Below are 72,089 nucleotides of genomic sequence, written 5' to 3'. Positions count from 1 at the left end.
GCTGGCAATGGCAAGGAAAGCGTTTCTGAAGAAGAGAAATTTGTTAACATCCAGTATTGATTTAAGTGTCAGGAAGTCATTTCTGAAAGTATTCGTATGGAGTGTAGCCATGTATGGAAGTGAAACATGGACGATAAGTAGTTTGGACAAGAAGAGAATAGAAGCTTTCGAAATGTGGTGCTACAGAAGAATGCTGAAGATTAGATGGGTAGATCACATAACTAATGAGGGAGTATTGAATAGGATTGGGGAGAAGAGAAGTTTGTGGCACAACTTGACCAGAAGAAGGGATCGGTTGGTAGGACATGTTCTGAGGCATCAAGGGATCAGCAATTTAGTATTGGAGGGCAGCGTGGAGGGTAAAAATCGTAGAGGGAGACCAAGAGATGAATACACTAAGCAGATTCAGAAGGATGTAGGTTGCAGTAGGTACTGGGAGATGAAAAAGCTTGCACAGGATAGAGTAGCATGGAGAGCTGCATCAAACCAGTCTCAGGACTGAAGACCACAACAACAACAACATGAGGGTGAAGATTTGTCTGATGTGATAGAAGAAGAAACAGGAGTCGATTTAGAAGAGATAGGGGATCCAGTATTAGAATCGGAATTTAAAAGAGCTTTGGAGGACTTACGATCAAATAAGGCAGAAGGGATAGATAACATTCCATCAGAATTTCTAAAATCATTGGGGGAAGTGGCAACAAAACGACTATTCACGTAGGTGTGTAGAATATATGAGTTTGGCGACATACCATCTGACTTTCGGAAAAGCATCATCCACACAATTCCGAAGACGGCAAGAGCTGACAAGTGCGAGAATTATCGCACAATCAGCTTAACAGCTCATGCATCGAAGCTGCTTACAAGAATAATATACAGAAGAATGGAAAAGAAAATTGAGAATGCGCTAGGTGACGATCAGTTTGCCTTTAGTAAAAATGTAAAGGGACGAGAGAGGCAATTCTGACGTTACGGCTAATAATGCAAGCAAGGCTAAAGAAAAATCAAGACACTTTCATAGGATTTGTCGACCTGGAAAAAGCGTTCGACAATATAAAATGGTGCAAGCTGTTCGAGATTCTGAAAAAAGTAGGGGTAAGCCATAGGGAGAGACGGGTCATATACAATATGTACAACAACCAAGAGGGAATAATAAGAGTGGACTATCAAGAACGAAGTGCTCGTATTAAGAAGGGTGTAAGGCAAGGCTGTAGCCTTTCGCCCCTACTCTTCAATCTGTACACCGAGGAAGCAATGATGGAAATAAAAGAAAGGTTCAGGAGTGGAATTAAAATACAAGGTGAAAGGATATCAATGATACGATTCGCTGATGACATTGCTATCCTGAGTGAAAGTGAAGAAGAATTAAATGATCTGCTGAACGGAATGGACAGTCTAATGAGTACACAGTATGGTTTGAGAGTAAATCGGAGAAAGACGAAGGTAATGAGAAGTAGTAGAAATGAGAACAGCGAGAAACTTAACATCAGGATTGATGGTCACGAAGTCAATAAAGTTAAGGAATTCTGCTACCTAGGCAGTAAAATAACCAATGACGGACGGAGCAAGGAGGACATCAAAAGCAGACTCGCTATGGCAAAAAAGGCATTTTTGTCCAAGAGAAGTCTATTAATATCAAATACCGGCCTTAATTTGAGGAAGAAATTTCTGAGGGTATACGTCTGGAGTACAGCATTGTCTGGTAGTGAAACATTGACTGTGGGAAAACCGGAACAGAAGAGAATCGAAGCATTTGAGATGTGGTGCTATAGACGAATGTTGAAAATTAGGTGGACTGATAAGGTAAGGAACGAGGAGGTTCTACGCAGAATCGGAGAGGAAAGGAATATGTGGAAAACATTGATAAGGAGAAGGGACAAGATGATAGGACATCTGCTAAGACGTGAGGGAATGACTTCCATGGTACTAGAGGGAGCTGTAGAGGGCAAAAACTGTAGAGGAAGACAGAGATTGGAATACGTCAAGCAAATAATTGAGGACGTAGGTTGCAAGTGCTACTCTGAGATGAAGAGGTTAGCAGAGGAAAGGAATTCGTGGCGGGCCGCATCAAACCAGTCAGTAGACTGATGACCGAAAAAAAAATCTCTTCTTCAGTTCGGATTCAATCTCATTTCTTGAAGTGATGTCCACGCCAGATACTTAAATGTGTTCACTTTTTCAAACTGCATGTCTCCAACTCTTAACATTTCCTGATCTACTGCTGTTGTCATTCTAGTAGTAACCAGGTATTTAGTTTTGTCTTCACTTATCCTTAGACCTACATCTTCATAAGCATTCGCATTTGCTGTTACAGATTCTTTCCCATCGCTAATGATGTTTAGATCATCTGCATACCCTAATATCTTAATATTTCCATTTAACTCCATACGCTCTGAATTATCTGCTGCCATTCGTACAATATATTCTAGGACTAAATTAAAAAGTAGCGGAGACAGGGAATCTCCCCGCTTAAGTCCGTTCTTTATTACAAATTCTTCTGACTCCAATTTCCCCACGCGTACTCTAACTTTTGTGTTTTTCAAACTCGCTTCTATAAGTCTAACATACTTCTTTGGTATTCCAAGTTCCAGAAGAATTTTGTACAATTTTGATTGCAATACTGAATCATATGCTTTTGTAAATTCTATGAAAAGATTATGAACTGGTTTATTGTATTCCCATTTCTTTTCCAAAATTTGACGCACGGTGAATATTTGGTCTATAGTTGATCTGTTCCTCCGAAAGCCAGCTTGGTAATACCCCACAATTTCATCTGCATATGGTGTAAGCCTGCTTAGCAGAATATTCGAGAAAATTTTGGAACATACTGGTATAATAGCGATATCCCTCTATAATTACTACAATCCATTTTGTCGCCCTTCTTAAAAATTGGGATCAGAATCGACTCCTGCCACTCTTCAGGTATCAACTCTGAGATCCATACTTTAAAAAAATGGTTCAAATGGCTCTGAGCACTATGTGACTTAACTTCTGAGGTCATCAGTCCCCTAGAACTTAGAACTACTTAAACCTAACTAACCTAAGGGCATCACACACATCCATGCCCGAGGCAGGATTCGAACCTGCGAGCGTAGCGGTCGCGCAGTTCCAGACTGTAGCGCCTAGAACCGCTCGCCACACCGGCCGGCTCCATACATTAGTTATCACTTTGTGAACTACTTCTAACAGGGGAACCTCCCCATCGCACCCCCCTCAGATTTAGTTATAAGTTGGCACAATGGATAGGTCTTGAAAAACTGAACATTGATCAATCGAGAAAATAGGAAGAAGTCATGTGGAACTATGAAAAGAATAAGGAAAATATACAAACGGAGTAATCCATGGGCAAGATATGCAACATCAAGGAGAAAGTGAGCTCAGGAGCGCCGTGGTCCAGCCGGCACGGTAGTTCAGCGTGTTCGGTCAGAGGGTTAGCAGCCCTCTGTGATAAAAAAAACTGAGTTAACCCGTCAAAGACGAACTTAAACGGATGTCTTACGACGTCCGCCTCGAGCACATACAACGAACGAAAGCGAACAAAATGAGAATTTAAAAAAAAAGAAAGTGGTTAGCGTGAGCAGCTGCGGAACGAGAGGTGATTGGTTCAAGCCTCCCCTCGCGTGAAAAGTTTAATTTTTTATTTTCAGACACTTATTATCTGTCCTTCCGATGCGAGGTAACTGCGCCGTAGTATGGAGACGCTACACCTAAACACTTTTTTGGAAGTGATTATCATATCCACAAGAAAACCTAAATCGGGCAAGGTAGAAGAATGTTTTTACCCATTCGCCAAGTGTATAAGTTAGGTGGGTCGACAACATATTCCTGTCATGTGACGCACATGCCGTCACCAGTGTCGTATAGAATATATCAGACGTGATTTTCTGTGGAGGAATCGGTTGATCTATGACCTTGCGATCAAATGTTTTGGTTCCCATTGGAGAGGCACGTCCTTTCGTCTACTAATCGCACGGTTTTGCGGTGCGGTAGCAAAACACAGACACTAAACTTATTTCAGTGAACAGAGACGTCAATGAACGAACGGACAGATCATAACTTTGCGAAAATAATGGAACTAAAGTTTTCACTCGAGGGAAGGCTTGAACGAAGGACCTCTCGTTCCGCAGCTGCTGACGCTAAACACTTTTTTTTTTTTCGTTTTCGTTCGTTGTACCTGCTCTGGGCGGACGTCGAAAGACATCCGTTTTAGTTCGTTGTTAACCATTCACTCAGTTTTTTTTTTTTTTTTATTACAGAGGGTAACTAGCCCTCAGACCGAACACGCTGAGCTACCGTGCCGGCACTTTCCACGGCGCTCCTGAGCTCAGACTACCCTTGATGTTGCCTATCTTGCCCATGGACTACTCAGTTTGTATATTTTGCTTATTTTTTTCATAGTTCCACACAACGTCTTCCTGTTTTCTCGATTGATTTTTCAAGGCCTATCCACTGTGCCAACTTATAACTAAATCTGAGGGGGTTGCGATGGGGATGTTCCCTTGTAAGAGCATTCTTAGTAACGTAAATAGAGCATTCTTAGTAACGTAAATAGTATTTAAGTGTTCCTTATTCTTTGATACCTGAACATGGGCAATAGCAGCTGGATAAGCGTGGCAAATATATGCATTTTATGACATTGGTGAATTCATAAGCATATATATAACCTTGACTGTAACAGTGACAGGAACCAGGTACTGAAAATATGGCAAATGATTAAAATACTTGCAACTTTAATCAGCGAGATTATAAACGTTAAGAAAAAATAGTAATGTACAGTGGTGTTACGGGAGGCGTCTTGCAGAATCCTAGCTGCAAGATAAACAGTGGCTCAGACCATTGGCGCCGCAGCCGTGTTAGGAGTGGCTGGGGAAGAGGTCGCCAGGCGGACGCTTTTAATTAAGTCCAGGCACACCCTGAATGCGGCCGCAATTCCAGGCAGCCATCCAAGATTGGCTTTCCTCCCCTCTCTCTCTCTCTCTCTCTCTCTCTCTCTGTCTCCAGTGGCGGGCGTGCCGATAAGCCGTGCTGCAGTTCGATCAGTCGTCTTAGCTCTCATACCTAAGCAGAAGCATAACCCCTGCAGGTGATACATGAGGTACCCATAAAATTTTAATTATCACCTCGAAAAAAATAGTTACATAATCAATTTTTTTAAACCCAGCCCCACAGTAGCGTAGCACGCCACTAGAGCGCAGCCCAGTGACAAAGTGGAGAACCGTGCAGCAATCAGTTTCCTGAATTTAAGGGGAACATAGCTGCAACAACAGTGTTTGGGTCGCGCAGACGCCTTAGATGTTGACAAACAAATTTGAATGATGATCATAGAATAGGCAGAGCATCTCTCTGTGATAGACCAGAAATCGGGAGAGAAGTCGGAGACCGGAATATCACAATCGTAGCGATGGTGGAAACACGAAAAATTGGCCATGTTCGAATAGGACTCGTCTACCTATGGTTCTGTACAAACTTAAAAACGTTTACAGTTCGTCCATTCCGTAAATCGAGACGGTCTTAATTTTAAGTTTTGAAGTCGGATGAATAAGTCGAAGTAGTATTTTTTTCGTGTGACATAATTACAGATTAACAGTTTTCTGACTTTTTCCCTTTACTTGTAGTATGAAACGTTGCTGTTGCCAACTTTGTTTACTCTAGGCCAACGGAATGTACCCCACAGATTTCGGTGAGTGAGTTTGCGAGTATCAAAATACGTGACATAAATGGCTATATCAATCGACTGCACTGACTTACAAGATAACGTTTATTATACCACTAAGGAACGTTAGACCTTAGTATGTGACATAAATCTCAATTTGATCCGTCCACCCATTCCTGAGGAGAAAGGGTCTCAAATTTTTTTTTCCTTTAGGTTTCTCATGAAATCTTCCCTGTTATCAGATTTCATGACTTTAGGTCAACCAGAAGTACCATATGAGTTTTGATGAGTAAGTTTGCGAGTATCTAAATATACGACATAAATGGCCGTATATTTTGACTTAAAAGCTTCAGTGTTTTACACCACAAAGGAACCGCAGACTTCAGTACGTTACACACATTTCAACGTAATATGTCTACCGGTTCCTGAGAAGAAGAAAAAAAAGTGTTTTTAACAGTTTGACTAACGGTCAGGAAAATTATACTGTAAGGGCTCCATTTTTAGATACAGAACCCTAAAAAACATTCATACATCGGTTTCCATCACCTTGTACGACAGTTTCAATATAAAAAAAGGTTGCCGCCCGCCGGGTTCCATGAAAGATCGCATCCACTATAAAAGCCCGCCGAATCGAGGAGGCAGCAGAAATGTTGCAGCTGTCAGACCAGCGTGATCCACCAAATCTTCATTGACGAATGAAGAACGGGGCCAAGCAAACAGTCTGAGCACGTGAATTCGCAGCCTCCGAGAAATATGTTAATACAGTCTTCGGGTTATTCCGAATTACGATGCAATGTTCCTTCGGAGATGCAAGCCTGTACGAAGGAACAGGCACTGAGGTGTCTGTAGCCGTTATGAAATATACATATGAATATACTAGTGTGGGCTGTAGACTGGGTCTGGTCGTGGGTCGTGCTCGTGCCAGATGGTAAGGCGTTCGAGACCCGTTTCAGCATAAATTTTCATTGTAGCCAATCCATTATCCGCATTCGCAACTGCGAATACATTTAATGCCTTCGAATAATGTCAGTATGTAACAGTTATCGAGCAAGTTGATGCTGAGTGTTGTTTTGGAACTGCCGTGGTGTGGTGCTAACAGGTTACGGTCATAAAGGACAAACCGTCACAGCAGCCTGCGGCAGAAATCACCTGACAAGGTTACGGGATATTGTCAAGATGAAGCGTCCCAGTAAGTTGTCGAGGGGGTGGTTTCGCTCCACGACGACGCTCTAGTTCATTCGTCACAGAACACAGCCTCACGTACTGCTGCTTTCGGCTACCAAATTTTTCCTCAAGCCCCACTTGCTGACACGATGCTGTGTGCGAGCAAGCCACTTCATTAAGCAGCAACTTTCGGCAGTAACGGGTTCTCTTCCTACCACATGCTTGACGCCAAGTAAATATGACGAATACAGCAGCTGTGTGTGTGATTATGTACAGAAGAATAGAGCAGGTACTGTCGCGGTCTTATGCTGTCAGAAGCATTTTCTGTGTGCCCATTTTTGTTTAAATAACAATACATTTATTCCGTTACTCTTAGAAATTCATCATAGATGTATATTCATTATCAGTCCGTTGCGTCTGTATATTTAACATTAGTCACATGTGCTTAAATCATCATTAGTCAGACGTGCGTAAATATCAGTTCTAATCTGTTGCACTTAAGGATTTACTTTGTTGAAACAAAAAGTAAAGCAAGTAGTCACCCACATACACGACTGCAAACCCTTAAAACTTTTCAGCATATGCGCCCTGAGGTGTTCGAATTATGGGGGCAAGCGATGCAAGTGCCACCTATCAAATGGTTCAAATGGCTCTGAGCACTATGGGACTTGACATCTGATGTCATCAGTCCCCTAGAACTTAGAACTACTTAAACCTAACTAACCTAAGGACATCACACACATCCATGCCCGAGGCAGGATTCAAACCTGCGACCGTAGCGGCCACGCGGTTCCAGACTGAAGCGCCTAGAACCGCTCGGCCACTCCGGCCGGCTGTCCCCCTATCAACTTGTCATGTAGAGGACGACTTTGAAAATAGAAACTAAATTACTGTTTATCAAAAGATGAGCTCAGGTACTGTCTTATGTAGATGCGAATGCTGCCGACCTGATATGACTCAAGTGAAGGGTTACGATATGAAACTCGTGCACTGCAAGCGGCAGCTGCGACCTGAGCGCAGGTGTTCCTGTTTGTTTGTTTGGGGGAGGAGTGGCGCCTGTGCGGCGGCTTCTGCGTCGGCAGCTGGGCAGGTCGCCTTTAACGCTGGCACACTTACCTGGCCGCCGCAGTGGCGAAAGCGTGCTTCCATTCCATTCCACTCCCGGCTTCGCTTTTCCTGGGACCAGTCGGCCATAACTCTCACTGCGCCCAGCTAAAGTCGTTCAGAGATCCAAATCTGTAGTACAATTTCTGCCGCACCCAGATTAAAGTGAAAGTTTTTTTTTTTTTTCAACAACGCAAATCTCATCTAAAGATGTATCGTCCGTCTCTGCACGCGCAGTCCGCAAGCCACTACCGTATACAGTGCGTGGCGGAGGGTACATCCTACCAGTGTCCTACTGCACTCACGTGTTGAGCGAAGGGATTTATGTTTTCAGACAGAAGCGACGAATGAAAATATTTACCAAGACCGAGGTTCGAACACACGTTTAGATGCACTAATGACTATCCTAGATGCCTCTCTCCTCAATGGCTCTGAGCACTATGGGACTTAACATCTATGGCCATCAGTCCCCTAGAACTTAGAACTACTTAAACCTAACTAACCTAAGGACAGCACACAACACCCAGTCATCACGAGGCAGAGAAAATCCCTGACCCCGCCGGGAATCGAACCCGGGAATCTCTCCTCAATCCAAAATCCTTTCCACGCCTCTGCCTACTTCATATTCCCCCTAAACCCGACCGAGCGAGGTGGCGCAGTGGTTAGCACACTGGACTCGCATTCGGGAGGACGACGGTTCAGTCTCGCGTCCGGCCATTCTGATTTAGGTTTTCTGTGATTTCCCTAAATCACTACAGGCAAATGCCGGGATGGTTCCTTTGAAAGGGCACGGCCGACTTCCTTCCTCGTCCTTCCCTAATCCGATGAGACCGATGACCTCGCTGTTTGCTCTCTTCCCCCAAAACAACCCAACCCTAAACCCGAAATGCATTGCGGAGGGTCTCCAACTGTATTGGAATAGCAACTCAGTATCGAACGAAACGGGGATTCCTGCCTGAATCCCAGGCTCAGGTGCTTTATTCAGAACTTCTAAGGCGTCAAACAACTATGATGTACATATGCAAAGCTACGAGTAAAAATTTATAACGAGACCAGTGTTAGAACCTGGGTCTCTTGCATTCTAAACAGATCCGCTAACAACTACGCCACCCTGGCACAATCGCACTGCACAACTCCATCAACTACCCTAGCACGTGGTGGGAGGCATGCAGGATATTCCGTGCAGTTGTGCAAAGCCACTGTGCCAGGGTGATGAAGTGGTTACCGCATCTGCCTAGTGAGTAGCAGACCTGGCTTCGAATCCTGGCCTTGGAAAATGCACAATGTCTCTGTAGGAGCCCTAACTCTCTTACCTTCAGGATCGCCATACGTCCCAATTGATCAGAATGTCCCAATTTTTCACTTTTCTTCCTGGTGTTCCAAAAGGCTCAATCATGGCGCTACCTGTCTCGATTTTCAAGTGAGACAATTGAAGGTTTATATTTTACTGGTTCAATAAATTAATATGTATTAATATATATATAACATTTAAGCAATCGACAGCAGCTTACTTTCGGATTATGTCCAGTTTATTTGATTGCAGTTGGCAACAAAATGTAATAACTATTATTCACTTGTTCGTATTGTTCAGTAACTTGATTTCCATAAATTCGTTTACCGTTGCAGTGTTTGTGGGTGTTATTATACTCCGTGTTCTCATTGTTTTGTGATGTCAAAAGGGCAAATGCTCTTTTAGTGACGTAAACACAGAAATATGGGCTTTCATAAAAAGAGGCAACAAAGATGCGGGAAGATTATGCAAACTTAGTTCCTGTTATTTTTCTACCGAGTATGGTGGACAATCTGACGCAAATCATCATATAGAGATCCAAAAGCACAAAAGAAGTACTCAAGCAGAGGTATCCCAGTTCAGAATCCATAACATTTTTTTTCTACCACTGAATTAACAACAACATACCGAAAATATTACCATTTATATAAGTCACTTAATTGCACGACGAGGGGAGCAAGGGCAAAGACCACAGCAATAATCAAACATATTCTTGCTCCTTGTTGTTCATCCATTTGCACAACGCAGTTGGAAAAAAACTCCGTTTTTGCGAAATAGCAATCGTAAAGCATTAAAGTTGTTTTCTATAGTATTTAGAATTTTGATGCAGGTTAAGGAATAAAAACTAAACTACTTAATCCGGATTCCGTACAAAATGAAACGTTGGATACTACTTCCAACTTACGAATTTCAGCACTCATGGATCATAAAAATAAATTTTAAAAATTGTGTAGCCTTTTGCAGCGACCATTACAACACAACTTTCAAAGGGGGGGGGGGGGAGGCGCTTAAAAACGAAATTGGGAGGAGTGGGCCGTCCATCGCGTATTTTATGTACCACTGTTTCAACCACCACAGAAATTTTATTTGTTAATATCGAGTCAATTGTTGTGAGACTTTTCAACTGCTTTTACATCTTCACAATAAGAACCAACAAACTTGCTAAATTTTGTGAATTTGTAGATACCTGCTATAGAAAGCTTATCTCACACTCTGAAACTAGATGGCTGTCTTTAATGCTTGCAGCTGAGGATATCTTGCAACCGTGGGAAGCTATGAAATCTTCTTTGTTGTCAAAGAAAAACCGCCAATGATCTTGGTACAGTTTTTCTCTGCTCCTTTAAGCGAGGCTTACTTTTGGGTTATTCACCATCGGTTGGGTTTGTTTAGTAAGCAAATAAAGAAAATTAAGAGTAATGATATTATTGGGTTATTGAAAACATAATAATTTCACTACAAGAGAGAGAAAACTGTTCTTATATGCATGAAAACTAAAGAAATATTTAAAAAATCCAGAAAATCATTACTATTATCTAACCATTGAAAAATTTCAGAGTGACCTAAAAATACTTTATAAAACTGCCATTACTTATCTTACGAAATGGCCTCATTAACTGTCAGGTGTTGACATTTATGAGTTGGTGTATTGCCTGAATGAGTGAAAAGGGCAGACTCAGAGAGGACATAGGTTTATTTAAAAGGGAAAGTAGATACTTGTGAGTCAGCAGGTTTGATCAGTACGTGCATTTGAACAATTTTCTTGCTTCAAAAGTTGAAGGAGATAATTGAAACTCAGTCCCATCACCCCAGAGCAAATGCCTGGAATTTTTCAGACGTGCGAAGTTCACATTGAGAAGTCAGAATTGCTAAAGATATGCCAATATATGATTTCAGTTATAACAATTAATTTACATGTTGAGAGAATGCTTTCATTAATAGGAGTTTGTGGGCTGAGGAAAGGAATCGGCTGGGTGTATCAACAATTGAGAGCAACTTACAGTATACTTATAACTTTCAAATGAGCTGTGCAGAGTTTTATAATTATGGAAGTAAACAAACTAATTTTATAAAAGATGTCAAATCATCTGAGAAGTTTGACTGATCCGTAAAATAATCTGTGTTAAATGTGTGTATGTAAGTAACTTGCGGTAAACTTTGTCCTTCTCGAATAAATTTATTTCGTTCGGTATTGACGCATATATTAATTTCTCCAGGCGTTTGAAGTACCTGCTCACCCTCACCTTATGACAGGATTTTCTGTGGATTTTGTCCGATTTTAACATCAACATTTATAGCAACCCTACTTATGTTATTACCATGATCTCTCTGTGAGAGATTTACAGCGGTGGAAAATGAGTTCTTGTCACAGCGAATATAGCTTCTCTAAATTTATGCGGCGGCATTTCAGGGGAACAACTTTGGTTTTCTTCAAATGATTAAAAGATTACCATTTAACTTCCCCAGATGTCTCTATTACACTTTTGCGTAGCCTATACTGATCTGTTAGAAACAGAGTAGTGACCTAGCAAAGGGTAAGAACCGAGGCCCAACTCCTGAACTGGAAAGTGGCTACATGGCAGAACGCCTGGAATAACAGTGAAATGAATAGAACTACTTACCAATTATTCCAGTGCATTTGAGAGAGCCTAGCGCTTGGTGATGTAAACCCCGGCCAGGGCGTGGTTCATTACTTAAGAGGAAACCTCCAGTATTCTGTTTACCCACCCGGCGGATTTGCGTCGAGGTCCGGTGAACCGGCCAGTCTGTGGATGGTTTTTAGGTGGTTTTCCGTCTGCCTTGGCGAATGCGGGCTGGTTCCCCTTATTCCGCCTCCGCTACACTATGTCGGCGATTGATGCGTAAACAAGTTCTCCACGTACGCTTACACCGCCATTACTCTACCACGCAAACATAGGGGCTACACTCGTGTGGTGTGAGACGTTCCCTGGGGTGTCCACCGGGGGCCGAACGGCACAATTACACTGGGTTCGGTGTGGGGCGGCGGAGGGGTGAAGTGGACTGCGTGAGGTTGCGGACCACTGCGGCTGCGGCGGGGACGGAACCTCTCTGTCTTTTCTGGGTCCCCGGTTAACGTAACATAATATAACATAACATCCTGTGAAACGTCCCCTTAGAAAAATTTAGTTTTACTTTGCTGGAAAACCTCTACGTTATTTGATTTTCAAACAGCTGAGCAGAACTGAACACTCAGACATTTCTCTCTTTACTTATTCTGATCATCACTAAACTGGCACACAATATTTTTATCGCAACGCAATCTGACTTTCAATAATCCCTACAAAAGAGTGGCCCTGACTAACAATGACCTATACCTTTCATGAATCACTTACCTCACAATAATCTTCGTTACTCGAACTACTGCAATACAGCGAGCGCCAATACTGCCAGCTAAATAAAATATTCTAACTACTGAAGTCACTAAATACTGATAGGCATAGTTAGCAAATGAAAGATTTTGATAGAGAACAATGTATTTACCTTAATAGTGTTCAAAAGTCATTATATATATATATATATATATCAGTTCATGATATTCAGTATTACAAATTTGCTCTTTCTGGTGGACACACGTCCAGATCGCCCGCTCTCAAAACTCCGCCATCTCTCTGTTGTGGCGTAGTAAGACAACCACGCCACTCGGAAGTAGCCGAAAGGCACGCGTTAACTCACGCAGGCTAGAGATAGGTCTGAAACAGGATACGTAATGAATGCTATAAAGAAAAGTACTTAGCTCCTGGAATACTTAACTTTAATCCATCCTTGTGGTACATCGCTCTTGACGATACAAGTGAGACTCTTTAGATACAAGCTATGTAAGGCTAATCTAACTATCTGCTCTGCAAATGAGCGAGGCTTCGTCAGTGTGCATCGCTAGCTACGTCGTCCGTACAACTGGGGCGAGTGCTAGTAAGTCTCTCGAGACCTGCCGTGTGGTGGCGCTCGGTCTGCGATCACTGACAGTGGCGACACGCGGGTCCGACATGTACTAATGGACCGCGGCCGATTTAAAGCTACCACCTAGCAAGTGTGGTGTCTGGCGGTGACACCACACTCTCCCCCCACAGCCACCACTGCTGGCGGCTCGCCTCCAACTGCGCAACACCACGCGCTGTTCACATACAACTGCCCTACACTGCAATAGAGAATATTCCAACAATGCCAACCAGCCACAGACTGCACACACCACAGTCAGTGATTTTCATGTCGAGCGCTACGTGGCGTTATCAACATAAAAACCTAAACAGCCTACTTACACCTGTTTACCTGTACAGGTTTAAGGGGAACCGGAGGTGGTCAAATCCAAAAAATTACGATTTTTTTTTGTTGCTACCGAAAATTAATTGGAACATTCCTCTTTAATGTAAACTGTGAATTATTGTTCTACTCGCCCTAGAAGTGGAGTTATTACCATTTTCCCCCACGCCTGCAGAGGAAATGGGCGGCCGCTGAATGCATCTAACACCCTCTCGTGACTTCCTGGCGAACTGCTTGGGATTTTCTCGGCCTTTTACGCATACAGTGCCATATGTTACGCATACAGCGAGTGTGCAAGGGTTGGCTACATTGTTTTCTGTGACAAATGAAGCGCTAAGAGCGCGGAACATCGTCTCTTTGCTGTTTACCGTTTCGGCATCGAAGGCTCAAACAAACTTTGGGTTCAAGTAAGCTCAGTGATGGAAAGACAATAGGAGGGAGAGGCAGGCTTACTGATGAGGTGATTGAACGTCTACAGAGATACTATGGGTATGCTATAAGGCAAAATACTAGTAATGTTAGTGACATGCGAAAAGCAGTGTGGGCATTGTTCCTTCATACTGCCTCTTCCAATGAATACCCTCAACGCAGCCTGTGCCCAAAAGATTCCTGGTGCAAATATAATGCAAAAAAGGACTATGATCACAAACATGGTTTGCCAGCAGCTGTGATAAATGCAATAAAACCAATTTTTCATGACTTAGCACAGCCAGAATTGTTACATAAATGTCTACACGGAAAGACGCAGAATCCTAATGAGAGAATAAGCAATTTGATTTGGAAAGTGATTCCTAAAAGGGTGTTTGTAAGCATAAAAACACTGCACTTTGGCATTTATGGTGCAATAGCAACCTACAACCAAGGGAACAGTGTGAAGTGTGAAGTTCTGAAGGCATTAGGATTTACAGCTGGGGTGAACACTGTACGAGCACTAAGAAATATTGACAGAGAAAGGATAAGAGGAGCAGAAAGAAGAGAAAGGCATATGAAGTATGATGGAACAACAGGCCAGAAAAGAAGACAGAAGAGGAAGCTTTTGGAGGATGAAGAAGAAGGCCCTGATAATCCATCCTATAGTGCAGGAATGTATTGAGAAACTTTGATAGCCATTTCCCGTAAATTAGAATTTTTCGAGTATAAGGAACATTTTCTCAAAATCCACTCAAGCCAGAGAGATGAAATTTTTATACAGCACTCCTAGTGGTCAAACTTACATTGTAACACAGCCATTTGGCAATATGTTCAGTGGTTTCATTTCAGTTTAATTATAAAGTAATTATTTGTAAAAAAATTTGGGTCATTAATAAAAAAAATAATTGGAAGGAAACTAGAAAAGATACTCCAAAATCCCTCTGTCATAACTGCAATACTAAACCACTCTATATGTAAAAAAATTCAAATTTTTCTATTTGGTACTTTATTCATAAATGTTCCTCAAACTTAGTGATTTTAACATGGGCAGCATAGGCACCTCCGGCTCCCCTTAACAAGAAAGACAATGACGTCCGTCCTTGTGATCATACGGGAACACCCGACCACATTCACTTTAACTTTGACGCCTATAAGGGAATTAGGGAACCAACGGATTCTGACCAACGTATAAGAATTATCGAATGGTGGACAGTAGTGGACAATGTTGCTGACACTATTTCCCGTCACGAAGAAGACAAATTTACCAGATACGGTAAAATCCCTCCCACCCCGCATACCGTCACCATGGGAGCGTCAACGTAAATAACGAAGTCCTAGCGAGTGCATCTAATGTTGTGGAAGAAGTGAATGAGAGTGTTGCGTTAAAAATGTGTGTGTGCAGCCAGGATCACAGCAAACCTGTAGTACCACATCAGTCCCACGTCGGCGTATCTTGCAGTTCCACCTCGGCGACGGGGATGAGGAAATGCGCATCGAAGAGAGTTGCGTAACGCATTTAGTGTAAACCAGCGCCCAAAAAGGTCTCGACGTTCTCAGATTGTTTTCAAACACAAACAGTAAATAATAAAAACTAAGAAGCTATTACTATGGCAAAGGTGTGAACGGTGATGCCGTTCAAGAGCATATTCAGACTTATACATACATTTTATGACGATTTTATTCATTCTGTCTCTTTCTGTGCATAGCTCTCTTCTTCAGAACCTAATTTGATATGGCTCTTACTACACACATACTTTCTATAATAGCTATAGTTGCAGATATTTCTATTGTTAACTGAGGACGACGTGCCGGTCGTGGTGGCCGAGCGGGTTTAGGCGCTTCAGTACGGAACCGTGCGACTGCTACGGTCGCAGGTTCGAATCGTGCCTCGGGCATGGATGTGTGTCATGTCCTTAGGTTAGTTAGGTTTAAGTAGTTCTAAGTTCTAGGGGACTGATGACCTCAGATGTTAAGTCCCATAGTGCTCAAAGCCATTTTTTGAGGACGACGTGTTGAACAACATAACATCAGTATTTATGTAGTTCACAGATTAATCATAATTGTAGATATTTTAACACATATGGTTTTAGGTTTTTGGTAGTATCTCCATGTACATGTGTGAAGAGCAAGCCATTATTGCTTATTGTCCCCTAGGTAGCAGAACAGATGTTGATGTGTGGAAACACGAACGCTAAACAGTTGGCCGGCCGTTGTGACCGAGCGGTTCTAGGCGCTTCAGTCCGGAACTGTGCTGCTTCTGCGGTGGCAGGTTCGAATCCTGCCTTGGGCTTGGATGTGTGTGATGTCCTTCGGTTAGCTAGGTTTAAGTAGTTCTAAGTTCTAGGGGACTGATGACCTCAGATGTTTAGTGCTTAGAGCCATTTCAACCATTTTTTGAACTAAACAGTTGGTCTATATTGACAGGTGTAGTCCGATTAGTGGTGCAGTTACAACCATGCAGAAAATATCAGGTCAAAGTTTGTGAAGTATCTGTGGGAAGGCTGTTCGACACAGAGAGAAAAAGAACCAACGCACAGATGTATGTGCATATTAAGGTACCACATATTAAAGTGTCTTCAGTTACATCCGCTGCACACTGTGTATACACTGCTGGGAAAAAAAATAGTACAGCCTTCTAGAGTTTTCCAATTGACTCAAGATTTATTTTTGCGACAGTGCATATCAGGTACATTAAGTGATTACATTTACAGATCAGTAGAAGTGGTTCTAAGGTGCCAGATTTCAGCCCATACTGAAACATCCACGTTAGTACGTGCTGTAACCTCCACAGACGGCAATGCAGTTCTGGCATCCAGTTGGTCGTACTGATGACGAACAGTGTCCTAGGATACGTTATGCCGTGACTGCTCCATCTTTTCACGTAGTTCTGTGAGAGTTTCTGGTTGTCGAGTCGCGCGAGTCACTTCTCGTCCCATCATATCCCACAAGTGCTCGATTGAAGCCAAGTCTGGAGATCGTGCTGGCAAGAACAATTGCTTCAGGTCTTGCAAAACAGGTTCAATTTCACAGGCAGTGTGTGGGCGAGCATTATCCTGCTGGAACAACACATCACCTCTCTGTTGCAAGAACGGCAAAGAAATTGGTCTAACAACACTCTACATATACTAAGCACTGATTAGCGTCCCCTCCCCACCCCACCCCAGAGAGATACAGCTTATCGCACCACAGACCATAAGGCCCGGGATGGGGCTGCCGTGTCTTCGATGAATGCAGTCTACGAGAAAACACTCACCATACATACGTGGCACGAGCAAACTACCATCACGTCTCTGCAGACAGAATCTGCTTTCAGTCGAGCCGCGCACATCGATGATGCTGCTTGAATGGAAGAAGGGCCGGAAGTATACAAGCCCGTAGTACCACTGCTAATAACCAGTTCACAACAGTTCGTGGTGACAGGTGTGGACTCACAAGCCCTCTTACCTGTGGTGTGCTAGCTATACGATCCTGACGGCGTCTGTGCTGCATGGACGTCCAGAACCTCGTCTACTGACATGAGAATATTGACCTATCCACTGGCAGCAGTATCGTTGCACACCTGGCGCAGTACGTCCAACTTCGGTGGCAATTCTCCGAAGGAACCATCCTGCCACTCAGAAGGCCGCGATGTGAAGCTTTTCAAACTCGCTTGTTTGGCTGTAGGAAGTACGAGAGGATCTTTGTGACAAGGATGTCTGCTTGCTTCACAGTTCCGCACCACGCTGAGCCTTCTGGCTGTGAGCATTCCCTATTAAAGGGTAGTCAAAGGTGGCGCTTTGGTAGCTGTATCACAACGCTATCTGGTGGCGACGTTGAAACCATTATCAGTACATTTACTTTTTCCCCACATAGCATATGCCGTCATCGGATCAAAATCGACGTCGTCTTTCCAGTTGTACTACTTTTCTCCGGCAGTGTATAATCAGTACCACGACCATCTCCTTGAGAAAAAACGGATAGAATTGTTGTGGGAAATTTTGCGTCATGGTAACAGGGAAATGATTTAAAATTTAGCATTATGCGAGCGTTGAACGAGGAAATGCATCACTTAACAACACAGTAAAAACAGAGCACCCACATCGCAATAACAAGTATTTTATACTGGAATAATAAATACAAACAGTTGGTTAAGTCAAAATATATTAATTAAAAACCATATGCTTTAATGCCTAAACATACTATTTTGCGACTAACGTGGCTGTTCATGTTGAACATGAACACAGCAGTTAAGAGCATCACACACCCCCACTATCAATATACGCATTTAAATACTTTCATTTATTGCCCTTTCTACATCTACATCTACATTTATACTCCGCAAGCCACCCAACGGTGTGTGGCGGAGGGCACTTTACGTGCCACTGTCATTACCTCCCTTTCCTGTTCCAGTCGCGTATGGTTCGCGGGAAGAACGACTGTCTGAAAGCCTCCGTGCGCGCTCTAATCTCTCTAATTTTACATTCGTGATCTCCTCGGGAGGTATAAGTAGGGGGAAGCAATATATTGGATACCTCATCCAGCAACGCACCCTCTCGAAACCTGGCGAGCAAGCTACACCGCGATGCAGAGCGCCTCTCTTGCAGAGTCTGCCACTTGAGTTTATTAAACATCTCCGTAACACTATCACCAAAACAAATCGCTAAACCATTTAGAAAACATATCTGTATGATGTGATAATTGGTTACTGAGCCTAAATAATGGAAAGTGTGAGATCATCCACATGAGTGCTAAAAGAAATTCGTTAAACTTCGGTTACACGATATTATCAATCAAATCCAAAGGTCATATAATCAACTAAATTCCAGGGAAATACATTTATGAACAACTTAATTTGGAAATAACACATAGAAAATGTTATGGAGAAGGCCAACCAAAGACTGCGATTTGTTGGGGAACACTTAGAAGGTGCAACAGATCTACGACACAGACTGGTTATCCGTCCTCTTTTGAAGTACTGCCGCGCGGTGTGGGATCGTTACCAGATAGAATGAACGGAGTACATCGAGAAAGTTCAGAGAAGAGCAGCACGTTTTGTGTTATCGAGAATCAGTGGCTAGAGTGTCACGGACATGATACAGGATTCGGGGTGGACATCATTAAAACAAAGAAGTTTCTCGTTGCAGCGGGATCTTCTCACGAAATTTCAATCACCAACTTTCTCCTCCGAATGGTAAAATATTTTGTTGGATGTGACCTACATGGGGAGAAAAAATCATAATTTTCAAATAACGGAAATCAAAGCTCGCAAGACAAGACATAGGTGTTCGTTACTTCCTCTCACTGTTCGAGAGTGGAATGATTGAGAATTATTGTGAACGTGGTTCAGGCACTTCAGTGTGATTTACGGATTATCCATGTAGATGTAAATATCTTAGCTGTGAAATGAATGCATAACACAGAGAAAAAAAATTCTGGCCCACACTCACCGAAATTGCCTGTCCCATAATATCACTCATAATTCCATAGTACAGACGTGAATACCTTTCATTAACAGCCGAAATGAGCTATAAATATTGATTAATTGTGATTAAAACTAAATAGATTTATAAACAGTATCACGAAAATTAAAGCTGTACATAAAATGGTGGAAACGAATCAACAGTTTACACGAAAACATTGATTGCCAAACGTGAATGCCATGGAGAAAGACACACGAAAATATTTGACTGTGTGGTTTCGAAAGAAACTCACGACACTGTGATTGTTTGTTTTAACGATCTTCTTTGAGTGAGCAGCGGGTCAGCCAATAGCAATACGTAGCCAGTGTGGTCAGTAAGGTCGGTATGTTTGAATAAGAAACAGAGGTTCTTTTCTCCTCTGGTCTGTTCTCGAAGTATGGCACGCCAAGCAATCCATTTGCAGCAATTATTACCGCATCTCTCATGCACATAAAATTCAGGTCGCAGTTCTCAATATAAATTTTCGCATACAAACCGAGGTTGTAACAATCTCCAAGTAATATAGCTCTCTTTCTCTGTCTCTCTCGATATATACAGGTTGGTCCATTTATCGTGACCGGGCCAAATATCTCACGAAATAAGCGTCAAACGAAAAAACTACAAAGAACGAAACTTGTCTGGCTTGAAGGGGGAAACCAGATGGCGCTATGGTTGGCCCGCTAGATAGCGCTGCCATAGGTCAAACGGATATCAACTGCGTTTTTTAAAATAGGGACCCCAATTTTTTGTAACATATTCGTGTAGTACGTAAAGAAATATGAGTGTTTTAGTTGGACCACTTTTTTCGCTTTGTGATAGATGGCGGTGTAATAGTCACAAACATATGGCTCACAGTTTTAGACGAACAGCTGGTAACAGGTAGGTATTTTAAATTAAAATACATAACGTAGGTACGTTTGAATATTTTATTTCGGTTGTTCCAGTGTGATACCTGTGCCTTTTTGAACTTATCATTTCTGAGAACGCATGCTATTACAGCGTGATTACCTGTAAATACCACATTAATGCAGTAAATGTTCAAAATGATGTCCGTCAACCTCAATACATTTGACAATACGTGTAACGACATTCCTCTCAACAGCGAGTAGTTCGCCTTCAGTAATGTTCGCGCATGCATTGACAATGCGCTGACGCATGTTGTCAGGTGTTGTCGGTGGATCACGATAGCAAATATCCTTCAACTTTCCCGATAGAACGAAATCCAGGGACGTCAGATCCGGTGAACGTGCGGGCCATGGTATGGCGGTTCGACGACCAATCCACCTGTCATGAAATATGCTATTCAATACCGCTTCAAATCAGCGTACATTGCACCATTTAGATTCCTATCGATAAAATGGGGGCCAATTATCCTTCCTCTCATAATACCTCACAATACATTAACCTGCCAAGATCGCTGATGTTCCACTTGTCGCAGCCATCGTGGATTTTCTTTTGCCAAATAGTGCATATTACGCCGGTTTACGTTACCGCTGTTGGTGAATGACGTTTCGTCACTAAACAGAACGCGTGCAAAAAATCTGTCATCGTCCCGTAATTTCTCTTGTGCCCAGTGGCAGAACTATACACGACGTTCAAAGTCGTCGCCATGCAATTCCCGGTGCATAGAAATATGGTACGGGTGCAATCGATGTTTATGTTGCATTCTCAACACCGACGTTTTTGAGATTTCCGATTCTCGCGTAACTTGTCTGCTACTGATGTGCGGATTAGCCGCGACAGGAGCTAAAACACTTACTTGGGCATCGTCATTTGTTGCAGGTCGTGGTTGACGTTTCACATGTGGCTGAACACTTCCTGTTTCCTTAAATAACGTAACTATCCGCGCGAGTGGTCCGGGCACTTGGATGATGTCGTCCAAGATACCGAGCAGCATACATAGCACACGCTCGTTGGGCATTTTGATCACAATAGCCATACATCAACACGATATCGACCTTTTCCAAAATTGGTATACTGTCCATTTTAACACGGGTAATGTATCACGAAGCAAATACCGTCTGCACTGGCAGAATGCTACGTGATACCACGTACTTTTACGTATGTGACTATTACAGCGCCATCTATCACAAAGCGAGAAAAGTGGTCCAACTAAAACATTCATATTTCTTTACGTACTACACGAATATGTAATTAAGAAATGGAGGTTCCTATTTAAAAAAACGCAGTTGATATCCGTTTGACCTATGGCAGCGCCATATAGCGGGCCAACCATAGCGCCATCTGGTTTCCCCCTTGAAGCTAGACGAGTGCTTCTTTCGTGAGATATTTGACCCAGTCACTATCAATGGACTACCCTGTATATAAATTTTGAGTAGGCCTGCTTCCTCCTTAAACATTCTGCAGACCAGCCAGAACAAAAAAGAACCTTTGTTCCTCATTCAAAGATGCAGACCTTACTGGCCATACTGGCTGCTACGTATTGCTACAATCTGATCCGCTGCTCACTCAAAGAACATCGTAAGACAAACCATCGCAGTGTCGTGAGTTTCTTTCGAAACCACGCAGTCATATGCTTTCGTGTGTCTTTCTCCGAGGTTTTCACGTAAGGCAGTGTTTTCGTCTAAACTGTTTATGCGTTTCCACCATTTTACGTTCAGCTTTCGTTTTCGTGATACTGTTTATAAATATGTTTAGTCTTAATCATAATTAATCACTATTTATCATTTCGGCTGTTAATCGCCTAGCTTCCACACCAGCTAAAAACGTCTGACAGGATGTCTACGCAAGTTGTAAGACATGGATTAATGTATGTGTCAGATGAAGACTGCAAGATTCAGTGGTTGCAACAGTGGTTTTCTGGAAACAAGAACCCAAGACTACCGAATATGAAGCATATAGAGTGCAACCAAACTACTTACAGATTTATAACTAACAATTCAGGATGCGAGACATACATCACTTTTATGTGCTATGATAACTTCTCCTTTCCATGATTTTCATTTGATCCAACTCAGCTTCTATCAGTCTTCTAGATTTATAGCATTAGAATGCGTGAGAGAGCAGTTCTGTGGGACATTTGATTTTAGTTTTCATTCACTTGTTGGAATAAGCGACCTCATTCCTCTCCAGTACCAAGTCCTAGTTTTTCTCCCTGCTTGAGGTAGGAGCTTGGCTGCATTGCTTTCAAGTTCAAGCATTTCCTTTCTTTTTTCTCTCTGGGGTGACGTGGGAACGTCCGTTAGGTCTTTAGAACACGCTGGCGGGCTTGAGACTCTGGGAAAGGCGAACTTCTCGCCGTTCTAAAAATTGTGCCCTTTGATAGGCCACGTGAAAACCAACGCGTGATATTCTGGAAGCTTTTTGGTCGCTCTGGGGACTGGCTATCAGCTGCCTCGTCTCTAAAGACCTGACGCTGGACATAGCGGCCGGAGAAAGCTCGCTAAGAGTCGGCAGGGCTTCACTCTGGCATGAGGATTCGGCGAGTTTTGGATATTCATCTGAAATATGAAGATTTAATGTTAAATCGGGCTGAGATTTATAAGTTAGGCCGTGGTTGAATCTGAAGGTATCAGCACCTTCGAGAGTAGGAAAGTATGCTTTTATTAATATTCGTGTGTGATAATTGATTATTTCCAGTGATTTCCTGGTAGGTTTGGCTTTGCGTTGTTGCTGTTCGTGTGGAATCACCACATCATGAGTGGTTAGTCCTGCATTCCAACTACACCTACATCATCAGATATCCCCGGACGTATGGAGTGTTGACTTTCGATCATTCTTAGTATGGTGTGTGACACCACACGGCCAGAGACAAGTGACCTTTGCTCAGTAACCATCTTAGCTAGAAAGATCTCGAGCACGCGAACGTAACGAATACCAACACACATAGAGTCAAACGAAAAACTTTTTCTTTTGTAGAATTCATCGTAGACTAGTACCACAGATTTCTCCTTTTTCCACATCTGTCTGGGTTTTCAATCTGCATGAATAGCAATTTGTCCTAAAGTAGTTAAAGAGCGCATGTGTATGTGTAAGCTTTCTGTAAAAAAAATATATCTGTGAATACTGAATATTTTGTTTTCTAAAACTTTCTCCTCGTGCAACACGTACTTTAGATATCGTGTTCAACTGCTGAGCAATACTGACTGTTGTTGGCCCTGCGTTGCGCCTGTGAACTGTATCGTGAAACGAAATGTGTATCTTAATGAAATTCTGAGTATGAAATAAAGAAATGAATCTAATTAACTGCCAAAAGAAACTAATTGTGTGTTAAATGAAAACTATATAATGGAAATTCAGTACCAACTTACCATATAAAAGTTACGAGATATGAAGTGCAATGTTTGACTTGGAGTAACCACAAAAATAAATTACTGCTCTACTCAGAAAAAATAATTCATGATTGGCAGTCGCAGGTTCGAATCCTGCCCCGGGCATGGATGTCTGTGATATCCTTAGGTTAGTTAGGTTTAATTAGTTCTAAGTTCTAGGCGACTGATGACCTCAGAAGTTAAGTCGCATAGTGCTCAGAGCCATTTGAACCATGATTGGCAGCACACCAGAACGACGTCCAGATTTTCAGTCACAGTGCATGGAATAACCTGAAGAGTACTCCTGCTGTCATACGATATCGCACCCCAGACCATAGCTCCAGGCGCAGGTCCAGCGTGTATCGGCCGCAGACAAGTTGGCTGCAGGAGCTCACCTGGCCTACTCCTAACCAAATGGCACCGTGGCAGACCGTCTGCCATCAGGAAACAACAGACTTCCGCCCTGCCATCCAGTGAGCTCTCGCTTGACACAACTGAACTCTCAAACGGCGGTGGTTTGGGGTCACTAAAGGCCACCTGGCTCGGACCTGTCCTCGAAGAAACGGAATTCCAGCCGTTGTGTCACAGTGGAGCCAACTGATGCTCAAATTGCTGCTGGAGATGCAGTATGATATGCCCAAGCCATACGCCGACCACGATGGTCCTCCCTCTAGATTGTGCCACGTTGCCATCCGCAGCCCAGTCTTCTTGTAATGTCACGTGGCCGTCCGCAGCTACCAATCATGTACAGTGGCTACATTCCTGCCAAGTCTTTCTGCAGTATCGCGAAAGTGACTTATGGCTTTTCGCAGCCCTATTACAGGACGTCATTCAAATTCAGTGAAGTGCTGTTGACGGTTTTTTCGTGGTCTTAAAGACATTCATGACTAACATCGCCACACTAGTTCCAGCCTCGAAGGCAACTAATGTTAACGACCTTGCATCACTTATTTAAGGCAAACCTGATTTGCAGCCTCATAATGTCACTACTAACACCGCTCTTAAACAGTTAGCGTGGCATTTGAATAGACTCCATCAATCGGATGTGGAAACACGCTTACCAACTTTCGTTTATTTTGCACAATTCCTTGTTGGTCTTGCTATTTTTTTCCGCTAGTGTACGTAAGGGACCGTAGTAAGATAAGATTTATCTTGTGTTACATTCTGTAATGAACAACGAATTTTAATGCAAGTTAGATTTCAATTAAGATTACTCCATCCCTTCCTTGCAAAGCACGCATATTTTCAAGAGTAAATGCCATAGATGTGCACAGAGCACAAATAAATCTTGGTCGCCACCGCATGCGTTTCCGTTTCATTTTCATTTCTCACATGAATACTATCGTTAGAGCTCTCGCACAGTCACAGTTCAGTACGACCCACGCACTTGCCGTGTGTGACAACTGTGCCCATGCGGCAAGACACGACGAGTAAAAACCTAGCCCGTATAATAGCTAAACTAAGACCCCCTCATAGAATAATGCCTTCACAAGACATAGGGCAAGCGAGATAATCCCCTTTCAACAAGTCCCTCGTCGAAGTATAAGAATGTAAGTAATGTGTAGAATATCTTATTGATCGTTAAATGGAACGTTTTCCAAAGAGAGAGTTTCTGTTGGTTGATGGCTTGTACGAGTATGCTGATGGCTTGTTTCGTTGAAATATGGTATGGCAAATAAATACATTAGAAATACATGTTGTTAACTTATTTAGCAGTTGATTAACATTCAAAGAACCTAGTGCAATATTACTGTTGTGAACAAAAATGTCAATATGTTTGAGACACTCGTAGAGTTTCAAAAAAGGATCGCTCTCTTTCAGTTAAATATTAGGCATAATGTCGAGTTTTTTAGCTCTACTGAAGAGTTAACACAAGAACGGCGTAGTTTCTGACATTCCTAAAACGGCGGAAAGGAGTCATTTTGAACCCACGTAAAATATTTTCATATTTGACTTAAATAAGTACTTTTTTAGTGTTTGTTAATCCATACTTTATTTCTAGTAATCACAACAATTACTTACAATTATAAATTTATTTGAACTACAATGTATCTTACAAATTTATTGTTGCTACTGCTAACAATTTTCTTAAGTATAGATTTTAAATTATGAACCATTCATACAACATTCTAGACACATTTAGTATATTTGGTCCATTTTACTCTCACATGTGTTTTACAAACAGCTCTGCATTACTTTTCACTCAAGTCATTTGAAGCTGCTAGACGCACTTAGCAGATTTGATTTCTGTTTTATGCGTACATTTTCCACACACTGCTTTTTGGCACTTAACACAGTTTGTGCTGGTCTTGTTGCCTTTGCAGAGAGTGATTTTGCACTTCCTCCGCTTTCGCGGTGATTTCAGTCCCATATCCTCTTCCTTTGCCTGATGTTCCTGCTCTTTCACTTGCCAGTTGAAGTATGAATTTCTTCCTTTCCTTTTTCTTGTTCGCTACTAGGTTATAGGTGACCCATGCATTTATTACCGCCATGTCCAGTATGTTGTAGAAGACATGCATTGACCATCTCCTACATGCAACCTTCGTAGTATATTTACGGGTCATTTCATCAACCACGTCCACCCTGTACTTTGTTGCATTGTAGAACATTACCGTTTCAGGCTTTTCTTTCCTTCCTTGCTTATTGTTACTTCAGCACGCAGCGTACCCAGAAGAATGACATTTTTATTCTTCTTTCCTTGGTATGCAGTCAAGGTGCAGTCTGTGATTGCACTATTGTGCAGTATTGTGATGGAGTGTATTTCAGCATTCGGCTTCACGACATATCTTGCTCATTGTACCAACTAATAAAGTTTTCTTTTCTTTGAGTTTTTTAGCAAGTTGAAGAGACGTAAAGAAGTCGGCTGCGGTCACATTTCATCCTTCATTTATAAATGGCTCCATGAGACGCAGAACAACGTATTCTCCAGGTGGTTGTTTCTATCTACGCATGTCCTCCTTGCCGAGGTATGGGAAAGCGTTACATATACACTTTGTCGTTACATCAACAGCCAACATGAATCTGAGACCTTATTTGTCTGGTTTGTTGGACATGGATTGAGTAAACCTGCATCTTGCTTTGCTTGGTAACAGTGGCTCGTCAATGGTTATATCTTCTCTAGGGCGGTAAGCGCGAATACCGTCTTCAATTAACTTTCCCCAAATTTCAGATACAAGAGCGAATTTGTTGGCTGCCAGGATTGATTTTTCATCAAAACGGAGAAATCTGAGAAGCTCCTGAAACCTGTCTCTTGGCATAATATCTTTGATAAAAACAGGCCCCTAAGAGTGCGACCAGAAATCATCCACAAACATAGCGTTTGTGCATAATACACCCTGAATATACATGATGGCCATCAGTTTCTCCAGTTCCTCACGTGACACAGTCCAGTCATTGTTTTTTAGTACTTTTCGAGCATTTGATTCTGTGTATTTCTTCATCAAAAATAAGACGGAAGGCACTGATGACAAAGCTGTCTACTCGTTGGCAAACATAAGCAGTGGGACCAGGAGGTCTCCTTCAGAACATTCACAGCTGACCGCCTTCCAGAAGATTCACAATTTCCAATCTCCCACACGGTTCCATCCCTTGCGATCAGCTTGTAGACGCTTCCAACTGTACCTGCCATGATGAAAGAGGTGATGATTGACGTATATCAGCATCTCAATCCTCTTCCACTAATTGCCACTCGTTCACCAGCGGAGTCAATTTCCAGTTCAACTTTGGAATGTAACACTACTTCATCAAAAACTCGACGCTGACGATACATGTTCGAAAACGTGTTCCACGGATAAGAACTGTACACAACATAAGCTGTGGCGGACTGGAATGTACACGTGCCAAGTTGCAACAATGAGGAGCAACTGCTCTGCGTTACTGCTCACTGTTACCACAGTATTGTTGAATAATTTGCTTATATTCAGAAGAGAAATTACAGTGGGGTCAAATCGACCCCTTCCGCCATTATAGGTATACTGAATGAAATGGCGAAGAAAATTAAAATATTTTGTAAATACTAAAACATCTTCAGAAAGAGGAGGAAAAAATAAGAAATCGTCATATAATTTCACTAACGAAATAAATACAGTGGGTATGACAATGAAGAAAAAACGTACGACAGGGGTCATTTTGACCCCTTCCGCCGTTCTAGTCTTAAACTGACGATGAATAAGATGGTTCAAATGGCTCTGAGCACTATGGGACTTAACATCTAAGGCCTAACCTAAGGACATCACACACATCCATGCCCGAGGCAGGATTCAAACCTGCGACCGTAGCGGCCACGCGGTTCCAGACTGAAGCGCCTAGAACCGCACGGCCACCACGGCCGGCGACGATGAATAAAAAATCTCAATCTGCACAATATATAGCATGTTTCGGGAATAACTCTTTTCGTTTTTTTATTTTCGCACCAGCAAATCAGACTTCGTAAATTAAATAGCAAGCAGGCTCTGAATAATTGCTACAATTCGTAGCAGTCTCAGTGAGATAGATTCGATGGTGGCTGAAAAGCCACCGGGTAAGTCGGTTATTCAATTTCATATAATCAATTATACCCGCATTTTAACTGTAAAACGTGTCAACAACACATACCAAGGATATTATTGGTACAAAACAAAAAAGAATATTACACTATGTTGGGACAAAAATGAGTAAATATTCTCACTTAAAGTAACTTAAATTGATACGTGCGTCTTAACAGATCCCGGCCAGAAGGAGGAAAGGTGAAGAAGGAAGTAGCAGGTGAAGTATGCCCGACAAAACCCGGATATTGTTTTACAAACCGGTATCTTACTTTCTAAACTGATTAATCCAGACTTCACGCACGAGGACTGCGTTTTCATACATACGTGTCTCTTCTGTGTCACAAATAACACGTTTATAATCAGACGATTATATTTGCTCTAAGAAAATGTTTTATTAAAACAATTAAAAGTAGAGAAAATTACTAATATGTCGTTATAGTTGACACTCTTCTATTCATACTTTGTAACAACGCAAGACATTCATAGAAATGGTTCAAAGGCAGACTCGCTCGCGACAGCAAAGGTAATACAGTAAAACTTCGTTAACACGAATCCGAAGGGACCAAAAAATCAGGAGTTCGTGTTAAAGAAATTCGTGTTAAGTGAAAAACACAGATTTTAATAAGAATACATGCACAGCAGTGCACTAATGTGTAATACACTACACTATCAATCACGTTATTGTAGTCTTACAACACTATAAAGTGATTGTAAAATCCAAGTACTCACAAATTATGTACGTTACTTTCTTGGAAAAAATTCGGTCACGGTTCGCTACGTTCAGGGGAACGATAATATTTCGTAATTTCACAACCAATTATAATGGTAGCGTCCGTAAACCCGGCAGTGATGTCGGATGTTGAAGCGCACTATTCTAAACAGTCAAAAGCGTAAACATCTCCTGACGGGTAGGTAGAATGATATCTGTATTCTCTTCCTCTTCACTTTCTTCTGATGGCCCTTCTTGCACCTCGTTCACAGCTTTTGGCACATCCGATTCCACAGAAGCACGTACGGCAACATCGTCGTATACACTAATTAATTCTTCGAAACTAATCCCAGGGTTCGCAACGTCCTGCAGAACAGTCCATTCATCAGGTGAAGTGGCATCTTCTAACTCGTGGACATCTTCAGTGTTGCTATGTCTCCAAGCTATGTTAAAGCACTTCCCTATATGATGTGGCGATACTGAGTTCCAGGCTGCTGCGATGGCTTTTATTGCATCAAGCAGATTCCAATTTGGGGTTGCACTATTCTTTTCAGCAACACGAAATGCAGCTCTTACAAGTCGCTGACGGTAAGCTCTCTTTATGAGAAAGATTATGCCTTGCTCTAAAGGCTGAAAGCGGCTTGTGGCGTTGGGTGGAAAAATCTGAACCTTTATGTTGGATAGGTTCAGATCATGAACGTTATGGGCAGTACATCTGTCCAATGTAAGAAGAACATGTCTCTTTTGAGCAACCATTCGACTGTTGAAACGAAGAAGTCACTTTGGAAATGATGTGTCATCGATCCAAGCTTTCTTGTGGTGAGAGTAGATGCAAGGTAAAGTGTCCATTTTTATGTTTTTGAAACAACGTGGTTTCTTGGATTTACCGATTACCCAGGGACGAAACTTCTCACTGCGGTCAGCATTACAGCACAGTACAACACTCACACGTTGTTTGCTTCGTGCTCCACCGTGACACTTAACACCTTTTATCCCCAGGGTGCGATTTGGAAAAAAGTTGTAGAAAAATACAGTTTCATGCATGTTAAACACATCACACGAGGCATACTTTTCCCTCACTCGTTGAATTCATGCAACCAGCTGTTCGTACTTTTTTCATCAACTTTATTTGCTTCACCACAAATTTGTACAGATGAATCTGAATGACTCTTTTGGAACTGATACAACCAACCAGCAGAACAATGGAAGTCTTCGATGCCCATATCTTTAGCAATATCATTTGCTTTTGACTGAATCACAGGGCCAGTTAAAGGTATGTTAGATGCACGCATATAATTGAACCATCTAGCAGTAGCGTCTCGATGTCTTAATACTTGGCGGTACGAAGTCTTAGATTTGTTTCCAGAACCCGGTGCCGCAGCACTAATATTTTTTTCCAGATTCTTATTAATCGTAGATAAAGTAGATTTAGGTATTCCAAACTATTCTGCAATTACGGTTTTCTTGGTACCACGGTCCACTTCATCTAGAATCTTAAGCTTTAACTGCACATTTAGAGCTGTCCGTTTCCTCTTTGCCGTTATCGCGTTCTACGTTACCGGTTGTAACTGTAGTTTTTATTCAGTATTCCAACTCGATACGGCTACGACTAACAGAACACCTCTCAAATCTGGCACTGAGTACATTCCTAAATGCTGCTGCACGCATTATTGAATGTCTTACAATGTACAGTATACGCTGATTGTTGAGGTGATAATAGCGGCTACCGACCTACAATACGTTAAAAACGTGTCAACAATAAGTATAATTAGCTCTGTAGCTACCTTTCCTACATTCATTTCGGAAAAAAATTACGCTTTAGAATACTCTACGGTCGGAAGTTTATGTTACAATGAAATTTAGTTGCGCTAGAAACTGAAACAGAGTTCGTAATTCGCACTAACAGAAATTCATGTTAACCGGTAAAACATACCGTAAGAACTAATGTATTCCTGGCGGGACCAATATTTTTTTCGCGTTAACCGCGAGTTCGTCTTATGCGAGTTCGCGCTAACGAGGTTATACTGTATATAGGAAAATAACATCGTAGCGCAAGACTATTCAACGACACTGTCGCATAGAAACGGTTAAATCTGCAAATTACAAGCCTTATATTCGAGGAAACACTGATGAGACGCGGAGTAACTGCCGAGAAAGGACTCGTTGGCAGCAGCTACCACTGACTGATGGCTGCTACGAGAGAATGCAGTGAATGGCAATCGAATACTGCGACCGTCCATCGCGAGGCAGACATGCAGTGCGTTGCGGGGTTTGAGCGCAGATTTAGAACCGGCGCAGCGCGTCCCTGCCCGCACGTACCTCAAACAGTAATCAGTAACAGGCAAGGAGGCGCGGCTGACAGACGCGGATCGAGCATGCCGCGTGATCTGCGACTAATTTTGGACATGGCGCGCGCTCTCTAGCACCACGTCATCGCTCACACACACGTTCCCAACGCAGCTGAAGTGGACAGGTAATTGAGTTACACTGCGAGGCCATCACGATCAAAGAAAGTTGCATTACAGCTCACTTTGGTCTGTTAACACCAGAAACACCTTAAAAGCATTTTCCCCCCTTTATATTGATGAAAAACGCATTTTCAGTACCACCCCGCTCCGCTTTGAGGTTTACGTAGGGCCTTAGCACTTATGAACTGGGATCCTTATCTAGCAGCATGTACTCGTAATTTAATTCCTTATAATACGTGAAAGTAACAAGCGTTAAACAGAGTTTTGTTACACTAATATAAGCACTAATTATCTTGTGGACTTGTTTTTTTATTATCTGCCTAATATAATAAACATCACTCAAAACGCTCTATCTGTGCGTGGCAGTTAACATTTATTAGCCCTTTTGAAATAGCAACGAAAACCAAGTGTTTGAGTTTAATAAGTCAATGTGTTATAAAACTGAAATAAAATTTTTTGACAGCTCATTGCTTAGGCCTTTTACAAGGAGGCCCATAAGTTACGAGCGTTTTGTAATTTCATTTGTTTTGTAAATCCGACTATTTTGGTAAACATGTCTGAAAATTATCTGAATAGCGTTACGCATATCAGACATTTACTCACATTTGCTCTCCTGCCAGTGTTGGAAGGGTTGCATGTGTTTTTGTACAATCTAAGATTACTTATTTTGTGTACAAATGAATCAGAGTATGTCTATTAATTTTTTTCACAAGAAAGAAATAAACTGCAGCGAAATTTTAGAAATGTAAAGTATTGCTTTTAGCGAGTCTCTTCTGACAGAAAAAGGCGTTTACAAACGATACATGCCTTTCTAAGATGGTCGTGATGGCGCTAAATATGGCGGCTGCCGTCGACGCCCCAGCACATCATCAACCAATGAAATCGTGGAAAACGTGAAAGATATTATGACGAACGATCGCCGTATTCTATTAATTTTTGCCACAAGAAAGAAATAAACTGCAGCGAAATTTTAGAAATGTAAAATGCTGGTTTTAGCGAATCTCTTGTGACAGGAAAAGGCGTTTACAAACGATACATGCGTTTCGAAGATGACCGTGACGGCGCTAAATATGGCGGCTGCTGTCGACGCTCCAGCACATCAACCAATGAAATCGTGGAAAACGTGAAAGATATTATGATGAATTATCGCCGAACAGAATCAGAGAACTCGCTGAAGATCTTGAGATATCAGCTGGCTCAGATTTTCGGTGTTTTGCGTATGAAATGTGTGACAGCAAAATTTATTCAAAGATTCTTAAATTTAGCATAAAAACAGCGGCGAATGCGAGTTGTTACTGAGCCGTCAGATAAAGTCGACAACGACGCAGAACTGCTAAAGCGAGCGGTAAAAGGAGATAAATAAATAAATGTCGTGTGATTAGGGCCTCCCGTCGGGTAGACCGTTCGCCGGGTGCAAATCTTTCGATTTGACGTCACTTCGGCGACTTGCGCATTGATGGGGATAAAATGATGATGATTAGGACAACACAACGAGTCCCTGGGCGGAGAAAATCTCCAACCCAGCCGGGAATCGAACCCGGGCCTTTAAGATTGACATTCTGTCGCGCTGACCACTCAGCTATCGGGGGCGGACAGAGAAGGAGATGAAACACGGGTTATGCGGCTATGATGTCGAAATCAAGTTTCAGTCGTCTTAGTGAAAGCATTTTGGATCATAGAGCTCTGAAGGAACATCGGTAAGTCCGGTCAAATGTGAACTTTATGCTGTGAGGCTCGTCCCGGCGGAGGTTCGAGTCCTCCCTCGGGCATAGGTGTGTGTGTTTGTCCTTAGGATAATTTAGGTTAAGTAGTGTGTAAGCTTAGGGACTGATGACCTTATCAGTTAAGTCCCATAAGACTTCACACACATTTGAACATTTTTTTTAACTTCATGCTCACTTTGTTCTTAGAGTAATAGCATAATGCGCCATGACTTCTTGTCACAAGGTCGAACCATCAAAAAGACGTACAGCTAACAAGTTAAAAGTCGTTTGCGTCAAGTAATACGAAAAGTCGCACGTATTTGTGGAGAAACAATTCATGACTTATCACCACAAGAGTTGCATCTGTCGACAGACTGTTGCTAGTTTGGCTAAAAAAAAATAGCGCCATATTCGCCATATTCATCAGACATGGTGCCAGTTACTCTTTCCTGTTCTCAAAAATAAACTCAGACTGTCCTTTAACAAGCATAGGTGAGATTAAAAATACATCGCTGAGAGAGAGAAAAGCTATACCAAAGTTCAAATTCCAGAAGTTTTTCGGGTATGAGAAATCCGCTGGCATAAGTGTGTAATGTCTAATGCGGACTGCTTTGAAGGGAATAACATTGATGTAGAAGAATAAATAAAAATATTTCCAAAACCACAAGACTATCGATTATTTTTTGAACACACCCTGTATACGCAAAAGTGACAAAGTTTTAAGGTGTTCTTACACAAAGTTACACGGGTATTCTAACGAGTACTCCGGTCTTTTGATATCATTCGAATTAACTGCAAGTAGTTATAGATATAGATTTATTAAAGGTACCTTAGATAGTAAAAATCAATGTATTCTAAATATATAACATCTAGACCTCTAGCCAGAAAAACGTTTTAATGACACAGTCCGTAGACGTACGCTACTGAACATTACTTCACGACACTCATGTTGTGCTTCAAGTGGACCGTACCTGCCTGCCCTCACCGATTTTATTCGTGTCGACACGGTGTGTTGAGATTGTAAATAGGATGGCGAAACTCTCAACCGCTTTCGAGAAAATAGAGTTTGAACATTTTAAGCATGTGTGTATATACTATCGTATAGTCGCTAAAAATCAAGGAGTCCGTAAGCAAGTCATTAAGTGCTTAGTTTCAGATGCGCAAGGTCTCTGGATCGAACCTCGCTGCTGGTGCTTTTTTTTATTCCCACATAATTCTAGCAACAGTTTTATTATGGCTGTCCACATTATCAGTATTTCATGATTCATTTATCATTTGCATATTATTTATCCTGAAGAATGGGAAGTAAAGGATACACCTTCATTTTGAATCAAATCAGGATAATCTTTTTCTTGACATTACTGTCCCTACATGTGTGACGCTTATAGATCACTGCACGAATCAGGATGATACCAACCGTAAAAAAGTAAAACAGTAATTATAGTGGCATACAGCACAAGTCTTTGTTTGGTTGGTTTGGGGAAGGAGACCAGACAGCGTGGTCATCGGTCTCATCGGATTAGGGAAGGATGGGGAAGGAAGTCGGCCGTGCCCTTTCAGAGGAACCATCCCGGCATTTGCCTGGAGTGATTTAGGGAAATCACGGAAAACCCAAATCAGGATGGCCGGACGCGGGATTGAACCGTCGTCCTTCTGAATGCGAGTCCAGTGTCTAACCACTGCGCCACCTCGCTCGGTGCCGAGTCTTTGCATTAGCATGGTTTCTTCAATGTTTCAATCTTGGTTTACGTTCATAAACGGTTCTCGGTCATCACACGGTTTCGCGGCATACCACACATATCATTTGATCATATAACCGAATTTTGGTGCAGAAAACTGATTGTATTCGAGTGACTGAATTTTTATGAACTCTTCTCTTGAAGATATCTCTCTATTGTGTTCGATGAAGTACGAGCAGTTTTGTAGTAGCTTTATAAGATTTTTCATCTGCTTATAAAAATAAACGTCCAAGGACTGCACCAACTGAGTACATTTAGTTGGAATTACTTTAATACCGCACGTTGGCAGATCTTGAAAAATTTCATCATACAAAATCAGGTTCGTTTTCCCTCCCCATGAATCGAGGAGCAAAATAAATTGTTCCTCTCTCATTTATGGCTTCAAAACGTCAATTAGAAATTTCCTGTATGGCACTGTTGCGAGTTTGCCGGATTTTAAGATGTTATCATAACGTTTTTTGTATTTGTGTGCGTACTCATCAGTTGCTTTTTGCACCCGTGATCCAAATAGGCCAGTGGTCTCTTGTAAGCAAATGAAGACTGTTGGTAGTTATTTTCCAGATAAGGCGGCAGCATACTGTGCGGTGTACGAATATGCCGCCTTATGCATATCTTTTCGCTTTAAAAGAACTATATTTTTTTCTCGTTCGACGAGAGTTCAGTCATAAACTGATTGACGTTGGAACCCTAGCACAAACATTCACAAATTAGCATTGTATGCTGTTTGAAAATACTATTGTAACTGATGTAAATAAATAAGGTATTTTTATCTCTAATAACTGTTTGATCAGTGTTAATAACAAGAACCTTGTCGTAATTTGGTATGAGGGGTCGAATCTGCAATCGGAAATTTGCTGCAGCGTCAAGAACTTGCTGCAGTGAACCGCTTTCAAAAAATGGTTCAAATGGCTCTGAACACTATGCGACTTAACTTCTGAGGTCATCAGTCGCCTAGAACTTAGAACTAATTAAACCTAACTAACCTAAGGACATCACACACATCCATGCCCGAGGCAGGATTCGAACCTGCGACCGTAGCGGTCGCTCGGTTCCAGACTGTAGCGCCTAGAACCGCACGGCCACTCTGGCCGGCGAACCGCTTTCCCTCTTGGATACAAATCCGGTGATTTTTCTCTGATGAATCCGATGTCTTTGTTTGAAGAGCACGACCCACGAGTCAGATGCATGAAAATTTAAATCAGGAAATTGGTTAGTAATAGCAAGAACACACTGCTCCAGATTTCTCGTTGTCACTTGCTGATTACATTGTCGAGCTTGTATGAAACGATCATAGGTCCACGAATCAATTTTATTAAGTTGTTCATGCCTTGTTCCACCTTGTTTTATATGATCTTCCCTTATTTACAAAGCTTTCACGCTTTTTAGTCGTGAATTTCTCCTATGAAGAGTGGCCAAACTCCATCCTGGATGCTCTCTCGCTATGATGACGACCCTAATCTTACTAATACTGCGGAACGTAATCGCTGTCCACTTTCGACTGCTTCTCTTCGGCCTCGTAATAGTGTGATGAAGATTAAGCGACTTCTTTAGATTCTTCAAACACACCCCCATTATCGATGTCTTGGTGGGCAATTAGTTCATCTTATACCACGAGTTGTTCCTTCGCTAGCATTTCTTCTCCAATTTCCATGTATTCTTGCTGTTACCACTGCAGAAGATTTAGAAGCGGTGAGTTTGTTTTGGAGAAGGAGCTGTTCACGGTACAGAAGTGCCGTTTTTAATCGTACTTTTGAAGCTTCACTTAGCGCGATTCGGCTTCACAATCAGGTTCCCGTTCTCTTGATGTCGAAGAACCAGGCACATCAACACATCTACTCGTAACATCAGACATCTTGGAGCGTTGACATGTAATTACCTCAGGGGTCAACATACGAATGAAATATTCTTCGTGTTCGTAAACGCCGTTCCCTTTCTCCCTCCATCAAACTAAAGTTGTTTGTGCACATGCAACAGTTTCTGGTGGATCAAGACTAACTCCAGGGTTACTAGGAAAATAGGTTCACACGGTCAGTCGTTCCGTACCCGTACCTATACCGGGAAAATGGGTTCATGTTCAGTTGAAATGTAGCAGCAGGTAAACGACTTCCAAAATGTTTCAGGTTATGTCAACAATAAATGATTCCTTAGGTATTGGTAATGTGCACGATCTTAATAAACCTGTTATTAGAATTACGTAGGAACGAATGAAAAAAAAAATGGAAAAAAAACAATGGTAGAAGCGAGATTGGAGCCAGAGTTCTCCAACTTATGAAACCAACCGTTTACTTTCTTTATTTTCATTTTATTTTAGAAGAACCTCCCCGGAGTCCAAAGCGAGGGGTGGGGGCAAAGTGGGCAGGGGTCGGAACCCGAGCCCTGCCCAACATGTCCCGTTCTCATCCTTCAGGAACCAAGGAAAGCGTAGGAAACATGGAGAGGAGGTGCAATGAACATCGTTTATTCATTTATTTTTATTTTCATTCTTTTTTGTTATTTTTAATTTATTTATTTTTGTCATTAATACTATCCAATAACAGGAAATCGGCGTCATGCGAGGAGGAGGGCGCAACAAGAAGTCAGACTAATTGAGACTATCAACATTTTTTTTTTCTATCTTTCGAAAGAATATTCCGATTACCACTGAATATATCGGTTCTAAGTGTAGAAGAGGAGAGGATCAACTCCTCGTGACAGGAACACCCCAGCTCTGGGGTGGGTTAAGAAAGACACTGCAGAAAAATTGTCTGTATTTTGGATTGCGGACAACTGCACAATGGCGTTCATTAAGGAACTGCCAAACGTCAAGGATACTTTTCTCGCCATCAGCAAACAAGTAGCGAGCAGCGTGCCCACAAATCCACCTCACAGAGTTCGTCTTCGCTTCCGGGAAGTATCCCGCGTCCGGAAAGTTACTCGGTCGACTACGACGCTCGTGGCTGCTAGCGACCGCACATTAGTAGATATGCATGCATAAAACTTTCAGGCTCGTTTTTCTCAAACACGGTTGAGAGTTGTGCCTTCTGTTTTACATATGTTTTAATCCCAGCCATGATCTACAACCCCTATGAATATGAATCAAATCGGCGAAGACAATTACTTAGGGTCCCCTTCTTAGTGGTGAAAGCTGGCAATCTAAATTTGCAAAATTTGGCGGTACAGAATGAGCACACAACCTATCAGAATGCGTTCAATATGAAATAGCGCAGCTGGCCGTTGTGGCCGAGCGGTTCTAGGCGCTTCAGTCCGGAACCATGCGGCTGCTACTGTCGCAGGTTCGAATCCTGCCTCTGCCATGGATGTGTGTGATGTCCTTAGGTTAGTTAGGTTTAAGTAGTTCTAAGTCTAGGGGACTGATGACCTCAGAGGTTAAGTCCCATAATGCTTAGAGCCATTTGAACCTTTTTTTTTTTTTTTTTTTTTTTTTTTTTTTTTTTTTTTTTTTTTTTTTTTTTTTTTTTTTTTTGAAACAGTGAATACTTCATAAAATGCTTTAAAACACACTGTTGAGGACACTGTCGCTGAAATTAAACTAGTAAATTCAACGTAAGAAAGAAACGTCACAATACGAGGAAGTGTGCTACGTTATCACTAGCCTTAATTCAAACGACTTTTGGAATATTCTCATTGTTCAACTGTTTCGCTGAAGTGACCTATTCCTTTTGGTATGCGTTTGTATCGGCAAACAACTTTCAAAGAAGCTTTGTTAACTGTGTGAAGCACATACCGCAAATTCTTATTAATACACTATAGAGTGGCGCCAAACATGTAAATGAAACTCTCGATCAAAGTTGTAATAAGTAAAGTGTGATTTAATAAAGTTGACTTATACAGAACGTGTGCATCAGACCACAGAAAATGTACACGACTTTTTGTCGGTAATCTATCAGTTCCAGAGCTTTAATCACGCATAGTTCTAAACGGTATTATACTTCCAGTTGAAAACGGATAACGGTTAGTCCGGTTTTGGGTCCCCTGATGGGTCGTCCTCCTAACTACGTACCACCTGAACTGTATCAATAAACCGCCCCTGGCACCGTTTAATCCCTGTTTTCTGTAATATCTTCTCTAGAAAGTACAACAAATATGGAATTTAATACATATCCCAAACACAGATGTCCATATTCTTATATTAGTATGGACGCCCTGCTGTTACATCACTGTCCAGTAACCTTCTAGTATGACGACATACTTTCTTTTCTGCGTAGTGGTTCTCAGACAAAACAAAAATATTGCACATAGTGTACACAGTAATAATTCCAATTCCACAGAAAGCAAGAGCTCACCGATCGGTTATCGAACTATCAGTTTAATAAATCGTGGTTGCAAAATACCAAAACGACTTATTTACAGTAGAATGAGAGAACGTAGAAACGGAGTTTGGGTAAGATAAGATTGGGTTCATGAGAAATGTGGAACCACGCGTGGCAATTCTGTGACCATGTCACTTATAATATACATTCAAAGCAAGTCTACGGTAACTGCTCCTCTAGACTTACGGAAAGCTTATCGCAATGTTGACTGGAAAACACTCTTTGAAATTCTAGAAGTAGCAGGGGTAAAATACAGGGAGCGGAAGGTTATATACGACTTGTGGATAAACCGGACGGCAGTTACTGTGTGTGTGGTTTGAGGTTTTCGGGCGCTAAACAGCGTGGTCATCAGCGCCCAGGCAGTTACTCATCGAAGAGAAGGAAAGGGAACCAGTCGTCGAAAAGGGAATGAGACAGGTTGCAACCCATCCCCGATGTTATTCAGTCTATAAATATAGAAGGTCTAAAGAAAAACAAAGAAAAATTTCACCAATTGTAATCATAATGACATCAGATACTATTATCTGAATATTATCAACAACATTCTTCAGTTTGGTCCTTCTAGGAGGACTCTTCCATGAAAGAAATCAAGGAATTAACGTTCAGGGAGACATAAAAATTGAGATCTGCCATTGCAATGGTAATTCTGTCGTAGAAAGCAAAGGACGCAGAAGAGCAGTTGAATGGAATGGACAATATCTTGAAAGGAGGATATAAGATGAACATCAACAAATGCGAAACAAGGGTAATGACATCTAGTCGATCTGAATCATATGATGATGAGGGTATCAGATCAGGAAACGAGACACCAAAAATAGTAGAGGAGTTTAATTATTTGGGCATCAAATTAACTTATTATGGTAAATGTAGAGAGAATATAGAAAGCAGATTGGCAATAACAAAAAAAATCCTGAAAGAAGTAATTTGGTGACATTGAAGAGTTACGAAATTTTTCCTGAAGGTATGATTATGGAGTGTACGGGCCTGATGTGGTGTCACCGCCAGACACCACACTTGCTAGGTGGTAGCCTTTAAATCGGCCGCGGTCCGGTAGTATACGTCGGACCCACGTGTCGCCACTGTCAGTGATAGCAGACCGAGCGCCACCACACGGCAGGTCTAGAGAGACTTACTGGCACTCGCCCCAGTTGTACAGCCGACTTTGCTAGCGATGATACACTGACGAAGACTCTCTCATTTGCCGAGAAGATAGTTAGCATAGCCTTCAGCTAAGTCAATTGCTACGACCTAGCAAGGCGCCGTATTCAATTAATATTTATTATATGAAGCATGTATCATCAAGAGCGATGTTATACAATTATGGATTAAAGTTAAGTATTCCAGAAGCTACGTACTTTTCTTTATAGCATTCATTACGTATCCCGTTTCAGACCTCACGTCAGCCTGCGTGAGTTTAAGCGCGTGCCTTTCGGCTTCCTCTCATTGTGTCTAGGCTGTCTTGTCTAGACACAACACCTGAAACGTGAACAATAAGCAGTTCAGAGAAGAAAAATAATCAAAGCATGAAATTACAATGAAATCCGGACCATTAACGGCTTACAGGCGTTGATATATATCAACGGGGACAGTTGAAAATGTGTGCCTCGACGCATCTCTGGCACGCTCCCCGTGAGACCAACATTTCCAACTTACTGTCTACACACTACATTTATAGTGCCCCTGCCCACTATATTCATTACCCAAGGCAGTCAATCTACTGATTCCAGTAAGAATTTGAGCAGTGTGAGTGCATCCGCACTGAAGAAGATCATTGGCAGGTAAACCTTATCTATGTGAAGATGGAGTATGTTCCTACGGACATGTCCGAAAGAACAGATACCATTGGCGATCTTGCAGCTCTCGAAGAATGAAATTACAATGAAATCCAGACCATTGATAAATATCAACGGGAACAGTTGAAAATGTGTGCCTCGAATGGGACTGTATCACAGGAGGACATCCTGGGTTGAAGTTCCGGTCGGGGTACACATTTTCAACTGTCCCCGTTGATATTTATAAACGCCTGTAAGCAGCTAATGGTCTGTATTTCATTGTAATTTCATTCTTCGATAGCTGCAAGATCAACTATGGTATCTGTTGTTTAGGACTTGATGAAGAAGTAGTGAACAGAATTAGGCAGAAAGCAAATTTTTAGCATCACTTGACCATCGAACAGACTCCCGTATGGACGATATACAAGTAGTAATAAGCACTCTTCCCACAGAGGAACAACTGAAAGAGTTGAAAACAAATAAGTAGCTAGATCTGGATGGATTCCCAGTTCGGTTTTACAAGAAGTGTTCTGTAGCACTGACCCCTTATTTAGCTTGCATTTGTCGCGAATCTTTCGTCCATTCCAAAGTCTCAAGCGACTGGAAAAAAGCGCAAATGACTCATATAAATGCATAAGAAGCATAGAAGAATGGACCAGCAAAATTACAGACCAATACCCCTAAAACTGGTTCTCTGCAAGATCCTTGAGCATATTCGCAGTTCGAATATAATAAATTTCCTTAAGGCCGAAAATCTTATGTCCACGAACCAGCAAGGTTTTAGAAAGCATCGCTCGTGCGGAACTCAGCTTCCCCTTTTCTCACATGATATACTGCGAACTGTAGATGAAGAACAACGGAAGGATTCCATATTTCTAGATTTCCGGAAAGCATTTGACACGATACCCCATTGTTGACTGTTAAAGAAGGTACGAGCGTATGGAGTAAGTTCACAGACATACGAGTGGCTCGAAGACTTCTTAAGTAACAGAACCAAGTATGTTGTCCTCGACGGCGGTTGTTCATCAAAGACAAGGAATGCTCCAGGGATGCGTGACGGGACAGCTATTGTTCTGGATATACATAAATGATCTGGCCGACAGGCTGGGCAGCAAGCTGGGTTTGTTTGCTAATTATGCAGTGGTGTATGGAAAGGTGTCGAAGTTGAGTGACTGTAGAAGAATAAAAGATCACTAGTTGGTGTGATGAATGGCAACTAGCTCTAAACGTAGAAAAATATAAGTTAATACGGATGAGCAGGAGAAACAAACCAGTGATGTTCGGATACAGCTTTAGTGGTGTCTGCTTGACACAGCCAAGTCGTTTAGATACCTGAGAGTAACGTCACACAGTGATATGTAATGGAACGAGCATGTCAAAGTTGGGGCAGAGAAGGCGATTGGTCAACTTCGGTTGATTGGGAGAATTTTGGGAAAGTACTTCATCTATTGGGAGGCCACACATAGGACGGTAGTTCAACCTGTTCTTGAGCATTGTTCGAGTGTTTGGAATTTGTACCAGGTTGGATTGAAGGAAAACATCAAAGTAACTCGGAGGCGGGCTATTAAATTTGAGCCGGCCGCGGTGGCCGTGCGGTTCTAGGCGCTTCAGTCCGGAACCGCGAGACTGCTACAATCGCAGGTTCGAATACTGCTACGGGCATGGATGTGTGTGCTGTCCTTACGCTAGTTAGGTTTAAGTAGTTCTAAGTTCTAGGGGACTGATGACCTCAGATGTTAAGTCCCATAGTGCTCAGAGCCATTTGAAGCCATTTATTAAATTTGTTACCGGTGGTATCGAACAATAAGCAAGTATTATGGAGATGCATTGGGAACTCTATTGGGAAGTGCTGGATGGATGCAGACGTCTTATCGAGAAACACTATTGAGAGAATTAGAGAACCGTCAGTTGAAAGTAACTGCAGAACGGGTCTACTATCGCCAACATATATTTCGTGTAAGGACCAAGAACATAAGATACGAGAAATTAGGGTTAACACGGAGGCATATAGACAGTCGTTCCTCCCTTGTTGTATTTGCGAGTGGAAGAGCAAAGTAAATGACTAGTAGTGGTACAAGGTATCCAACACCACGCACGGTACTGTGGTTTTTGTGTGTTATGCATGTAGATGTAGACCGGTTAAGAAGACACATTGTGAGACAACAACGAATCTTCTTGTAGGGGAGTTTTGAAGCAAAAAACTTGCAGGGAGATCAAGATGCGGACACAGTAAAGAGGCTGGAGTAGATATAGATTTCAGTAGTTATTCGGAGATGAAGAGGCTTGCAGAGGTTAGACTATCGTGAAAAACCCAAGAACAACAGTGGTTCTGATTTCTCATTACCTGTTATGTTCAGCATCTGAAGCTCCAAATTCTGTGTGAACTAAACAAAATCAAAGATTTAATATACGCTATGGATACATTTTTAAGTAACAGCATTATTTTCCTGTGTAATAGCCGTAAAAAATCGTACTGTGATTTACCGGTCCACGACACAGTCAGTCTCACCCCGCTCGGCAGTTCGAACCGTGTTGTTAATGAGATTCCGCTGTGACAGAGAGAGCGTGAATATCAAATTAGCCGAGTGCAGCGCAACCGCAAGGCGAAGAGCGACTGAGAGTGACAGCCGCAGGGGATCTGGTACGTGAGTGCAAAGCGGCCACAGCTTGGAGCCAGTGCCGGGAGCCGTGGGCAGCAGCTGTAGTACATAACTTCCAGAATGGCCTCAATGGAGGGCGCGCCATCCGGAGTTGGCTGAGTGGTTGATACCTAGAGTTTGTCGGCGAACGGAGCCACCTCCTGGTCTCCGAGCGAACACTAGGGGAGACAGGTTGTGACTGCATCTTTGAATGGCCTCGTACGCAAGGACCGTGGGCCGACCAGTGTTGTCTGGCAGTCCGTGTTTACTGAAGATAAAATCTTCTGGGTTTTTAGCCCGCGTTATATTTCCTCTAAAATAATCGACGTTTTCGACCCCTGTGCTGGGATCTACCTCAGGATCTTCCAGTGTCTACTACTGCTAGAACAGCACAACTAGACACTGAAAATTCCTGAGGAAGATCCCAGCAGAGGGGTCGAAAGGTCGATTATTTTAGAGGAAATATGACGCGGCCTGATAGCCCAGAAGATTTTAACTTCAGTGACAACGACCACGAAAGCGTGCCGACTTACGTAGTTCGTATTTAGTTGGTCAGGTAGCAGCGGAGCCAAAGGATCTGGGAGTGTGCGCTTGGAGACAAGAGTGGCTTTTGGCTGCTGGTAACCTGTGTGGAGGTGGCAGCTATTATCTTCAGGACTGAAAAAAAAAGACTGAAGAGAGTCAACGAGGGCTGACTCGACAAAGTAACCAACAGAGTGACGATGTGGGTATAACAGGTGAAACTGCCAGTTAGCATGGCAACCAGTGGGGTAGCGTGGTGTGGAGTCCAGACCTGAGCTAGCGGTTTAACAGCAGCTTGTTATCAACAGACAGACATCGGTTCCTGGTCCTGACTGGCGTTTCTACTCCAGTGAAGACCATGCTAGCTGTATACAAATGAATTCTTGAACGGCTGTGTACAAAGAGATATGGAGAGATTCATGCTGATGGTGATGGACGAGACCATCGGTAGTGCAATGCTCTCAGTTGCATGCTTCAGTGTTTCCCTGGTTACTGTTGCCTTAATGGCGATGCCACTGCAAGCTCAAGCTGAGCATGCATGAAAAACGCAACAGTTGTGGAAGTCTCTATGTTAGACTGCAAGGGAGGGGGAGGGGGCCATGCTATTATGTTTTTACGTGACGTTAGCTGATAAGTTATCTTATATTTACTCTGTGACCTACTATTTCTGCATTTGGTGAACCAGTCTATCTTTCCCATGTTCCAGCAATGTATAGGCCTTTATCAGTACTGTTTAAATTGACTATTTCTTGCTACTTTTAGTTTTGATTTGCTGAACTGGCCTTAGATTTTGGATGTCTTCTCTCATCTCCCATTGATATCTGATCTGGAAAATAGTATCTTGAGCTTGCGCCCAGCAACTTTGTTTTATTATTGTTCTATTCCAGCTTGAATAGTTAATTTGTTATACTCTTGCCGGCCGGAGTGGCCGAACGGGTCTAGGTGCTACAGTCTGGAAACGCGCGACCGTTACGGTCACAGATTAGAATCCTGCCTCGGGCATGGATGTGTTGTAAGTAGGCTGTTTAGGTTTCTTTATTGGTAACGCTACGTAGCGCTCTATATGAAAATCACTGACTGTGCTGTGTGTAGTCTGAGGCTGGTCGGCATTGTTGCAATAGTCGCTATTGTAGTGTTGGGCAGTTGGCTGTTAACAGTGCGTAGCGTTGCGCAGTTGGAGGTGAGCCGCCAACAGTGGTGGATGTGGGGAAGTGAGATGGCGGATTTTTGAAAGCGGATGATCTGGACGTGTGTCCATCAGAGACAGTACATTTGTAAGGCTGGATGTCATGAACTGATATATATAATATGACTTTTGAACAATATTAAGGTAAATACATTGTTTGTTCTCTATCAAAATCTGTCTTTTGCTAACTGTGCCTGTCAGTAGCTAGTGCCTTCAGTAGTTTGAATCTTTTATTTAGCTGGCAGTAGTGGCGCTCGCTGTATTGCAGTAGTTCGAGTAACGAAGATTTTTGTGAAGTAAGTGATTTGTGAAACGTATAGGTTAATGTTAGTCAGGGCCATTCTTTTGTAGGGATTTTTGAAATTCAGATTGCGTTGCACTAAGAATATTGCGTGTCAGTTTAAGCACAGTCACGTATAATTGTTCAAAGGGGACGTTTCAGTGTGTGATGTCCTTAGGTTGGTTAGGTGTAAGTAGTTCTAAGTTCTAGGGGACTGATGACCTCAGAAGTTGAGTCCCATAGTGCTCAGAGCCATTTGAACCATTTGTTATACTCTTGTTGATACACTTTGTGCTCTCCTTTTATTGTTACAGTAACTTGTATTTAAAGTCTCAAGATGTTTTCAAGCTGACATTTAATGTGAGATAATTTGAAATTTAAGATAACTTGTTAATGTTTTGTTTATTGGATTTGAGCGCAAGCAATATTTCTTACATTTAAGCCGATGCTCTCTCATTAGCTGGGTTGTATAAAAAGTAAATAATAGGGGCAAGTATTTATGTCCCCACAACCGCTGGTCACTTACCACACGAAACGATTCCTGCACCAAACAATTAGGCTCCGACAATCCTACCCAAACTAGCAAATTTCTAATGCGTTATTGCCCAGCATGATGTCTGCTAGTGCAGCCCCTGGCGTAGTCTGACGTCATTACAATGGTCCTGCCACAGGAGGGTGCGTCGGCAGGCACGTTTGCGTCAGTGCTCTCGGTGCTTAGGCTTAGTCCCACAAATCTGCATGCCCCAGTTGACTGCTTTCGTGATGGCATGTAGGCGGTGGAGCCACACAGGACAGCCCAGGAGGTGGTCTCATCACAAGGCAGTCTCAGCATACAGCCAGTAAGGCAGTACTTGTAGTGCCCGTGAATGGCTGCAAACGTGCGCTGCTCTCAAGTTAAATATCTTGCATATGGGCAAATCAGTTCTCCTTTCACAGAAGACCAGTCCGGCCTCATCTCTGCGCAGTCACAGGTCTGACAGGCAGGAATGCACCTCAAAGAGTTGAACTTCCGTCCACAGCTGGATGGCTGCAGACTCTTAACAGGAGGCTCCAAGCTGGCAGTGGCTGATCCTGCAACTACAGAGCCGGCCTTCCACCGGTACTGGTGATACAGTTGGAGTGGCCCGGCCCTGAAAGTGGCAGGAAGGCGAGGATTTTATAGCAGTTAATGACATGATGCCCCCATATTAGTGATGAATGTGCTTCCATTGACTAAGCCTCTCAGCTCTCTTTGCTGGCCTAATATTTAGTTTCAGAACTTCAGAGTGCTTTTTATGGAAAGTTTGCAGCCTGAAAGGCGCTCTTGTGCCGTCTCTAGATGCATTTACTACATATTGCTGAGAACATACCGTTGTCTGCTTGTCGTCAGGGCGCTGAATCAGGTGTTCCTTATGCTGTCCCTCCCACAGTCTGAGGCAATGAACTCCCTCCTTGTTTGTACTTCGTCTCTTCTGTGTTGATACTGGTTACACCATCGTTGGTTACTCGACGGGCATACTCCACTTAGCGTTGTCCCAAGTGGTTTCAATAAAAATTTATTCATCACTTAATTACTCTTCTGCTCTCTTCAGTTCTTGTCGGTATGATGTAGTCCTCTCTTCATAATGGGTCCATTTCCTTTTTCTCGGACTGCTGCACTGTTATAGCTTCTGTACAATTTTGTATCCCATAAACACACATTCTACAACGTATTTCTAAATTCTGTGCCATTATTTCCGACCGGCAGCCCTTTTATTGAAACAGGTTTTCACCGCCTTCCTTGCGCTGGAGACCTTTTCATAAGTTCTAAATGCTTATGTTATTAAGTCGCTCTTCTAACAGTAAGAGCTTTTATAATTGTTTCATGTCGGTCCACCCACCAGTTTCTGTACATATTTCTTATTTTCAGCCAGAAGTATTGTATCGTCCTTCTTGGCTGTTCTCAGTTTCTTCATCTTACATCACATGGTATACTACATAAATTTGTCTTAATTTTTTTCATCCGTTTCTCCAGTCACTGGTTTATAGAAGTACAATGACACCGTGAAGGCATAAAGGGATTTTGGATTTTAATTTATTTCTTCCGTTAGCAATTGCACGATCTAGATAGTGGAAGATGGGGAAGTTCATGCACCTAAGGTAATCTGTTATTAATCATAAGATTGTATTCATAAAATCATGGACATTGTTTCTCAGCTTTTATCCATGTGTCAGTAACTCAATACTAATATAATTTTTGGATGACTAATTTTTGTATGACATCGTATCTACCCTAATTTCGCAACCAGGCCACCCCCATCCCCCACCCCCACCCCCCACCCAACAGTAAGGGAAAATTATGCATCAAGTAGGGTGAAATGATGCATTTCAAGATGTTTAAGGTTCTCATTTATGTAGTTCTTTCCACCCCTGTTCTGAATGGTTATACGAACTTCAGCTGCTCACTATGAAATGACAACTAAAACACCTGCAGTAGTCACTTTTGCATTTATTTACGTAACCAGTTTCGGTGTTCTATTACGCCATCTTCAGTCCCCTTGACCAACTTGAATTGGGAGGAATCCAGCATCTTGTGTAGTCACAACAGGAGCCAGTATTATATAACCGCTGTTTAGTTCTCTTGTTTACAAGACACTATCCCTCCGTTCATCAACCTTCGGTTACGTAAATAAATTAAATGAAAAAGTGACGTCTGCAGGTGTTTTAATATTTATTCCACGGTTATTTGTTCTTTCATGTAGACATCAAAATATTGCAAGTTGAAAAAATACAACATTCACTGCTATGTCCCTACATGCAGACGAACACTGATGAGCCAAAACGTTATACTGTCGTCCATGGCGATAATACGGCCTGGTGGTTATACTGGGAAGAAATTTGTTAAGGGGAGTATCGCATACAAGCGAGGTAGAGACGAAAGGGAATCCATTATTGCGAAGATACGCACCACAAATGGGAGAAATAAACTGACAAAAGCGAAAATGACGAAGGACAGTTTGTTATGGCCTGGTGTCTGGACGCGAGCATCTCGGAAACGGCGAAGATGTTCGCCTGTCCGTGTGCTGCGGTCCTGAGCATCTGCGGTAAGTGGTTGGAGAAATGTGAAGCTACGAAAAGGCGACAAGGTGCAAGACGTCGAAGCCTCATAGCAGGCGTCCGAGGCCTGAGACGTGCCCGCAATGTGAAGTAGGATAGGAGGTGATAGGGGCACAAAGTGCAGTTTACAAAGTTTCCACAGTTTGAGTAGATTGGATTGGATTGTTTGGGGGAAGAGACCAAACAGCGAGGTCATCGGTCTCATCGGATTAGGGAAGGATGGGGAAGGAAGTCGGCCGTGCCCTTTCAAAGGAACCATCCCAGCATTTGCCTGGAGCGATTTAGGGAAATCACGGAAAACCTAAATCAGGATGGCCGGACGCGGGATTGAACCGTCGTCCTCCCGAATACGAGTCCAGTGTGCTACCACTGCGCCACCTCGCTCGGTCAAAGTGCAGTATAAAATGCATATTTAAACCATGAGCTGTTTTTATTTTAAATCCAAATTCTACCGGTTTCGATCTTCGACCAACTCCACGGATGAAGGGTTAAAATTATTTAAGCCTCCATATTGCGTTAGTCATTACTTAAAATGTATAGTGCGTTTCAGGAATATAAATATATAACACATGACTTTAAAAGCAAACATCCAAGTACAAATTGTGTGCAGAGCAATAGTTGTTCATGTTAAAAATGTCGAGAACATCGACAGCTGTAATTTCTTCTCAAATGTATTGGTTATCGCTTACAGCGTTACAATACGCCATCATCAAGCCATTAAACAACAAAATTAACAGCGGTACGTATCAGGCAAGTTACCATATGCAATAGAAGCCTCAGATTATTACTAGTAAATCAACGCATATAATGGCATAATATAAAAATAAAATCGCCGTATGATTGGAAACATGCTATCTAAGTTGGCATGGCTATATGACATGGTTATATGACTCATGTGGGCATTAACAGGTTCTTTTACTGTGCAATCCGTATGCATTCAACTTTTCTTCAGCTGTAGAATGGCTGAATAAGCATGTGTTCCTTGTCACTTACTCTATGTAACGGGGTACATGGTGCTCCATTCTAAATATTAGCTTGCAATAATACACTCTTCTATGTCAGCTGGCCTACATCAGTATCTTTATTACACGTCCGAGTTGTTCTGGGATGGTATTGACGTAGCTCACTCGTTTTTAACTACGGTGTCGTCCACTGATTTTCCTTTACAGTTTTTTTATCGCCTGTCGTGTGACACTGGCAGTCTACATTGATACTAGTAGTAACATACATAGCCCTGACAAGACTTCCACTCTCGTCTTTGACACTGTCCCTGTTTTACCGTGGGTCTGAAGCATACTGGGTAGATAGTATGTTTGCAGTCATATGGCGATTTTAGTTTGATATTACATCGTTTAATGCGTTGGTTTGCTAGTAACAAGCTCGGGCTTCTTTACGTATGGTAACTTACTTGATAAATACTTTCATTGATATATTATGAACTTATATCCATGTTTGGTAACTCCCTGTTTGTTAGTTCTTATTCATATCGTCTTTTAACACAAGAAACATAGCTTGGGAAATATGTGGACGTGGAGACCTTTATTTTCAGACTTGCTCAGGTAAGAGCATTAAAGACAAATATGTTTTCGTGCAACTGCTGTTTGTACATTTGTGTCATGTAATTCGTGACAATAATACGGCTGGTAATTTTGTTCTTTTAAGAGCCTGATGATGGGGTATTGTAACTCTGAAACCGGTAGCCAATAAATTGGAGATGAAATTAGAGCTGACGGTTTTCTTGACATTTTTAGCATATTATTGGCTGCTGTTTCACCGTTCAGTAAAGGACGAATTGATAACCTGAGTGAAAAATTTTCATTTATATCCTATTCTCCTCAACGTGCATTTTTAAAAAGTGGATACCTGAAAACTTCATAAAATGTAGTAATAAAAGCAAACAGATGTGTTTAGGGGTAGGAAGTGTATGTATTGTTGCCTCTTTGCGCGGCAACGCCACGCCTCAGCACAGTGGAGAGCTGTGGTGATGACGTAGTGGGACGCCGGCCGAGCCGCCTGTTGCGGAGCTGCCCCTGGCCCACGGCTTGGACTTCTGCCACGGAGGTTGCGACCCCGTGTCCTTTCGGCCGCAGACCACCGTGCTCTATCGCGGCGCCAATAACTTCACGGCTTGCCGCCTGTTCTGTTTCTCGTTGTCAGGCAGCTACTGTTAGGCAACATCCGGAATCAGTATTCCATACTGATCCATTCAACCGTCTCAGCGCAAAGACACTAACTGCAGTCTACATCTATACTTCGCAGTCACTTCCCCCTTCTCCTGTTCCAGTCGCATGTTACGAGGAAAAACGATTGCTGGTAAGCCTCGAGTAGGCTCTAATCTTTCTAATTTTATCTTCATGGTCTTTTTCCAAGATATACGTAGGACGAAGCAATGTACTCATTGACTCTTCCAGGAACGTACGCTCTCGGAACTTTAACCGTAAATCACACCGTAAGGCAGAGTGCCTCTCTTGCCGCTTCTGGCACTGGCATTTCCGTGATGCTTTCGCGCTTACTGACTGAACCTACTTCCTCTATCAGTCCTATCTGGTACGGATCCCACACTGACGAGCAGTATTTAAGTACTGGTCGAACGAGTGTTTTGTAAGCACTTCCTTTGTTGGTGGACTACAATTCCTGAGGATTCTTTCAGTGAATCTGTTTGGCATCTCCCTAACTTGCGAATAATTTTATGTACTCGCTCTAATTCATCTCGCTCTGTGCGCATGCTCTTAGTTATTTTACGAATCTAACTGCTTCCGATAATTTTTCTGCACATATGTACCCATACAATAAAGGTTATTGTTCCTATGTATTCGCAATAAATTATATTTGCTTATGTTGACTGTCAGTTGCCACTTCCTGCACCAAGCATCTACCCCCTGCATTTCGCTACTGCTATCTACACTAATGGCCATTAAAATTGCTACACCACGAAGATGACGTACTACAGACGCGAAATTTAACCGACAGGAAGAAGATGCTGCGATATGCAAATTATTAGCTTTTCAGAGCATTCACACAAGGTTGGCGCCGGTGGCGAGACCTACATCGTGCTGACATGAGGAAAGTTTCCAATCGATTTCTCATACACAAACAGCAGTTGACCTGCGTTGCCTGTGAAACGTTGTTGTGCTGCCTCGTCTAAGGAGAAGAAATGCGTGCCATCACGTTTCCGACTTTGATAAAGGTCGGATTGTAGCCTATCGCGAATGCGGTTTATCGTAGCGCGACATTGCTGCTCGCGTTGGTCGAGATCCAATGACTGTTAGCAGAATATGGAATCGGTGGGTTCAGGAGGGTAATCCGGAACGCCGTGCTAGATCCCAACGGCCTCGATGACAGGCATCTTATCCGCTTGGCTGTAACGGATCGTGCAACCACGTCTCAATCCCTGAGTCAACAAATGGGGACGTTTGCAAGACAACAACCATCTGCACGAACAGTTCGACGACGTTTGCAGCAGCATGCACTATCAGCTCGAAGACCATTGCTGCGGTTACCCTTGACGATGCATTACAGACAGGAGCGCCTGCGATGGTGTACTCAATGACGAACCTGGGTGCACGAATGGCAAAACGTCATTTTTTCGGATGTATCCAGGTTCAGTTTACAGCATCATGATGGTCGCAACCGTGTTTAGCTACATCGCGGTGAACGCACATTGGAAGCGTGTATTCGTCATCCCCATACTGACGTATCACCCGGCGTGATGGTATGGGGTGCCATTGGTTACACGTCTCGGTCTCCTCTTGTTCGCATTGACGGCACCTTGAACTGTGGACGTTACATTTCAGATGTGTCACGACCCGTGGCTCTATCCTTCATTCGATCCCTGCGAAACCCTACACCTCAGCAGGATAATGCACGACCGCATGTTGCAGGTCCTGTACGGGCCTTTCTGGATACAGAATATGTTCGACTGCTGCCCTAGCCAGCACATTCTCCAGATCTCTCACCAACTGAAAACGTCTGGTCAATGGTGCCCGAGTAACTGTCTCGTCTCAGTATGCCAGTCACTACTCTTGATGAACTGTTGTATCGTGTTGAAGTTGCATGGGCAGCTGTACCTGTACACGACATCCAAGCTCTGTTTGACTCAATGCCCAGGCGTATCAAGGCCGTTATTACGGCCGGAAGTGGTTGTTCTGGGTACTGATTTCTCAGGATCTGTGCATCCAAATTGTGTGTAAATGTAATCACATGTCAGTTCTAGTATAATATATTTGTCCAATGAATACCCGTTTATCATCTGCATTTCTTCTTGGTGTAGCTATTTTAATGGCCAGTAGTGTAGCTTCGAATTTTTCTTTATACAACAGTATCACCCGCGAAAGCCTCATGAAACTTCCAATGCTACCAGGACACTTATATGCAGCGTGATTCAGCTCGCCCTCCTTCTGTCGTTTTATACAACCCGCAATATTATTTATGGCCTTCATAAACCACGCGCGAGATGCTCGTATTTTATCGCTCGCCACGCGGAAATCACTGGACGCTACGGATTTCGAACTTTTCAAGAAAAACTTACAGAAGTGACCTCTAAACTTGGTTTCACTCAAAGCTTATCCCTCATTAGTCAGGATTTCTAGTACGTTGTTCGGAGCACTCCTTCCTACCAGTGAACTAAAATTTCCAACTACACGAACTATTCTCGATACTCGACGCTCTTTGGTCGCTATTCATTTGGCTATTAAGCCACGAACATAGTCGGCTACTTCGCCGACAAATATCAATTTAAACGTGCCCGTGAGAGTAATGAACGAAGAACGACTTCTGTAAACGTCACACTAAAACTAATTACGTTGACAATTCGATCCAAACTTAACCCATAGCAGCAGAGTAATTTTATTGTCAGAAGGTCTGACGAATACAACGATTTAATTTTTATTTCAAGCTGTTAAACTTGGAACTTCCCCTTTGAATGTAAAGAATGACAGTGCTGCAGAAACTCTTATGTTACTCGATTTTCAAACATCTGAGAAAAACTAAACGTACTGAAACTGTTTGCTCTTTACTTATTCTGATCATCACTAAACTGACACACAATATTTTAGCACAACGCAATCTGACTTTCAGTAATCCCTACAAAAGAATAGCCCCGACTAACAATAACCTATACCATCATGAGTCACTTACCTCACAAAAATCTTCGTTACTCGAACTACTGCAATACAGCGAGCGCCAATACTGCCAGCCAAATAAAAGATTGTAACTACTGAAGGCACTAACTACTGATCGGAATACAGTTAGCAAATGAAAAATTTTGATACAGAGCAAACAATGTATTTACCTTCGTGACATCCAGTTTGACAAATTTCCTTTTTCTCACGGACACACGCCCAGATCGTCCGCTGATATTAACATCTCAAAACTCTGGCATCTCTCTCCCCACATCCATCACTGCCTGCGGCTCACCTCCAACTGCCCAACGCTACGGGCTGTTCACATCCAACTGCCCAACATTACACTAGCGAATAATCCAACAATAAGTCCAACCAGCCACAGACTGCACACAGCGCAGTCAGCGATTTTAACACAGAGCGCTACATGGCGTCACCAACATAAAAACCTAAACAGCCTACCTACAAACTACACAAAATGGTTAGTCACAGTTTACAGAAATGTCAATTTTACAATTTGTTAGTGCTCGACTAAGCCGGTGGCGTAATAAGGCTAGTCACTGAAGAGCACGTGGCAAGAGGGACTGCTGTGAACAATATACCAGAAATCCTGGCCGGTGTGGGTTGTTCGTGGGAGTGGCGGTGCGTCTGAATGTCACTTTTTTACGTTTATCTTCAATAATTTGAAAACTACGACCTCTAGCGAAAACGTATCCTGGTACAAAAGTTAACTAATTTAAATTTTCTACAAAAAGCTCCTGTTCATTCCTTTCTGTAGAGCTAGCTGGATTTCATACGACAGTTTTTTGGCGAAAACCATGTTAATTACTACGGAGGAGATTTTCCATCTCCAGAAATGTCATAATACGTGAGCATAAAGTAATTTCCAAAATTCTGCAGCAGGCCGACATCAGAGATAAAGGCCTACAGTTTTGTGCGACTGTTCGATGACCTTTCTTGAAAACAGGAGTGACCTGTGCTTTTTTTTCAGTCAATAGGGATGCTTCGCTCGTCTAGAGATCTATTTTCCACTGCTGCTAGAAGAGGGGCAATTTCTTTCGCATTGGTATCCCGTCAGGCACTGTGGCCTTTCCTCTGTTGAGCGATTGTTTTTCTATCCCTTCACCACTTATTTTAAAACCTGTTATTTTATCGTTCCTACCACGATTTAGAAGAGGAAGTACAGTGCCAGCTTCATCTGTAAAACAGTTTTGGGAAAACACGTTTAGTAGTACGGACTTTCCTATGCCATCCTCTGTATCAATTCCAACGGTCACAAATGTCTAGACAGATCGATCCGTTCATTGATTTAACATGAGACCAAAACTTATCAGAGAGAGTCCCTTTAGTCAGCCATAGTGCCTGTAGTGTCAGTGTCGTCGTAACTGTCGTCTGCTTCACGTCTGCTGTGCAGCGAGCTACCTTAATTTAAGTATTAACTGTGTTTTTCTTACTTGTCACTTCTTCTTCCGTGTGTTTTTGCTTCTAGGAAGCTTTAATTGTCGAGTGCTAGTAATAGTGTTCCATAGATTTCGTGTTTGTTTTGAATACAGTCAGAGAGACTCCCTACAATCAGCCATAGTGCCAGTAGTGCTAGTGTTTGTTTTCAATACAGTCCAGAGACAGGTAGTGCTATTTTCATTGTTTTTCACAAGAAGTGGCTAGCAACCACAGTTTAGTGAACAATCAGCCGCATTCAGTGAATTAGCAGTCTAGTTAAAAGCTGATTAACTCTCTACAGTAAATTGATTTTTTTAGAATGGATAGGATGTGTGACTGCTGTGTACGGGCGCAGGAGGAGCTAGCCACTGTTCGCGAACAGCTGAACGTGTTGATGGCCGCAGTCAGCCGTCTTCAGGCTGCTGCCTCGGAGTGTAGCGGCAGCGGGGAGTCTGGTGCGTCGCATGGTACACCCCAGGTGTTACATGCTTCACCCACTGTCCCTGCTCTCGACACATCTTCGCGGGTATCGGGCACGGTTGGGCCACCCTCTCCCCAAGGGGAGTGGCGGGTTCAGCGGCGTTCGCGGCGCACGAGGCGGAGGGTAAATGTGGAGGCTGGCCGTGTGGCATCGCCCGCTCTGCCTGTGATAGGACATGTGCCCGCTCCTTCAGCAAGGTCCGAGCAGGCACACGGGGGGAGGGGTTTATTAGTTATTGGGAGCTCCAACGTTAGGCGGGTGATGGAGCCCCTTAGGGAAATAGCGGAAAGGCCGGGGAAGAAGGCCAGTGTTCCCTCTGTTTGCTTGCCGGGGGGTCTCGTCCGAGATGTGTAGGAGGCCCTACCGGCGGCGATAGAGAACACTGGGTGTACCCGACTGCAAATTGTTGCTCATGTGGGCACCAATGACTCCTGCTGTCTGGGTTCAGAGGTCATCCTCAGTTCGTACAGGCGGTTGGCGGAATTGGTGAAGGCGGAAAGCCTCGCTCGCGGGGTGGAATCAGAGCTAACTATTTGTAGTATCGTTCCCAGAACCGATCGTGGTCCTCTGGTTTGGAGCCGAGTGGAAGGCTTAAACCAGAGGCTCAGACGATTCTGCGGAGATGTGGGGCGCAAATTTCTCGATCTCCGCTATCGGGTGGAGAAATGTAGGGTCCCCCTGAATAGGTCAGGCGTGCACTACACGCCGGATGCGGTTACAAGCATAGCGGAGTACGTGTGGAGCGTACATGGGGTTTTTTTAGGTTAGAGAATTCCCTCCCTAGGCCCGACAAGACGCCTCCTGAGACGCGGCAAGGTAGGAGTAGGCAAAATGCAACAGGGAATAACAATATTAATGTGCTAATAGTAAACTGCAGGAGCGTCTATAGAAAGGTCCCAGAACTGCTCTCATTAATAAACGGTCACACCTCCCATATAGTACTAGGGACAGAAAGTTGGCTGAAACCAGACGTAAACAGTAATGAAATCCTAAACTCAGATTGGAATGTATATCGCAGAGACAGGCTGGACAGTGAAGGGGGAGGTGTGTTTATAGTGATAAGAAGTGCAATAGTATCGAAGGAAATTGACGGAGATCCGAAATGTGAAATAATTTGGGTGAAGGTCACGGTTAAAGCAGGCTCAGACATGGTAATTGGATGTCTCTATTGGCTCCCTGGCTCAGCAGCTGTAGTGGCTGAGCACCTGAAGGATAATTTGGAAAATATTTCGAGTTGATTTCCCCACCATGTTATAGTTATGGGTGGAGATTTTAATTTGCCGGATATAGACTGGGATATTCAAACGTTCATAACGGGTGACAGGGACAAAGATTCCAGTGAAATTTTTTTAAGTGCTTTAACTGAAAACTACCTTGAGCAGTTAAACAGAGAACCGACTCGTGGCGATAACATATTAGACCTTCTGGTGACAAACAGACCCGAACTATTTGAAACAGTTAACGCAGAACAGGGAATCAGCGATCATAAAGCGATTACTGCATCGATGATTTCAGCCGTAAATAGAAATATTAAAAAAGGTAGGAAGATTTTTCTGTTTAGCAAAAGTGACAAAAAGCAGATTTCAGATTACCTGTTGGCTCAACACAAAAGTTTTGTCTCAAGTACAGATAGTGTTGAGGATCAGTGGTACAACAACCGAGTTAGAAAACTGCTACGGAAGCAAAGGGAACTTCACAGCAAACATAAACACAGCCAAAGCCTTGCAGACAAACAAAAATTACGCGAAGCGAAATGTAGAGTGAGGAGGGCTATGCGAGAGGCGTTCAATGAATTCGAAATAAAATTCTATGTACTGACTTGGCAGAAAATCCTAAGAAATTTTGGTCTTATGTCAAAGCGGTAGGTGGATCAAAACAAAATGTCCAGACACTCTGTGACCAAAATGGTACTGAAACAGAGGATGATAGACTAAAGGCCGAAATACTAAATGTCTTTTTCAAAAGCTGTTTCACAGAGGAAGACTGCACTGTAGTTCCTTCTCTAGATTGTCGCACAGATGACAAAATGGTAGATATCGAAATAGACGACAGAGGTATAGAGAAACAATTAAAATCGCTCAAAAGAGGAAAGGTCGCTGGACCTGATGGGATACCAACTGGCTCTGAGCACTATGGGACTTAACATCTATGGTCATCAGTCCCCTAGAACTTAGAACTACTTAAACCTAACTAACCTAAGGACATCACACACATCCATGCCCGAGGCAGGATTCGAACTTTCGACCGTAGCGGTCCCCTGGTTCCGGACTGAGCGCCTAGAACCGCTAGACCACCGCGGCCGGCGATGGGATACCAGTTCTATTTTACACAGAGTATGCGAAGGAACTTGCCCCCCTTCTTGCAGCGGTGTACCGTAGGTCTCTAGAAGAGCGTGGCGTTCCAAAGGATTGGAAAAGGGCACAGGTCATCCCCGTTTTCAAGAAGGGACGTCGAACAGATGTGCAGAACTATAGACCTATATCTCTAACGTCGATCAGTTGTAGAATTTTGGAACACGTAGTATGTTCGAGTATAATGACTTTTCTGGAGACTAGAAATCTACTCTGTAGGAATCAGCATGGGTTTCGAAAAAGACGGTCGTGTGAAACCCAGCTCGCGCTATTCGTCCACGAGACTCAGAGGGCCATAGACACGGGTTCGCAGGTAGATGCCGTGTTTCTTGACTTCCGCAAGGCGTTCGATACAGTTCCCCACAGTCGTTTAATGAACAAAGTAAGAGCATATGGATTATAAGACTAATTGTGCGATTGGATTGAAGAGTTCCTAGATAACAGAACGCAGCATGTCATTCTCAATGGAAAGAAGTCTTCCGAAGTAAGAGTAATTTCAGGTGTGCCGCAGGGAAGTGTCGTAGGACCGTTGCTATTCACAATATACATAAATGACCTTGTGGATGACATCGGAAGTTCAGTGAGGCTTTTTGCAGGTGATGCTGTGGTGTATCGAGAGGTTGTAACAATGGAAAATTGTACTGAAATGCAGGAGGATCTGCAGCGAATTGACGCATGGTGCAGGGAATGGCAATCCAATCTCAATGTAGACAAGTGTAATGTGCTGCGAATACATAGAAAGATAGATCCCTTATCATTTAGCTAAAAAATAGCAGGTCAGCAACTGGAAGCAGTTAATTCCATAAATTATCTGGGAGTACGCAGTAGGAGTGATTTAAAATGGAATGATCTTATAAAGTTGATCGTTGGTAAAGCAGATGCCAGACTGAGATTCATTGGAAGAATCCTAAGGAAATGCAATCCGAAAACAAAGGAATTAGGTTACAGTACGCTTGTTCGCCCACTGCTTGAATACTGCTCAGCAGTGTGGGATCCGTACCAGATAGGGTTGATAGAAGAGATAGAGAAGGTCCAACGGAGAGCAGCGCGCTTCGTTACAGGATCATTTAGTAATCGCGAAAGCGTTACGGAGATGATAGATAAATTCCAGTGGAAGACTCTGCAGGAGAGACGCTCAGTAGCTCGGTACGGGCTTTTGTTAGTTTCGAGAACATACCTTCACCGAAGAGTCAAGCAGTATATTGCTCCCTCCTACGTATATCTCGCGAAGAGACCATGAGGATAAAATCAGAGAGATTAGAGCCCACACAGAAGCATACCGACAATCCTTCTTTCCACGAACAATACGAGACTGGAATAGAAGGGAGAACCGATAGAGGTACTCAGGGTACCCTCCGCCACACACCGTCAGGTGGCTTGCGGAGTATGGATGTAGATGTAGATGTAGGAGTTTCTGTCAAGTTGGTAGATAGTTTCACTTTCTAATTCGTTGAACGCTTCATGCACAGCCCTCTTTATGCTGATTTTGGATTTTTAGTTCTGTGAGGCTTTGGCAAAATTAAATTTGCAGTAAATCTCACTTTGCTTTCGTACCAGCTTCTTAACAAGGCTGTCGAAGCACGGCAGGTCTTTTCCATTGTCACAACTTTGCTCGGTACACAACTGTCTAAAGCGTATTCTACGATGCTCTTTGTTTAACTCGTTCCCATTATTCTCAACGTTTCCAGTGCTGGAGATGAAATTTTCGTGTTGAACTGTCAGGTAATCTGAAATCTGTCCCTTGTTGCTCCTGCTAAACAGAAAGATGTTCCTATCTTTCTTCGTAATCCTATTTACATTCGTACTGAGCGACGCTATACCGGCCTTGTGACTGATTCCCTTTCCTACGTTAAGTCGAAAAGTTTGGATCTGTTTGTCACCAGCATGTGCAAGATGTTATCTTCATGAGTCGTTTCCCTGATTAACCGATCAACGTAACTTTCGGATAAAGCACCTAGAACCATCTTACTCCATTATCTGTCCCTGCTACCCGCCCTAACCACTTGAGTCTCCCAGTCTATAAGTGATAATTTGAAATTTCCGTCTGAAGCTATAACATGACCAGGAAATTTACGCGAAATATTTTCAGATTTCCCTCAGAAGTTCCACCGCTACTGCTGCTGAGGCTGAGGGGAGGGGGGAGGGAGGGTTATCTATGAAAGGATCCGATGACCATGTTTGATCCACTTTCATCCAAATTATTCCGCATACTGAGTCTGTTCTAAACTCATCAGATATTATCGTATGTTTCATTTCTATAAACACACTTTTACCACCGACGTTCAAACTATATTTGCGGTACACATTCCAATTCCACTAGGAATTTCGAATTTCATTGCTCTTGACACCTGGTTTCAGACAGCTTTCTGTCCCTAGTATCACGGTGTCAACCGATGATCTTGTTCAGAGAGTAGACTAGGCGATTCGAGAAAATCCTCAGTTCACAACTTCTAAATTGAACGATTCGTTTCCAGATAGTTCAGAGTCAGCTCTCCGTACGGTCATCAGACAGACCGCAAAGTCTGTGTGAGATGGATTGCCAAGATTGCCAAGATCACAAAACACAGAGAATGCACGCCACCTTAACATTTCTCCAGCGCTACCTATATGGAGTAGACTTTTTTTAACAAAATTGTTACAGGGGACGAGATACGGGTCATTTCGAAATTGAAACGAACGATAAAACAGAGAATGCATTCTCATTGCTACATGCGAACTTTCTCCACCAGGAAGTGTACGACCACTGTGACCTGGCACCCAAAAGGGCTTTTGTTACTGGAGTTCATGGACCATTCGACGACCATCACAGCGGCCTCAAATAGCATGACTATTGAACGTCCACGAAGGGCAGTTTAGAACAAGCGAAGCAGAATATTGTTCTCAGGAGTTCTCCTTCTTCATGTCAATTCTCGGCTGCACACTTAAGCTGCAACAAAGATACTCCTGCAGTGTTTTCAGTGGTAAGTGTCTGATCACCCATCGTACAGCCCGAACTTGGTACCATGTGACTTAAATCATTTTTCTCACTTTGTCACGGACAATGAGCTGCAGACCAGCGTAGAAGGTTCGTTAAAAGTACTGCCGGCTACCTTCTATGACGAGGGTATTGCACAGTTGCTATCACGCCAATACTAATGTCTTTGTCGGAGCGGCGATTATGTGGAGGAGTAGCTGGAAGGTATTGCTAAATGTAGCAAATAAAAAATTTTGGTTTTCACTGTGGTTTCCATTTCGCGACCGATCGGACCTTGAAAAAATACGAATATGAAATGGCAGTGCCTGTGTTATTAAGAAGTATCACGCATGGCTCCTTCGGACATGCAACAGTTGTGAATATGGAGCACCTTCCGCTGTATATTAGATTTATGAGAGTGAAAATTTGTGCCGGACAGGAACTCTCACCAGAATTTCCCGCTTGCGGCGAGCGGTCGCCTTAACAGCTTCGATAACTTCGGCTATCCGTGCACGAATAACAGCCAGACCCAGATGTCCATATTTCGTAGCGTATATTCCCTCCCAGGAAGGAAATTTTTGTTGAGAGTCAAGGGCATTGTATTGGCGAAATACGAAATACTAGTGTCTGTGTTATTAAGAAGTACGATACAGTGCTCCTTCCGGCATGCATGCATGCAAGCATGTGAAATACGAGTGCAGGTTGTGACACAAGGGCGACAACATATGGATGTTCATATGGATGTTAGAGTCTGGCGCAGATAACTGAAGCGGTTAAGGCGACCGCTCGTGTAAAGTTGTAAATGGAGGCACAAATTTTCATTATCCTCATTTTAATACGCAGCCGAAGGTGGTTCATATTCGCAAATGCGAATACATTTCGTGTACTGAAAAAAATAGTTTTCGTGTAAACAGCTGCTCAAAGATCGTGCACCGAAGCGGAGGATGCTGAAGTAGACCACCGCTCAGGGATTGGGCCTTACGCTTCTTGCGACTGGCAACTGTTGCCTACAAGCCAGTAAGAGGGGCAATGTATGATTGTGGGACATATGATTACCGTGTCTCCCAGTTCCTCCCCTCATTATTACCAGTAGATGAACCCGAGTGGTGCCGGCGGCACTTCATTCAAGCAGCTCTTTATCTGACCTCACGAGGCTGAACGGTCCCCGTTCCAGACGGTCCTATCTCAAAAAAAAACCTGAAGAACTACTGGGAATGGAACCTGGATCCTTCTGTACCAAAGATGGCGACGCTAACATTTTTTTCCTTCTTCTTTCGTTCTATTTATCTTTTTTCCGATTTCTCGTCTGCGGCCGTCACATGATACCTCTCAAACACCATAGATGAAAATTTCACTGTTTTCGTTATTACAGAGGGTGGGCAGCCCACTGACCGAAAACCGTGGACTACCGTGCCGTCTCAGCTACGGATGCGGCCTATTGAGAAGGCTGAAACATTAAATTCCATGTTTTGAAGTATTTTGATTGCTCGAATGTTTAACTCTGTATGGTGAATGCGAAATAACTTCATAGTTAATAACAATCTAACAGCATTTTATGGTAGATCTCTACAACAAAGCATTCAAACAGATTACGAAGAGATTTAGGCCATTACCGTTTTCAAGAAAGGATTAAGACAGATCTGCATGACTATAATCCTGTATCGCTGAGTCTGATCTGCTGTAGAATTATGGAACAGTGTTGCTTTATGACCTCCTTGGAGACTGAAAATCTCGACTGCAGAAATGAACGTGGATTTGACGAACACCGATCTTGTGAACCTCGGCTCTCTCTCTTCGTTCTCAGTATCCGCAGGACAGTAGACATAACAGTGTCCAGGCCTCTGGCAAGGTTCTCGGCTTCCCTGAAAACTGAAATTACTGCTTCGCAATATCATCTAGTGAATAAAGTAGCCTACAGAATATCTAGTCACGTTTGTCGCTCTGGATACCACACTTCCTAGTAGAAAGAGCTCAGTACCTCGTTCTTAAGGTGGACACTGTCCGCCGCCGGTAGCTGCGTGGTCAGTCAGCACCACAGAATGTCAATCCAAAGGGCCCGGGTTCGATTCCCGGCTGAGTCGGAGATTTTCTCCGTTCAGGAACTGGGTGTTGTGTTTTCCTAATCATCATCATTTCATCCCCATAGACGCGTAAGTCACCGAGGTGGCGTCAAATCGAAAGACTTGCACCCCGCGAACGGTCTACCCGACGGATGGCCCTAGTCGCACGACATTTACATTTAATGTGGAAGCTTCCAAATATGAGTGTACCCCAAGAGAATGTTAAAGGGCCGTCACTATTCAGAATAGTGACGGTCCTATATACATTATCCCGTCGATAACCACGAAAAGTGAAGCTGTTCGAGCCGGCCGGTGTGGCCTAGCGGTTCTAGGCGCCTCAGTCTGGAACCGCGCGACCGCTACGGTCGCAGGCTCGAATCCTGCCTCGGGCATGGATGTGTGTGATGTCCTTAGGTTAGTTAGGTTTAAGTAGTTCTAAGTTCTAGGGGACAGATGAACTCAGCAGTTAAGTCCCATAGTGCTCAGAGCCATTTTTTTTAAACTGTTCGCAGATTATGATGATAAACATGTCGCCTTGTAGTGATTCAAATGGTTCAAATGGCTCTGAGCACTATGGGACTTAACATCTATGGTCATCAGTCCCCTAGAACTTAGAACTACTTAAACCTAACTAACCTAAGGACAGTACACAACACCCAGCCATGACGAGGCAGAGAAAATCCCTCACCCCGCCGGGAATCGAACCCGGGAACCCGCATTGTAGTGATATGTAGGAAGACTGACGTAGTATCAGCGCCTCGTGCAGAGGCTAGTGTGTGTGTGTGTGTGTGTGTGTGTGTGTGTGTGTGTGTGTGGAGGAAAAGGGGGGGGGGGTTGTAGGAGGATACCAAGGCTTGAATACTATAGCTAGAATACACTACTGTGGAGTGCTGCTTCAACTCAGTCTACGGACTGAAGACCATAGCAGCAGTAGCAATAGGAAAGAGAGATGACAGACTATGATTCATTGAAATAATGGTAAGGTATTAAGATTCACTCACAAACAAATGCTCTTCCAACTCCAGTGGCACGCTCTGATAGAGAGGCGTTGTGTATCACGGATGATTTTATTGATAAAATTCCGAAATCCTAGTTTCCAGGAAGAGTCCAACAGCATATTAATTCTTCCCACATACATCTCGATAAATGACCATGACTGTAAAATAAGGGAAATCAAGAAATTGGATCTCAGTAGAAGGCTTACCGATGGTTGCTGTTCACTTGCGCCATTCGCAAATGAAATAAAAATTAGGAAAATTACAATGGTACGCAAAGTATGATGTGCCACACCGAATGTTGTATTTCGTATTGTCGATATCAATAGGATGAAGCGTATTTAGACCACAGAATATGTCCAATGTAGCAAACATGGAGTATCATGAACGCGTCCATATGCACTTCAAAATTAAGTATGTCAAATGTCATTCCTTACAATAATTCTTGTTTTTTGCAAGGTCTATAGAATTTGTATTTCTTGGAAATTTCTGTTGACGCCATACTCTGGTGCACAGATTTTTCAGATAGCAAAAGTAGCTGATTTCGTGGAACAAGGATCGTGAAACATGTAAAAGTAAGAGAACAGAAAGAAAATATCCTCCGCTCCGTTCGTGGCTTTCAACTCGCGTTGAGGTGTTTCGAAGCATTTATATTCTGGACAAGGGATTCATGAAGCTTGTAAAGCTTGTAACCTGAACAACTTGGGGAGGTGGGATAATCTACCAGGCTTTATAGCTGGCAACCCACATTACTTATCTAAGCGCTACGCCGCATGCAATGTCGGCTGCCAGCCACGCAACAACGTCCCCGGGCTTCGCATGTTAGACAGAGGCAGTACAATTTTTACCATAATCTGCGCGCTAATAGCCGACATTCTCTTACCGTCGGTTAATAAATGAGAAAATGATATCACTCAAAGTTTATAAGTGTGGAAAACTCTTATCCACAACGGAATATAGGTTTTATGTCCCTTTACTTAACCAGAGAACGAACGTGGCAAGTACCTCGTCTTTGTTATCATCTAAAAGCAAATGTGTCGAAGGCGTAATGGCATGGTCGTCATCCGTTTACGCTACACACTGAGGTGACAAGTCATAGCATAGCGATATTCATATATACAAACGGCGGTAGTACCGCATACACAAGTTATAAAAGGGGGCATTGGCTGAGCTGGCGTTTGTACTCAGGTGACTCATGTGAAAAGATTTCGAGCTTGATTGTGGCCGCGCGACTGGATTTAGCAAACTTTGAACGCGGAATGGCAGTTGCGACTAGACACTTAGACGCTCCATTTCGGAAAACGTTAGGGAATTCAACATTCCGAGATCCACGGTGCCAACAGTGTGTCGAGAGTATCAAATGTCAGGCATTACCTCACACCACGGACAACACAGTGGCCGACGGCCTTCGCTTAAAGACCGTGAGCAGCGGCGTTTCCGTAGAGTTATCATTGCTAACAGACGAGCAACATGGCGTGAAATAGCTGCAGAAATCAGTATACGACGTACGACGAATGTATCCTTCGGGACAGTGCGGTGAAATTTGGCGTTGACTGGCTGTGGCAGCAAACGAGTGCCTTTGCTAACAGCACGACATAGCCTGCAGCGTTTCTCCTAGGTTCGTGACTACATCGGTTGCATCCAAGACGACTGGAAAAGTGTGGCCTGGTCACATGACTCCCTATGTCAATTGGTGAGAGCTGATGGCGGGGTTCGAGTGTAGCGCAGATCCCATGAAGCAGTGGGCCCAGGTTTTCAACAAGGCACTGTGCAAGCTGGTGGTGGCTCCACAATGGTGTGGGACGTGTTTACATGCAATGGACTGGTTCCTCTGGTCCAATTGAACCTTTCATTGACTATAATATGTTCAGCTACCTGGAGACCAATTGCAATCATTCATGGACTTCAGGTTCCCAAACAACGACGGAATATTTATGGATGGCGATGTGCCATGTCACCAGGTCACAGCTGTTCGCCGGTTTGAAGAATATTCAGGACAATTCGAACGAATGATTTTTCCACCCATAGAACATTGCGCTGTTTCCAAGAAACGGATCATCAACCAGACACTTCACCTATTGATAGACCAGCTGTCGCCTGCTTCAAGGGGAAGAGTCAAAGAGTAGGCTTCAGTTTATTTGCAGTTCAGGCTTAAGATGACTAATGCTACCCTTTTGGGAAATAGCAGTAAGGAAAGAACACTACCTGCATTCAGCGTTGTATGCCTGGAGGCCTATTTCACCATCTTAAATGGGCTGTTTTCGTAGCCATTTTGCGAACAGGGTGCAGCCAGGTGCAATTTGAGAGACACGTCTGAACGAACGATGCCTTTCATGTTGTGCCCAGCGTCATTCTTGGATGATTACAGCGACTAGTAAAGAGCAAAGTTTTAAACACGGCTGCTTGGTTCAGTGACCGTTTCTAAATTAAAATTGAAACAAATGAGCCCTCGGTCACTATTATTTTTAGTCTTATTGACCAGGTTTCAACACTTCTAAGAGTGCCTTCATCAGAATTAAAGCAATTAAAATGGCCTATAACATAGTTATAAGCTCTGTCTGTTATTGTTAGTCAGTACTTACACATTTTTTATATAAAAATGTCTTTTCTTGTAAATTTGTAACTAGGTTATAGTGTTGAAACCTGGTCAATAAGGCTAAAAATAATAGTCACCGAGGGCCCATTTGTTTCAGTTTTAACTAGTAAAGGGGTTGGTGAGCACCATTCTTTCTCATGGAGTTACAAAGAATCTGCTCCAACATGGCCCCCAGAACTGATCAGGGACCTTTGCTTCAAAGCCGAGCAGGCTAGAATCAGATACAGAGATTCTCTGACAAGGTAGGCTGTGACGTCCTTGACTTACGCCATATATTTGAGAATAGTAGGTACCCTAAATGTGTCGCTGCACTTCAGAGGCTGCTAACCAGGTGGCTGTGTCCGAAACGCTCACAAGTGTTGCTTAGTACAACCGACTTTCCACCCAGTCCAGTTAATTACAGCTGTCGGAGATACAAAGTATCAGTGTAAGATGCCTCCCATAGTCCACAAATTGCCTCAGCATTCGCAACAAAATACTAAAGTTTGAAGCGTTCTTAAAAAGCAGGGGAGCTCACATAACACTGGGTACAGAAAGCTGGTTAAAAAATGGAAATGATAGCAGTGATTTTCTGATTAATACACTCCTGGAAATTGAAATAAGAACACCGTGAATTCATTGTCCCAGGAAGGGGAAACTTTATTGACACATTCCTGGGGTCAAATACATCACATGATCACACTGACAGAACCACAGGCACATAGACACAGGCAACAGAGCATGCACAATGTCGGCACTAGTACAGTGTATATCCACCTTTCGCAGCAATGCAGGTTGCTATTCTCCCATGGAGACGATCGTAGAGATGCTGGATGTAGTCCTGTGGAACGGCTTGCCATGCCATTTCCACCTGGCGCCTCAGTTGGACCAGCGTTCGTGCTGGACGTGCAGACCGCGTGAGACGACGCTTCATCCAGTCCCAAACATGCTCAATGGGGGACAGATCCGGAGATCTTGCTGGCCAGGGTAGTTGACTTACACCTTCTAGAGCACGTTGGGTGGCACGGGATACATGCGGACGTGCATTGTCCTGTTGGAACAGCAAGTTCCCTTGCCGGTCTAGGAATGGTAGAACGATGGGTTCGATGACGGTTTGGATGTACCGTGCACTATTCAGTGTCCCCTCGACGATCACCAGTGGTGTACGGCCAGTGTAGGAGATCGCTCCCCACACCATGATGCCGGGTGTTGGCCCTGTGTGCCTCGGTCGTATGCAGTCCTGATTGTGGCGCTCACCTGCACGTCGCCAAACACGCATACGACCATCATTGGCACCATGGCAGAAGCGACTCTCATCGCTGAAGACGACACGTCTCCATTCGTCCCTCCATTCACGCCTGTCGCGACACCACTGGAGGCGGGCTGCACGATGTTGGGGCGTGAGCGGAAGACGGCCTAACGGTGTGCGGGACCGTAGCCCAGCTTCATGGAGACGGTTGCGAATGGTCCTCGCCGATACCCCAGGAGCAACAGTGTCCCTAATTTGCTGGTAAGTGGCGGTGCGGTCCCCTACGGCAATGCGTAGGATCCTACGGTCTTGGCGTGCATCCGTGCGTCGCTGCGGTCCGGTCCCAGGTCGACGGGCACGTGCACCTTCCGCCGACCACTGGCGACAACATCGATGTACTGTGGAGACCTCACGCCCCACGTGTTGAGCGATTCGGCGGTACGTCCACCCGGCCTCCCGCATGCCCACTATACGCCCTCGCTCAAAGTCCGTCAACTGCACATACGGTTCACGTCCACGCTGTCGCGGCATGCTACCAGTGTTAAAGACTGCGATGGAGCTCCGTATGCCACGGCAAACTGGCTGACACTGACGGCGGCGGTGCACAGATGCTGCGCAGCTAGCGCCATTCGACGGCCAACACCGCGGTTCCTGGTGTGTCCGCTGTGCCGTGCGTGTGATCATTGCTTGTACAGCCCTCTCGCAGTGTCCGGAGCAAGTGTGGTGGGTCTGACACACCAGTGTCAATGTGTTCTTTTTTCCATTTCCAGGAGTGTATTTAAGTGTATATGGAAATGATATGCCAATGGTAAATGGAGGTGATGTGTTTGTTGCATTAGAAAAGAAGCTCAAATCTAGAGAGATAGCAATAGAAGCTGCATCCGAATTTGCTGGGCAAAATTCAAAAGTGGGAACCCTCCATAAGTCGCTCCCAGGGTGAACAAAAAGGTGAAAATAGATTTCTATTTTGGTCCACATGCCGACATTCAGTAGTTTACGAGAAAATGACGGCCAAAGTATCTTCTCCACGTCTTCAGTCGACTCACCCGGTGCAAAACCACGTGAGTCGCTAGCGAAGTTACCGGGGTTACGGTTTCGAATTTTTTCCCCGCCGTGTTCAAATCGAATCGTTTCTTTTTTTTTCTTTTTTTGTCGCGAAAGCACTTAACATCAATATTTTTTTGATACCGTGAAATACAATGGGAAACAAAAGAAATCAACATTTCGAATCTCATTAACAATAAATTTTTCATCAAAATTCTTATTTAACATTATATAATTAACTTTGAATGAAAATTGAAACTAAACACATTCCAGTATCTCAGCTTTTGCATTGATTTTTACTTCCATATGTCAAGAGAACCAGTGCATTCCCCGAGTTGATACCTATCACAAAATCATTAAAAGCATTAAACTCGGAGCACAACCACCAACGTGCGAAGGCACGTACAATCAGGTGAAAAAAGGCGTAGGTTACCTCCTTTAACCCACCGCAGTGCAGCAACTCGATGTGACATGGATTCAACAAATTGTCGAAAGTCCCCTGCAGAAATATTGACCCATGCTGCCTCTACAGCCATCCATAAATTGTTGCCGGCGCAGTATTTTGTACACGAACTGACCTCTCTATAATGTACCACAAATGTTGGTTGGGATTCATGTCGGGCGATCTGTGTGGCCAGCTCATTTGCTCCAATTGTCCAGAATGTTCTTCAAACCACTGGGTACCAATTGTGGTCCAGTGACATATCATCGTTGTTTGGAAAAATGAAGTAAATGAAAGGCTGAAAACGGTCTCTAAGTAGCCCAGCACATCCATTTCCCATCAATGATCGGTTCAGTTGGAAAAGAGAAATCAGTCCATTCTATGTAAAGACAGTCCACACCAATATGGAGCTACCATCAGCTTGCACACTGTCTTGTTGACAGCTTCGGTCTGTGACTTCGTGGGCTGTGCGCCACACTTGAGCCCTGCCATCAGCTCTTGCCAGCTGAAATCGGGACTGATCTGGCCGGGCCATTGTATTCCAGTCGTCCAACCGATGTGGTCAGAAGGACAAATGCTGCTGATGATGTCGTGCTGTTAGCAAAAGCTCTCGCATCGGTCGTCTGCTGCCATAGACCATTAACGCCGAATTTCACTGCACTGTCCTAACGGTTACATTCGTGATTTCTGAGGTTCTTTCATGCTGTATTGCTTGTCTGTTAGTACTAACAACTCTACGCAGACGCCGTATTATCGATCGTTAAGCGAAGGACTTCGGCCACTCTATTGTCCGTGGTAGGATGTAATATCTGAAGTTTGGTGTTCTCGCCGCGCTGTTGACACTGTGAATCTCGGAATATTGAACTCCCTCATAATTTCCAAAATGGAATGTCCCATGCGTCAAAGGCCAACTGCCATTCCGCTTTCGAATGTTCAAATGTGTGTGAATTCCTAAGGGACCAAACCGCTAAGGTCATCGGTCCCTAACTGTACGGCTGGTCCTGGCGGAGGTTCGAGTCCTCCCTCCGGCATGGGTGTGTGTGTGTTTGTCCCTAGGATAATTTAGGTTAAGTAGTGTGTAAGGGACTGATGACCTTAGCAGTTACGTCCCATAAGATTTCACACACATTTGCACATTTTTTCATCGGTCCCTAGTCTTAACACTACTTACATTAACTTATTCTAAGAAAAACAGGCACACCGATCTACATCTACATCCATACTCCGCAAGCCACCTGACGGTGTGTGGCGGAGGGTACCCTGAGTACCTCTATCGGTTCTCCCTTCTATTCCAGTCTCGTCGAGGTGGCGCAGTGGTTAGCACACTGGACTCGCATTCGGGAGGACGACGGTTCAATCCCGTCTCCGGCCATCCTGATTTAGGTTTTCCGTGATTTCCCTAAATCCTTTCAGGCAAATGCTGGGATGGTCCTTTCAAAGGGCACGGCCGATTTCCTTCCCCGTCCTTCCCTAATCCGAGCTTGCGCATTGTCTCTAATGACCTCGTTGTCGCCGGGACGTTAAACACTAATCTCCTCCTTCTCCAGTCTCGTATTGTTCGTGGAAAGAAGGATTGTCGGTATGCTTCTGTGTGGGCTCTAATCTCTCTGATTTTATCCTCATGGTCTCTTCGCGAGATATACGTAGGAGGGAGCAATATACTGCTTGACTCTTCGGTGAAGGTATGTTCTCGAAACTTTAACAAAAGCCCGTACCGAGCTACTGAGGGTCTCTCCTCCAGAGTCTTCCACTGGAGTTTATCTATCATCTCCGTAACGCTTTCGCGATTACTAAATGATCCTGGAACGAAGCGCACTGCTCTTCGTTGGATCTTCTCTATCTCTTCTATCAACCCTATCTGGTACGGATCCCACACTGCTGAGCAGTATTCAAGCAGTGGGCGAACAAGCGTACTGTAACCTACTTCCTTTCCCGATGCCCAAGGGGGGACTCGAACCTCCGACCGGAGGGGCATTTCGCTTTCAGAGTCTGTTAATTCTCTTCGTGCAGCCACAAGCACGTCGGAAACCATTTCACATGAATCACGTGAGTACAGGACTGAGTATAGTATCAAATCCCCTAATAAACGCTGCTGATGATATGTTTAAACCAAATGGCAATCGTTTAAATTGGTAACATCTACCGAATACGATAAATGCTGTAAATTTTCTACATTCTGGGGCCAATTCCATTTGCCAGAAACTACTCCGCAAATCAATTGATGAAAATATCTTAGCACTGTGGAAGTTTTGTATCAATTCCTCTAATTTTTCTGGGCGATCTGTCTCAGTAATTATGATTGTGTTGATCTGTCTGGAATCAAGCGCTCACCTGATGCTCCCATCTCGTTTTTGTGCAATAGTGAGCGGGCTGTTATATGTGGAGGTAGCTGGTTCATTAATATCATCATCTAACATTTTATATATCTCCTGGAATACTTTCTTCCTATAGCTTAATGGGATTGTATAGGGTGGTACTCTAAATGGTTTGTGCTGTTCTACGAAAAGCAAAAGAGTTAAATTTGTTGATTCCACGCAATTTAGCGATAATTTCGCCGCACACCAGGGAATCGAAGGAGTTTTCTTGAAAGACGGAGCCTGCATTCGCCCCCAAATGTGATTTCCCTTTGCTGTGCGATGAGAATAGGACACCTCATCTTCGATAAAGGTAGACATCAAAGGGTTGACAGAAATACATACGCCTTAGCGGAGTTTTCAATGAAAACATCGGTATTCAGATTTCATCTACAGACAGTCCATCATATAGGCATAGATCGCTTTGCTCTCCCCTCGTGTCACTAATGTACAAAAACGGCTGCATTTTACCATAAGGTCCCCACTTTG

The sequence above is a fragment of the Schistocerca piceifrons genome, chromosome 3, assembly GCF_021461385.2.
Source record: "Schistocerca piceifrons isolate TAMUIC-IGC-003096 chromosome 3, iqSchPice1.1, whole genome shotgun sequence".
NCBI classification, from domain to species: Eukaryota; Metazoa; Arthropoda; class Insecta; order Orthoptera; family Acrididae; genus Schistocerca; species Schistocerca piceifrons.
The sequence above is the reverse complement of the archived record's forward strand: the minus strand, read 5'-3'. Positions refer to the sequence as shown.